The sequence below is a fragment of the Pristis pectinata genome, chromosome 18 (assembly GCF_009764475.1).
Source record: "Pristis pectinata isolate sPriPec2 chromosome 18, sPriPec2.1.pri, whole genome shotgun sequence".
NCBI lineage: Eukaryota > Metazoa > Chordata > Chondrichthyes > Rhinopristiformes > Pristidae > Pristis > Pristis pectinata.
In genome coordinates, this window is record NC_067422.1 from 16,223,787 (window position 1) to 16,295,875 (window position 72,089).

At 40.4% G+C, this 72,089-nt stretch overlaps 2 protein-coding genes and 1 non-coding gene across 3 annotated transcripts; 1 reads left to right on the top strand and 2 right to left on the bottom strand.

The window, feature by feature from the left end:
• Positions 1-6,193: 6,193 nt before the first annotated feature.
• On the bottom strand, positions 6,194-36,042 carry fscn2b (fascin actin-bundling protein 2b, retinal). Its single transcript, XM_052032663.1, has 5 exons — positions 33,889-36,042; positions 12,149-12,305; positions 10,765-10,886; positions 9,062-9,229; positions 6,194-7,531 (listed from the first exon to the last, which is right to left on the bottom strand). Exons 1-5 carry the CDS (start codon positions 34,709-34,711, stop codon positions 7,326-7,328), a joined length of 1,476 nt encoding a protein of 491 aa, XP_051888623.1. The 5' UTR covers positions 34,712-36,042; the 3' UTR covers positions 6,194-7,325.
• On the bottom strand, positions 23,169-23,239 carry trnag-gcc (transfer RNA glycine (anticodon GCC)). The gene has a single exon. It is a non-coding gene; the product is annotated as a tRNA-Gly (tRNA).
• Positions 36,043-59,762: 23,720 nt separating the features above from the next.
• Positions 59,763-63,725, top strand: LOC127579762 (actin, cytoplasmic type 5). Its single transcript, XM_052032664.1, has 6 exons — positions 59,763-59,882; positions 61,109-61,239; positions 61,337-61,576; positions 61,878-62,316; positions 62,584-62,765; positions 63,057-63,725. Exons 2-6 carry the CDS (start codon positions 61,114-61,116, stop codon positions 63,198-63,200), a joined length of 1,131 nt encoding a protein of 376 aa, XP_051888624.1. The 5' UTR covers positions 59,763-59,882; positions 61,109-61,113; the 3' UTR covers positions 63,201-63,725.
• Positions 63,726-72,089: the final 8,364 nt, after the last annotated feature.

A 72,089-nucleotide genomic window follows, 5' to 3' on the forward strand; every position in this document is an offset into this window, starting at 1 on the left:
ACCATTGTGTCTGTACAGGATCTCTGCAGCAGCAGTCCAAATATGTCATCTCTCTCTCTCTGCTTTTAACCCTCCATTATGTTCAACTTTGTGCTCATCTGCTTGTAAAAGGATGCAGTAATCTCAAAGTAATCTTTGCTTTCAATGCTCCTTTCACTTATTCAGTAGCATTTTTTTAATTGATCACCTAGTATAAGTGAAAGAGAAATTTCATACGCAATTCATTCTATCAAGACAGCTTATTGTGCTTAAGTAAAAAGCATTAAAATGTGTAATTCATAATTGCATTCTTCGATTCTGGAAGCACAGGAAATGCAATGTCCACACCCTCCGCACACTCCCAGGAGTGAAGAATTTGACTTCCGCTTGACACTTTTATCAAAGAGCAGGGCAGAAACTGGAAACTGTGGTCTAGGGAATGCTGCTGAAAATCTCTGGGAGCAAACCTATAATTTTACACTGTAAAATTGCAGAGCACAACATCTGGTACGAAAATGCTACAGTTTTTAAAAGATTTACTAATCTTAGTGACCCTTTATCAGACCCTTTGTCTAAACTGATCTATGTATAACACATGAATTGGATTAGTAATTTCCTATGAATGTGCAACCCAATTAACTCACTCTGTGATTGCACAAAATACAGAAGAGGTCTTCCTTATTTGGACTTTGCCTGCAGAATATTTGTTCCTGTTCAATGAATCCAGTCAATCTGACAGAAGAATGCAGACAATGAAGCCAAATACAACAAAAAGGCCACCACAGAGAATTTGTTGCATTGCCATATTCAATTTAAAACAGTCAACAAGTGACAAGAAATGGTGAATAACTAAAAGAAAACTTTTGGATTAACCTTCTGCAAAACATAAAAGAGGAACTGGTTTCTACCAAAGTAATGGTGATTAAAGTGATCCACTCTCTCAATTGAGTGCTGCAGCTTTGTGATGATTAAAATTACAATTAGTGTAGAGGGAGATACACACTACGTTGTCTGTCTGATTGGGAAACATGGGTGGGAGTTGAATATCTAATTCATAGAAACATAGAAAAACTACAGCACAATTCAGGCCCTTTGGCCTACAAAGCTGTGCCGAACATGTCCCTACCCTAGAAATTACTAGGCTTACCCATAGCCCTCTATTTTTCTCAGCTCCATGTACCTATCCAAAAGTCTCTTGAAAGACCCTATCATATCAGCCTCCACCACCGTTGCCGGCAGCCCATTCCACGCACTCACCACTCTGAGTAAAAAAACTTACCCCTGACATCTCTATATCTACTCCCCAGCACCTTAAACCTATGTCCTCTTGTGGCCACCAATTCAGCCCTGGGTAAAAGCCTCTGACTATCTACCCTATCAATACCTCTCATCATCTTATACACCTCTATCAGGTCCCCCCTAATCCTCCGTCTCTCCAATGAGAAAAGGCCGAGTTCCCTCAACCTACTTTCATAAGGCATGCTCGCATTCCAGGCAGCATCCTTGTAAATCTCCTCTGCACCCTCTCTATGGCTTCCACATCTTCCTGTAGTGAGGCGACCAGAACTGAGCACAGTACTCCAAGTGGGGTCTGACCAGGGACCTATATAGCTGCAACAATACCTCTCAGCTCCTAAATTCAATTCCCCAATTGATGAAGGACAACACACCATATGCCTTCTTAATCATAGAGTCCACCTGCACAGCTGCTTTGAGCGTCCTATGGACTCAGACCCCAAGATCCCTCTGATCCTCCACACTGCCAAGAGTCCGACCATTAATACTATATTCCGCCAACATATTTGACCTACCAAAATGAACCACTTCACACTTATCTGGGTTGAACTGCATCTGCCACTTCTCAGCCCAACTCTGCATCCTGTCTATGTCCCTCTGTAACATCTGACAGCCCTCCAAACTATCCACAACACCTCCAACCCTTGTGTCATCCACAAACTTACTAACCCACCCCTCCACTTCCTCATCCAGGTTGTTTATGAAAATCACAAATAGCAAGGGTCCCAGTACAGACCCGAGGTACACTACTGGTCACCGACCGCCACTCAGAATACGACCCTTCAACAACTACTCTTTGCCTTCTGTGGGCCAGTCAGTTCTGGATCCACATCGCAATATCCCCTAGGATCCCATGTCTCCTCACCTTCTCCATAAGCCTCGCATGGGGTACCTTATCAAATGCCTTGCTGAAATTCATATACACTACATCTACTGCTCTCCCTTCATCGATGTGCTTATTCACATCCTCAAAAAAATTCAATCAGGCTCGTAAGGCAGGACCTGCCCTTGACAAAGCCATGCTGACTATTCCTATTCATATTATACCTCTCCAAATGTTCATAAATCTTGCCTGTCGGGATCTTCTCCATCAGCCACTGAGGTAAGACTCACCAGTCTATAATTTCCTGGGCTATCCCTACTCCCCTTCTTGAATAAGGGACCAACATCCGCAACCTTCCAATCTTCCAGAACCTCTCCCATCTCCATGGACGACGCAAAGATCATAGTCAGAGGATCCGCAATCTCCTCCCTCGCCTCCCACAGCAACCTGGGGTACATCTCATCCAGTCCCGGCGACTTATCTAACTTGATGCTTTCCAAAAGTTTCAGCACCATCTCTTTTCTAATATCTATATGCTCAAGCTTTTCAGGCTGCTGTAAGTCCCTACTACAATCCCCCTGATCTTTTTCCGTGGTGAATACTGACATAAAGTATTCATTAAGTCCCTCCGCTATTTCTTCCGGATCCATACACACTTTCCCACTGCTGCACTTGATAGGCCCTATCCTTTCGCATCTCATCCTCTTACTCTTCACATACTTGTAGAACGCCTTGGGGTTTCCCTTAATCCTGCCTGCCAAGGCCTTCTCATGTCTCCTTCTGGCTCTCCTAATCTCTAAGTTCCTTCCTTTTAGCCTTGTACTCCTCCAGATCTCTAACATTACCTAGCTCTCTGTATCTTTTGTATGCTTTTTCTTTTCCTTTTGAACTAGATTTATTACAGCCTTTGTACACCACGGTTCCTGTATCCTCTCGTGACTCTTTGGATATCCATGAAATTGCTTAAGTGGGAACAGGGTTCAAGTGTCATTGCTTTCCACTGTCAGTACCATTTCTTCTCAAATATGGGTGGCTTCATTTAGGAAGACAGTTGTCAATAATATTTCAGTGGAAGGCCATGGAATTCTTAGGTGGAAGTACATACCAAATCCACAGGCTCCATCTAAACAAGTGATTGATCCATTTAATCAGTACAATAAAGACAAAATGACCTCCAGAAGTCACGTGGGCCAGGGAAAAGGCAGAAAAAAGGGTGGGCTGAAGGGCCAAGAGACTTTGGAAAGTCCTTGATAGCAGAACTTGCCAGGAAAGTAAAAGCTCTTAAAAAGCATATGATAACAATAAAAGGTAGAAGGCGGCTAAACACAAAATAGTAAAACAAAATGTGACTGATTAGAAGGGCAAGCCTTTCTCAATACAACAATGGATAAGCAAAGTAAAATCAATGGGAATTAAATGAAAGAGATGGAAGTCTTTTGACTTATGGAGCATGTAATTTAACATTACAGATTGTGAGAGCTTCTACCATCTGGAAGATCCACTGCACCTTAATTGAGAGCCTAGTTTTTAGCCAACATCTGGATACCACCTGATCTTCTGAAGTATGCAGTAGGCCAGCATTCTAATACACGAGAAATAAAAACCATCCCTTGTCCGGTAGAGTCAGAGAGTCACAGAAATATATAGCACGGAAACAGGCCATTCGGACCACCAAGTCCTGTGCTGACTATCAACCACCCATTTGCACTAATCCTTCATTAATCCTTTTTTTTATTCTCCCCACATTCTTATCAACTCCTCCCCAGATTCCACCACTCACCTACACATTAGGGGCAATTTACAATTAATTTACCGACCTATACAACTTTAGGATGTGGGAGGTAACCAGAGCACCTGGACAAAGCTCACACAGTCACAGGAAGAATGTGCAAACTCCACATGGACATCACTCGAGCTCAAGACGGAGCCTGGGTCTCTGGCACTGAGGAAGCAGCTCTGCTAGCGGGGCCACAGTGCTGCTCAGCTATGCCTTTTATTGGGGCTGGAAATAAAGCAGAAGATGTAGGCAAGAGATATCACTTGTATTTCCATGTCAGTCATCTGTGGAAGGAAATTATGCACATAGACCGTTTCGCTCTCTCCCAACCGCAAGGTGCATGTGCCATGATTAACATGTATTGCTACAGTCAAGGCTGCAATAGGGTCACAAGTGTTTCTTGTGAGGCGCTCATTGCTGACAACATGACACGGCAACTAGTGGACCAATATCAGATCGATGACCTATCCCATTTTTGAGACCACATCATGTGCTGGATGGAAAATATGATAGGGTAATGCCTGAAAGAGTTCTAGCAACTTACTGCTAAGAAGTACTAAGATTTCCAAATATATGGTTAGCACACCTTGGAACAGCAGGGTGTTTAAATATTGAGTATTTACAAAGCTTCTAGCCATATCCACATAGTAGCATAGTCCTTAGTAATATGTATGTCAGAAACCACATACCAGCCCCCACTAAGCATTATTCAACATATTACTTATACAACCACCTCAGAGGAAGAGCAATCACCTAGTGTGTGTATGTGTGCACACACACACATATACACACACAGTATATATCTGCAATTTTCACTCAAATGTGCCATTGTGGAGGCATTGGGGTAAACTTTCAGTGTTAGCTGTGGATTGAGATGGGAAGTTGTGGCAAGGGTTTTCACACCAATCAGAGGAGCACTTGGCTATCCTAATCGCCATTGAACCTCACCAGGTCATTAAGAATGAACTGCCATCAGGTTATTCACTTGTAATTACAGTTTGCAGATTTGGGACTAAATTATCCAGCCCTGGAATAGTTATTTAAGGAAAGATCCTTTTCAGGCAAATAAATAATTTTAGAAACTTCTTCCCAACTATGGAGCAACACTGAAGTAGAACATCCAGGCTAACGGCATATCTGCTGTTCCAATTAATAGAGGATAGGTAAGTTGCCCATCTGCCATTTGAGGGCACTCTAATCATCAGTGGAGCAGTCAACATTGTCTAAGATTATGGTGGTAGTTTTCCTCTTCAAGGCATCAGTAACGTGTTCTATTCAAGATGTTATATCTGCATTCCCTGACTGACCATGGGTCTCACCAGGATGATATTAACTGCAGGCAATCTTTACCTCCCAGGAGCCATCTATCATGTTTAGCTTCTTCAAAAGGATTGATGATGTACATGATGATGTGCTGCTAAGCACGGCCCATTTGGCTATTATTGGATCAGAGTGCTGTGATACTACAACACTACTTGTGGGAGGCTAAATGGATATATATGGGATGTTACAACTAGCTTAGCTCTATAACCTCGTCTGGTTCTGCTGCCAACCTGGTGGTGGAACCTTCATCCTTGCCTTTGTTATCTCCTGACTTGACAACTCTAACCCATTCCTGGCTAGCTTCCCTTTTTTTCCTATTATTTGTAACCTTGAAATCATTGCTGCCAGTCTCTTAATTAGCATCAACTCTAGTTCACATATCGCTTCCCTGTTTGCTGATCTGCATGGGCTCTTGGTTAAGCAAGGTCTTGATCTTAAAATTCTCATCCCATCCCAGTTTTCAAATTCCTCCATGCCATAACAATCTCCCTAACTGTGGAATCCCAGCCTTATAGGCCTCTGGGACATCTGCTCCAATGCTGGCCTCTTGAGACAGCCATTGAGTATGATCATTCCACCAGAAGTGGTCACACCTTTATCACCCAAATTGCAGACTCTGGAACTCCTTTACCAAATCTCTACACCTCTCCATCTCTCTTTCCTCCTTACAATATGGCTTTTTGACCATGTTTTTTGATCCCTGCCTTAATATCTCTAAATGTGGCTCAGCATCAACTGCCTGGACTTGAGGGGACACTGCAAGTTAAACATAGAGTGCCCCAAAACTCTGCTGTTACTAATTTCAGAGAGAGAAAAAAAAAATCACAGTGCTTAGTTTGGTGAGCAAAGCATCAGCAGACCTCTTGCTGCTCTTGTGCTCTGTGGACTGATTTTGCCCAGTTACAAGTACAATACCCCAGGAGGGTAGATCTCAACATATCAGCATTTGGGTGTATGTTGCAAACCCATTAAAATGATCCGCAAAATCCCTTGGTCCCTTTGTTAAGGCAGTCACCACATTGTTGCTATTTTATTATAAATATAGTTATAATTGTAAATTTTTGTTCCAAATTACTCCAAAATCTAAAGCCATAATAACCTCAATTTCCACAGGATTACATTGTATTAATTAACTAACAAAAGAGGACAAGGCCTTGATGACAACAATTGTATGTACTAAATAATATTTTTAAAAAATAACTATTACTCAGTCAATACAGTCCCCATTGCCAAGTTATCTGCATCACCAAGTGAATCATACTAGGTTCAGTATGCGAACAATCTACATATCCAATTAAAATACAAATGTACAAAAATTTCTCTGGAAAATTATTCTTGTGTGAGAGAGAAACCTGTTTAGTGTAATCAGTGGTTATGCTTTGAGTCACCAGATCAGTGGCAAGTCTCCTGTAGCATTAGTCATTGCAATCAGAGGACATATTTTGTAACAGTAGATATAACATCAACAAAATGTGCTAGGGCAATGCAGTAGGAAGAGACACAAGGAATTAGAGCCACATGTAAGGATTTTAATGTCTTACTATTTGAAGACCCATAATAAGGTATGGTTCTATGGACATGGGGCATCTTACTGTACCTGACTGATGTGGCTACTTACCATAAGAGATGATTGACTGTGTAAGCATTATAACCGAGCCCAAGAACCACACACACACACACATATAAAAAAAATTGTTTATCGCTTGTTCCCAGGCTCTGTGCTATACTAGCGGAAGTACATACTATCTACTCGAGAGTCAAATAAAACTTCGTCATATATACAAAACAATCAGTTAGCACCCAACTAAAATGAATTTGATAAAATATTTTTCCTGTATTAAATGCCAGAAACTGAAGCCTACAAGACAATACACATCTTATTCCTGTCCTTGAATGAGACTGCAATGTCAGCCAATCAATATCTCCAAAGTTTATACAGTGAATTTTAAAGAGGCTCCATGGTTCAGATTACAAACTAAAATGGTGGATTCTTAACAAAGGGCCTAAATTAAGATTTAATATTAATCTCTGCAGGTAGTCCTCCAAATTTTGCCCTACATATCCATCAGATCATACATAAGGAATACATCTATCATTCACATGGTCTACTGAGACTGTGTCCATCCATTAATATTCCCACAGTGTGGAACTGTCCACTTCATCTGCATCTGCCCTAAGAGTGCCTGCTTGGTTTCCTCGCAGATATTTTTCATTCTTTCCTTTGATAGCCAGTCGACCATGATCTCTGAATTCTAAGTAAAAGTCTTCAGGAATGATACCGTCAGTGCAGATTGTCCCGGTACTGGATACATACCAGAACTTGCCATCAGAGCCTATGGAGAAAGAACACGAGCTTAGATTTGTGATGGGATAGAGCCAACCACACATAGCCATTGCTTCACAATTAACATCATTGTACATTTTTGTTGCTCAATGTGAATTTTTTCTCCAGCAATTTATTGATACATGGATGCGTACCTGTAATCAAAAAAATTGACATTTATTTTCCTTTTTAAACATCTGTCATTCATGTATCTTCAAGGTTCCCTAGTCCTTCAACTAAGCCTCTTCATCTGCCCAGACAACAGAATTCTTGGATTTTATTAGCTGGAATGTAGAAATGGGTGGAAAGCACGGGCAGATTACATGACAAACAATAAAACCTATTAATCTCTAACTCCTCCCACTTCTGACGGAAGATCATCAACCTTACTTATTGGTTCAGTATTTGAAAAGAATCATGCTCTCCCCTGTCTTATGCGCTAAGTCCTTAGTTAACTGGAGTGGATTTCATAAGGGTGCTTGTTGGGTAGAAGCGATTTTGTCCTCAGCAGCAAAGCCCTGCCTGCTGATGGACCTACTGCAGGCAAGCACAGTAACATGGGATGGTCAGAACAAGCTCTGCCCACAAAATTGCTGAAAACAATATTAACAGGCAGCTAAACTTCAAAACCTGCCTTAGCTGCCTATCAAAGCTGTCAAAACTCTGGAATATTTCTGAATTTATATATTTTCATTTAGTTAGGAATCTTCTTCTGGCACAAAATTTCCCATGGATTTAATAGCAATATTATTGTAATTGCTGTAATTAATGATGGCAGAGAGATTTTTATATTTCAAGAACTTCACACTTATATATGAAAATCAAAAATAAACATCAGTAGAAGCTGAAGTCTGAAATAAAAACAGAAGTGGTGGAAACACTCAGTAGGTCAAGCAGGATCTGAGGAAAGATCAGGTCGGAGTCTGAGGAAGGGTTTTTGACCTCAAACATTAACTCCATGCCTCTTTCCACAGATGCAGCTGGAACTACTGACTGTTTCCAGCATTTTGTTTTATTTCATGTTTATATATCATGTCCTCAGGCTGTTTCGAGCACATCATATACATTGTCTTTTTTTTTGCCCATATCCACAAGTGTTCAGCAAGTTCAGGAGGCAGCAGATTGTACAGAGCAAGGTCTGCCACACAGCCATGAAGTGCCTGACTGATTGATCCATTATTGGTTGAGGACTGAATGTTGGCCATTACACATGAAAGCTCTTTGCTAATGTCTTTTATATCTTTGCACCATACAGCTGCCGCAAAACAACAAATGTCACATCATCTAAGTCAGTAATAATAGATCTGATTCTGCTCTACCTGAAACAGTATTTCAGGATCTTTATTGTCAGTCTGAAATGCCAATCAGACAACAGTTTGATTTTGCCTGACAGAAACTTTGTGGGAGGAGGGGAGGGGAGTTAAAAAGCAACAGCATATCCGTCCAGAAAACCCAACACTTTTAATTCATCTCGAATTTTAAGCTGCAGGCAGAACTCGAAATTTATCCAAAAGCATTCTCAGAGAATCCAGGTGCTCACCTTTAATATGATATGCTCCATTTTCAAATTCAAGCTGAAAGACATCATAAGCTGACCGATTGGCATCAAGTGTGCTGGAGCTTTTGTGGTAAGAGACAAATCCATGATCTCCTCGTAGTACCAGGATAGGTCTATTAATCAGTCTCAATGTAAACTCTTCATCTTCACCTAACATCGCAGACAAGACAAAATCATTGGTCCACAGTTTTGCAGTGAAATACTATTAATCATTCTGAGAGAAATGGACTTATCATCTGCATGACTGGTTTGAATTTTTCATCGACCTAATTTAGCATCTAAGCAGAACTTGAGGTTTCCAAACTATACAGTTAACTATCAACAAACAGATAGATTTTCATTTGAAATTCCTCAGTTTGTGTTTTAACAAAGATAGATATGAATTCTTGCAGAAATATATCTGTTACCAATAATTCACTATACAATTTAAAGTTAAAAGTGTTCAAGCATGAAACTTGGAAAGAACCTTTGATAGCCAAAGACACACCTGAATATATTTCCCAAGTTCCTTGCAGTGAAACATCTGATGGATTTTATATTGTACTCATTCAAAATAACTTGCATGTCAGTGCATTGAATTGCTTTTCTTGTTCCCTTCATTTGCTCCTTAATTAACAATTCTCCCAGAGGTAAGTGGGAGGTGGTTTAGCTTAAGTCACTTGCCAGAACATTTAGGTTAATGAGGTTAATGAGGTCTTCATTGCTTTGAAAGACAAAAAATTAAGCTAAAGATTTTGAGGCTTATTTAGGAACATGGCCACTTAGCCATCCATGAAACCATATATTGATTGTGACAATTAAAAAAAAGATAAAATATACGTAGGTTGGATGTGGTCAATGCATGTTGTTGCCACCAAGATATAATTTCTCCCAGATTCTTACACTGTGGACAACATACAGTTTGCTGTTCTCTGTGTGGAATGTGAGAAAGTATGAGGTTTATTTTCACTGAAATATGTGTTCTCCAGTGTCTCCATTAGAAATATATTATCAAGCTGTATTTTAAAGAAAAGTGTATATTTATGTAGTGTCTTTCATATGCCCTTGAGAACATCCCAAAGCAATTTTTAGCCAATGGACCTTTTGAAATGTTGTCATTGTTGTAACTTAGAAGGGCAACCTGCTAAGTTACAAGTGGCAAGCTCCAACAAGCAGCAATAACGGATGAACAGTTGTTGTGACGTTGGTTGAGAGATACCAGGGACTAGTCCCCTGCTTTTCTTAAAAATAGTGTCATGGAATCTTTTACATCTATTTCAGAGAAGACATGGAGCTATAGAGCTTTAGCTTAATGACTCATCCAAAAGTTAACACCTCTGACATTATGACACACTCTTACTATCGCACTAGAAAATGATCCTAGATTTTTCTTTTGTGCTTGTCGTGCTCCTAAGGCTTGGACACATTTTCAATTTGGAATTCTAAATAAGCTTTTCTAAAAATTTAGTGCTATACTTAGCATTTTTCTGTCAAGTTGCACTGTATAATATTACCAAATGTTTGCATATTCATAAATTCTAACCTATGATTTGACTGAGGCAATTAATTGAGCTACAACCATTGTTAGAATTGATTGATTTTGGAATTGATGTTTATAATTAGTGAAAATGACATAATTAAACCCATTCCTACATTTCTTCCATCTTTTTATGTCTCAAGAAGTTTCTCCTTTTTGTTTAACTCACCAGCTGAATCACTCACTGATGCAAGCTGTCCATTTTTCTTTGTACAGATGTATTTGCCATTGTTGGCCTTGAGTGCAATTCTTCTCCCACGCCACGCTATTTCAAACATACAGTTGGCATCTCTGGAATTGAAAACATAAAAATCTGTTAAAAAGCTGTACGCATTCCTGACATCCACCTCTCACCAGATCCCTGTGTTCGGGCAATTGATTTTATACCTGGAAGCTGAAGCTGAAATATACAACATTTCTCTGCCTGTTTTTGGAGCAAGTACCCAGCTGCTCAGATTGTTTTTCCACTTTGTTACAAGCACAAATGACAGTCAGAAACGGCATTACTCCTCTCATCAAAATCAAAGTAGAATAACATAATCCAGGTAAGAGAAGGGAATAAAACGCACTGAAGGAGTGGAAATGTTTTGATCCCAGTGGGCAAATAGCAATAATGAGAAGGTGAGAATGGTATAGTCTCACCAAAGCAGTGGGAATGGTTTTGCTTTGAGTGAGGGAGTGGAAATAATGAATGTGGACTAGCTCAGCTCACAACTTGCTGACATGAAATGAAAAAAAAATTTTAAAATGGTCCTTGCCATAACATAAGTGCACCATTTCAGTTAGTACAGGAACACTACAATAACTCAGGGGTGACATTTTTGGGTGATGGAACAAGTAATGATGTCAGTTTGCCACGGAGCCTTTACAATCTTTTTTTCTGTTGCCTTGTTGTTTACATTTCCATGGATGGCCTGACGTTGCAAAAGTCACTATGTAAAGCTAAGCATTTCTTTTATTCTTTGATCCACTTTCGCTATAGGCCTGTACCTTTCCTTTTGCACCACATCCCCCTACCACCACTGCTCCCTCCTGGCCTTGCCGCTGAAACTTAAGGTCTTCATCATACCTCCATTTCTCTTCACCAGTTTTCCTGCTTCCTTCCTTCAAACTACAAGTCATACCAGAAGCAGAAGGCTCACACCCTGCAAGTTGTCAGCCCATTCCAATGCCAAGATGGAATGGCTGCCAGTGGTCCAGCAAGCTCACTTCTTAACCCACTAGTTAAGGTTTTCCAGCCATAAACCATGCTTGGACTCTGCTCTTCATACGTCCATTTTTATCCAGTCCAACTTCAGAGGGCTGTCATTTAATCACAATATTTATCATTTCTTGAATTGTCACCTTCAATTACTTTGACTCTTTCTTTGTTGTCAAACGCATCCTAAAAATCAATCGCTTGTCACAAATGGCAGATTAACATAAGCTATTGTTTCAATATTTCTGTGCAGACAGCTATTACAAAGTGGCCTCGTTGTTAGCTAATGGTATTAAAGGGGTGCCCAATTTAGTTTCATAATAATTTCTAAATTTCTGTGAGTATGATAGCTCACACTTCAGTAGCTGTGGATTGGATCCCTCCATGAGCCACCAATGTCCAGAAGTTTCCTGTGTGTGTACGTAAGATGCACTTCTTAGTCTCTTTATCAATTTCCATCTGATACGTTTCCTGATGTGTTTCTTCATCCTGGTTGGCTGAAATATTCATACCTGGCAATAAAACAATTAAAATAATATAACTTTGGTACCTCCTGGGCATCCGCTGGATGTCAATTAATCACAGTATCTTGTGATCATAATTAACAAAGGACAATTAGCTTGGATGAATTAAAGCTGAATAAATACATGAGGATAAAGGAATAGGCAAGATTTTAATTGGGTGGGTTGAAAGGAGGCCAGAGAATACTCACATAGAGTACAAACACAGACCTGTTAGAATGAATATTCTATTTCTGTACAATAAAATTCTTTGTAAAAAATTCAGTAGTTAGTCCTTAAAACATTTTGCTGGCACCTCTTTAAAGTGACTACAAACTAAAACACACTTTGGTTTGAAAATACAAACTCCAACACATGAACTCCAAATACAGACCATCACTGTTTTGTTTTACCCTCCTTTTATAAGCAACACCCTTCTTGGTCATCCACACAAGCCTTTGTGAAGCTTACCATGTGACAAAAGAACACTAATGCATGATTTTATGCAATCTTTTAATATTATTTATTATATAGACCATCTAATAGAAAATATAAGAGTTTGGTAGGTTCTTAGTAATATTTATGGTTTAAATATTTTTAGCATCTATCTTTCAGCTTTTTGTTCCTACAGAAGTAATCTTTGGTATAGACTTTTCTTCGCTGACTCTGTAATGAGTATACACAGAGGATTCTTCACGGGCTCACAGATGGCTGCACTGGTTAAGTCAGTGGGTAGTCATGGCAGCAGATTAGGGACTAAATTCTGGCATTATAAACAAGGTATTATAAAACAACGTCACTAAGCAAGAGAAACACTTGGAATTTTTCACCTAAGGTGTTGGGGTGACCTTTAAAGTTAATTATCCCTCCCTGTCCAACTTACTAGAGCCAGCACACCTTCAGCAAGGGCATTTTCCCCACCCTGCATGGTTCTGATCTACCCTTAGGCCTATGCATAAAATCATGGGTAAACTAAAAGTTACTTTAATTGGGATGACTGACTTCTCAGGCCTCACCAGGAACTCCAAACTCTTATCAATTCCTACCACCAGCTCAGCTGGTCAACCAAGCTGCAGCAGAGATTGTATAACCTCACCTCAGTATCTTACTGGACCAGTGCTTTGCACCAAACATGTAACCTAGTCCTCACCAAAAAGCCTCCATAATATTTCTGCAAAATTTCCCAAAATTCACTCCTATGGTGAAGCTTCAGACCTAGAAAGGCACTGTTATTTCTCTTTATTTTGATGTTGAAATATCAAAACACACCTCAAAGCTTAAATAATGAAATGGTTTTGTTCTACCCTTTGGCAATAACACACTGAGCCATCTCTCCATGAGGGTTTATGTTACAGAGTCAAGAGCAGAGCAGTTTGTTCCAACAATAGTCAAGTAGAATACACATTTGATTATCTCATGCCCTTTACAACTGATGGTATGAACATCAAATTCTCCAACCTTCGGTTAGCTGCTCCCCTTCTGTTATTTGTCTCTCTCCTGATCTACCTAGTTCCTACACCCACCCCAGCCCCCCATCACCCCGTTTCTTCCCCCTCCTCCACACATTCCATCAGTCACCCACTCCCCCCACAGTTCCCATCTACCCACCTCGCCTCCCGTATTTGGTTCCGTGCTCCACCTTCCCTTTCCAATCAGATTCCATCATCTGCAGCCCTTTGCTGCCTCCACCGATCTCCTCCCAGCCTCTGTCGCTGTTTGCCCCCTTCCCTCCTCCACCGTCTATCACCCCTCCTCACCTGTTTATACGTGCAGCTTGCCAGCTTTTGCCCCACCCCTTCATACTGGTTATCTCCCTTCTTTCAGTCCAGATGAAGGGTCTCGACCCAAAAAGTCAACTGTCCATTTCCCTCCACCAGTGCTGCCTGACCCGCTGACTTCCTCCAGCATTTTGTTTGCTGCTTTGATTATTTTCTTTCACACTTATGGTACAAAAGGAGGCCATTCAGCCCATCCAGTCCATGCCCACTCCCATTCCGTCTATATTTTCCTGTACCCCTGCAACGTACTCTCTTTCACACATGCCCATCCACTCCTTTCTGATTCTTTTTGCCTTTAACCTACACTAAGGGGCAATTTGCTGTAGTCAATTAACCTACCAGCACATCTCTAAAGGTGTGGGAGGAAACCAGATCACCCAGAGGAAACCCACATGGTTTTAATCACTGATTAACCGTGACTCAACTTGATCAATGTAAATTTATACTATATTAAATCACACCTCATCTGCTGTTAAAAAATACATTCACAGTTTTCTAAGAAATTATTCTGAGCATTGTGTTGGCGATGATATGTGGGGGTAAAAAAAGCATCAAATCTAATGATTTTGGACAAAGTGAGTGAGATTAAATGAATATTTAAAACAAACAAAAGAATGAAAATTTGTCTTGGGGAAGCACAAATGTCCTGTGTTCTAACATAGGACAGTACAGTACAGGAACAGGCCCTTTGGCCCATGATGTCTGTGCTGAACACAATGCCAAATTAAACTATTTCAATGGGTAGTGTAGCAGGTGGGAAATGTGGTAACATTGTTTTATTGCCACTGTTCAAGTTCAATTTGTACCCCACTATTATCCCCATGGTTCCTGATTATTCAACAAATGTCATTAAATGAGTAGAAGAATCAGACAGACAACACTTTCCTGGGTTCAGTCTTCACCTGTGCTTAGGTAGCTGGGCCTAGGGTTTGTACAATTGGCCTCACTGCTACACTTCTGTTTTGTCTCAATGATAGCACCTTCACCCAAGTTCGGCACAAATCTATTCGGCAGACTTCAGAACATCATCAGAATGTTGGAGAGGTGATGCACTATTGTTAGTGCTGTCCTTTCAGATAAAATGTTAAACTCAAGTCCTGCCATGTGGATATAACATTTCCGTGGAACTATTTGGGAAGAAAAGTGAAAGGAGAGAGTGTGGAATGTGAAAAGGAGCTCACTGACCCTTCCCTCACCACACACCCTACAGCTGATTGTCAGCAGGCATGGATTATGGCCACTCTTGTCACGTGTTGGAAGACAAGCTGTGCCTGCGGAATTGTAGCCCAGGAATGGTCAATTCCTCAAAGAAAGAAGGGGAGCAAAGAAAGAAGGGGAACCCAAGCTATGAAATGCCAACTCCCACCCATGCATTGCCTTACCTTATACTTACAATGACACAGAACGAGGCTTTGTGATCTATTAGTTCCATGTTGGCTCCAAAGGGAGCAATCCCATCAGACCCATTCCCCCTCCACTTATTTCCCTCTATCCCTACAATTGATTTTCTCTCAAACTTGCTCATCAATTCCCCATTGATCCTTTCTACCACTCACATATGCTTATGTAAGCCAATTAACCTACCAGCATGTCTACAGGTTGCAGGAGGAAACCAGAGCACCCAGAGGAAACCAATGTGGCCACAGAGCGAATGTGCAAACTCTGCAGATAGCTTCTGATGTCAGAATTGAACCCAGTCCCCAGAGCTGTAAGGCAGCAGCGCTAACTGCTGTATCACCTTGCTGGCTTATGTCTAATTCAATTGGAGAAATTATTATATATATTTTGTTTTGATTAAGAGGCTCTCTGAAGACAATGGGCTTACAAACATTCCCACGGATATAGAAAATAGACCACTTCCTATCAACAGCACTAATGCATTGCACATCAGATTCTGTCAGCAAGTTACAAGTCTTTTGCATTCTGTTCTGAAGTGCACTTCTTCCTGACCATTCCCACAGCAAAGCCAGTGTAGGTTTACATTCTTTGCTGCGTTTCAGCTCAGTAAAGCCTGCAAGGAAGAAAACACGAGATTTGTTGTGGGAACATGCAGGGAGCAGGTGCAACAAGTGACAATTGAAAGGAATGCTGCATTCTGATTTTGTTTCTAATCTAACCTGGTGTAGATTAAACTCAGACATAGTTCCATAATTTGCAATTCAAAAATTATCGTTGTAATTTTAGAAAAGTGATAGTTAACAACATGATGACGGATTGTTGAAATGGCAGCCAGTGGCAAAAATAATTTCCAGTGTATTTCTGTCTTTCCTTGCATGCAGTTCTGCAGAAATGAAAGCACAGAAACAATAAAAGGAACCATGAGATAAACAGTGGTCCTTAGGTTGGATTGGATTAGGTTGGGGGTGAGGGGGGGAGGCTGCTATTTGTTGTTGTCCAATCATTTCATCACATTAAATTATAAAATGTCTGAGATATAGAACCACCTGTTGAAGAAAGCTGGGCCGTGGCTAATTTTGAAAATGTTATTCAGCTTTCAGCTGTGTGAGGTTATGCTGATACATTTGGTCTAGTTTGACTAGTTTGCATTGTCGCCAGCTGACTTTGCTCACTAACACTGTGATTCTGAAATTGGAACAGGATTATTCTGTTGATTGTTAACAATAAATGCTTGTTTTTCCATCCTATGCCTCCTGTTGTGCTAACTTGTAAAATCGTTGTCCATATGAATAGTGATGCAGGTGAGAAATCTGAATGAACCTTGTTCATCTAAACCATTTGCCTGAGAATTAATGTCAGTGTAGGACTTGTCCCCACTTTTAACCCCTCCCCCACTTCACTTGTATTCTGTTATTGTTTTTATCCTCTACTACCTCAATACACTGTGTAATGAATTGATCTGTACAGACGGTAGGCAAGACAAGTTTTTCACTGTACCTCGGTACAAGTGACAATAATAAACCAATACCCAACCACTGCCACACCACCACCTGGATATGCAGTGACTGTGTTGCTATAGTAACTGTACATTTCCCTTCTGTTCAGTGATGATCTCCCTCACCTGAGCCTGGATAGTACTGGGACCCTTCATCTTTAGCGATGCTTGCCCCAGGGGCTGCCAAAATCCCAATCTGACTCTCCTCTAACAATGAGACCAAACAGGAGGAAAATCTACTAACTCTCATTTTGGTTCCTGGTAAAGTTGTGTTTAATTAGTAAATGCAAAGTTTTTTTATTCTGTTAATTTTCTTGGAGAGTAGTTCCAAGCTTTTTTCACAGTTGGAGAGTTGTTCCAAGACCTTTAATATCTGTTTTAGATTTACTTTCAAAATCTCTGGTATATATTTCTGGTTATTTTAAAAATAATAACCCTAACTTACTTTGCCCACACAGGTCTTCAAATGACTAACAATTGGCTGTATACAGTGACAATCCTACAGCCAGAGAGAGTGGTAATTTCCTGGTCAATTAAACCTGATGACTACATTGCTGAAAGCGACTGAGATTGATGCCAATAATTTATACAGAACTATCCTCTACTTACTGCATTTCAATGGAGAAATTAGCCTGGTGTAATCAGGAGAAGCTGCAGTAGTTTCTGTGTCATCTGTTCCTTACATAGTTTCTTTTCTCAGCAGATTCACTTTGTTTGGTGTACAACAGACTACGCCCAGCCCACTTCCAGCTCGTAGGTTGAAGTGTTTTTATCCAATAACCACTTTGATTAGAATAATAAAGATTAATAGATTTAGTGGCATCTTTTCTTTCAACTGAGTCGTCTAAAGGTTAAGTAGAGGTAGCGTGAGTGGTTGATGAGGTAAGAATTGTTAATCCGTGCACTAATACTATTAGTTGGAAGAGGTCTCATTCTTCCCCATATGCGTGCGAATGTTTGTAAACCCATTACCTTCAGACAGAATCTGATGTGCAATGCAAAATTATAATCATCTGTGTCATGGGACTAGATTAGCTGCTTTCTTATATTAGACATAATGGCGGTAGTTGACCGGTAAATCCACATGCTATTGGAGAAAGCTTTTTACGTTGGAAATCTCTTTAATAGTTACAGGCTGGTAAATCTGAGAGTTCATTCCCCCTTATGCCACTTAGCAGGAAAACCCACTGCACACTTGTAATGAAAACTAGGACAAAGACACAACATAGTCAAAGCTGCAGAGACATTATCAGAAAATAAACAAAGACATGGCTGGAGGAAAATACTGAGACAGTGACAGGTGGACAGATAACCATAGGTGGTTACACATCAAGAGGTTATCAGTTTTGGGTGGAGTGGGGGTAAAAGAGATAGCATGTGCTCATTATGCAGAGATTGAGAACAGTGGGATGTAAAAGATATTTTATGGATAAGGAAGACAATATCATTCATGAGTAACAAGTGGCTTACTGTAAAACCTGCAGCAAAAGAAGCTTGTTGCTTTGAAACAACATGGAAGCTATAACCCGTTATCCAAGATACTATGCTTCAGGGTTGGACAAAAGTTATTATGGTGATTAGTGTAATCTGCTCCCCATCCCTAAATGTGTGCATCTCTTCCTCCTATCCTTAACTAAATCCCAGCTTTATACCTGCAGGGAGCCCAGCTGAGTGTTAACTGAACTCATTATCTACTGGCTGGCAGATTTGCCTGTACTTAAACTCACAAATTCAGCAATTTGCAACCAGATCTCTAAGTCTCTTAGATAACAGAAGTGAACGACCTTGACCATGAAACAATAATTCTGTATGCATCTTTCAGGAATCTCAACAGTTACTTTTGTTACTATTGAAATTAAGGATAAGAGCTGAGCTAAATGAAAAGAAAATAATGCACATTTGGTTTGGAGACAAGCACCATCATAGGCGATTCAAGAGCTACCATGAGCTTCTACTCTCCTTGGTTCCATGGGAAGCTGTTTTTTTTAAAATAATTATTTTAATAAATTTATTCTGTTTTGAGGACTTTGGGAAATCCACAGCTGTCAGGGATGAATTCTGAGCAGGGTTGGCCCAGTTCTTGATCCACTTGTTACAATTCAATTCTGGGAGGAGACAAACCAACAGTAGGCTCTTCATTTACATACTTAATGAATTTAACACCATGTTTAAGTGGCTACCAGGGTTATCCAAAAGTTGGTCCAATTCATTTCCTGGCCAAATGTTCTTCAGCTGCACCAAAATGGGTCTCATTGCATTGGTTTTATGGCCTGAAAACAGATGAAATGAAGTCTCATTTCCACCATTAGATGTTTGCTGTTCATTTCTAAGAGGCATTTACTGAGGCCTTGCATTATAAATTATTTTTAAAAATGAAAACTCATGCAATTGGAGATATACTTGTGATATGGATGGTAATTGTTTTGATTTAGGAAACAGAGAAGGATAAAGGGAATATTGGCAGAAAATGACAAGCAGCATTCTACACTGGATTTGAGGGGTTGCCTCAGGTTACATATTAATGACTTGAATGAAGAACGAGAAAGCTGCTTCTGCATGTTTGGAGAAAATACTAAATAAGGAGCTATTGCAAGTTAAAAGGAAGATACAAGGAGACATAGGCAGACTAATTAAATGGAACAGCAGTGGCAGACAGAGCTTGTGATGAAGTCACTTTGGGATCTGAGAAAGACATTACAATTCATGAATAACAAGTGGCTTCTTGCTAAACCCACAACAATCTTCAGCTGTGCAACACAGTATATAAGCACCACTTTAGGAGAACTTCATACGGTTTTGGGTACACAACCACTGGAAATGTATTTTAATCTTAAAGAGATTGCATAAATGAAGTTTGTACTTTGAGTTCAGCACCTATGAAATTATAAAAGAGATTCAACAGGGAAATTACTTGCTTTGCTTAGTGAATTCAGGACAAGAAAGTATAATCTGATAACTGGAATTAGTCCATTTTAGGCCTGAAGTCAGACAGGACAGAGAGAGAGACTATAAAATACTGCCGTATTCAGCTATCTGTTTGGGCATATATTCATCAGAGTTTCAAAGGATATGAGATAATCTTATTGAAACATTGATGATCCTGAGGAGAATTAACAGGGTAGATGCTGAGATGCTGGTTTCCCTTGAGGAGTCTAGAACTATATCAGATTGGCCATAATTTTATTAAAAAGCAGAACAGGCTCAAGGGTCCTCCTGGCCAGTTCCTGCTTCTATTCCGTATGTTCAGATTGTCAAAGAATAGTATTCAGATAGTACAGAATTCTCTCACCCAAATGGGGGTATACACGTTGTGTTTAAGATTGACACATTTGTGAGGAATAGACTGAAGGGTCCTGGCAGATAAATAGAGTCGAGATACATATCAGCCATGGTCTAGTTGCTGACTCCCTCTTTGGGAATGTGAATAGTTGTCATCAAGTAGTTAAACTGATAAATTATTCAGTGTAAGGTGACCCAGGAGGATGTTGGTGTGTGACTATTTCACCCAAGTTTTATAATATTTTCTTAGAGTAACTGTTTCAGGATTATAGGGAAGAATTCTGCTATATCAGCAGAAAAACTGATTTGTTTTTATTGTGCTTCACTGTCTTACTAAAATAATCGCAGTGTTTGAAAGAAAATTTAGCCCTGCATTTTTAGCACAATAGACTAATGGGGCAGGCACGGTAGTGTAGCGGTTAGCGTAATGCTTTACAGCGCCAGCGACCCGGGTTCAATTTCGGCCACTGTCTGTAAGGAGTTTGTACGTTCTCCCCGTGTCTGCGTGGGTTTCCTCCGGGTGCTCTAGTTTCCTCCCACATTCCAAAAGACATACAGGTTAGGAAGTTGTGTGCATGCTATGTTGGCATCGGAAGCGTGGCGACACTTGCGGGCTGCCCCCAGAACACAATGCAAAAAGATGCATTTCACTGTGTGTTTTGATGTACATGTGACTAATAAAGATATCTTAATCTTAGACATTAGTGTGAGGAATGTTACTGTCCAGACATCTAATGGACTCAAAAATAATTTTTGTCTTTCTATTTTATCAAGAGCATAAATAAGTTAAAAAACTGCAGGGATGAAGCTCATATGAGCACTAAGATTTTGCAAGTTGAACATTGCTGACGGTAGAATCATAGAAATGTACAAAAAAGAAACAGGCCCTTTTGGCCCACCTCATCTGTACTGACTGTGATGTCTACCTATGCTAATTCCATTTGCCTGGGTTAGGCCCATATCCCTCTATCAATTTCCTATCCAAATACCTGTCTAAATGCCTTTTAAATATTATAATTGTATCTGCCTCCACTACTGCTCTGGCAGTTTGTTCGAAATATTCACCCCCCTCTGTGTGAAAAACTTACCCCTTAGCTCTCATTTAAATTTGTTCCCTCTCACCTTAAACCTGTTCCCTCTGATTCAACAAAAAGGACTATTTATCCTATGTACATCATAACTTTATAAAGCTCTACAAGGCCACTCCTCAGCCTTTCTATTCCAGTGAGAGTAAACCCAGCCTATCCAATCTCTGCTTATAACTACAGCCCTCCATTCTAGGCAACATCTTGGTAAATCTCTTCTGCACTCTTTCTCTATTACTACCACATCCTTCCTGTAATGTGGCAACCAGAACTGTACACAATACTCCAAGTATGGCCTAACCAACATGTTGTACAGCTGCAACATGTATCCCAGCTCTTATACTCAATGCCTTGGCCTATGAAGGCACATACCACATGCCCTTTTCACTACCTGATCCACCAGTGTTGCTACTTTCAGGCAGCTATGGATTTGTACTTCAAGGTCTCTCTGTACATCCATGTTTCTCAGGTCCCTACCATTTGCTCTATTTGCCCTACCAGAATTTGACCTCCCAAAGTACATTACCTCACAGTTGTGTGGATTAATTTCCACCTGTCACCACTCCCCCCCCACCCCCAGCTTTCCAGCTGACCTAGGCCCCTCTTTATCCTGAGACAACTTTCATCCCTACATACGATTCCAATTTCCGTATCATCTGCAAACTTACTAGTCAGACGTCTTACATTCTCATCCAATTTATGCTTTATGATCTTCTTTCCTTTAAAAATGAAGGTGATAGAATTTTCAACTTATTGTTTATTATCCGTGGAGAACAGAGTTTTTCCTGACCTGCGGCAGAGATTGGTTGCTGAAGCTCTCCAGCCATTACATGGTAGTGCGAGAGTGTATTACTGTCTACTTAAACACTGAGCACTTCTCTGCACCTCAGTCTAAGGATCAGCCATTAGCCAAGAACAACATGATGAATTATAGAGTGTTTCATGAGTGGGAGGGCTCTTCAAAACCTCGTGGCAATTTTGAAAGAAGTGAAAAGGCACCACTTTTACATGTACCTACAAAGGCAATTCTTTTTTAATTGGCAGTTTTTGAAATTTAATCAAAAGACCCCTAAAAATCATCAGTCAAGAGCAGCAATAAATTATCAGTGCAGAGCAGCAATAAAGAATTGCATTTACATTTTTAAAAACCTTTTTATTCATACGGTACCTAAACATTGTAAGGTGGTCCAAGGAACATCACTGGAGCAGTACCAAGCAAAATCTGACCCTAAGCCTTCAGATGATGTTGGGGCAGCTGAACAAAAGGTTGGTCAGAGAACTCTAAGGACTATCTTGAAGAAGGAAAGAGAGGCAGAAAAATGTAGGCAAGGAATTCCAGAGCTTAAGGCTTTGGCCACTGAACACATGGTCCTAAGTGGTGAAGAGTTAACTGTGGGGATAATCAAGAGGCAAGAATTGGAGGAGCATGCAGATTTCAGAGGACTGGAAGAAGTTACAGAGACAGGAAGTGTGATGACATCAGAGATTTGAAAACAACAGTGAGAATATTAGATCCAAAGCATTACTTAAGATAAGATATCTTTATTAGTCACATGTACATCAAAACACACAGTGAAATGCATCTTTTGCATAGAGTGCTCTGGGGGCAGCCCACAAGTGTCGCCACGCTTCCAGCGCCAACATAGTATGCCCACAACTTCCTAACCCGTACGTCTTTGGAATGTGGGAGGAAACCGGAGCACCCGGAAGAAACCCACACAGACACGGGGAGAACGTACAAACTCCTTACAGACGGTGGCTGGAATTGAACCCGGGTCGCTAGCACTGTAATAGCATTATGCTAACCGCTACACTACCGTGCCTGCCCTAAAAATGCGGTTGCATTGGCCGGGGATCGAACCCGGGCCTCCCACGTGGCAGGCAAGAATTCTACCACTGAACCACCAACGCAAGTGATAGTTCATTGAGCTAGCCTAGGCCAATAGCACAGAAACTCTGGGTGAATCTGATTGATGTGAGTTAGGAAATTTATAGCAGGCTTTTGGATGAAAGCAGAATAAGGGTGGCAGAAGAAGTCAGGAGTGTGTTGCAGTAGTCACAGCTAGAGACAGCAACGGCAGCAACAAAGGTTTCAGCAGCATGTGAGCTGCATGAGGCAGGAACAGAGTCAGACCATGTTATGGAGGTGGAAATATGCAGTCATAGTGATAGCACGAAATGTGAATCATCTATTTACATTTTTTTAATATTTTGTAAAGTTTAAAAGTGCTGCATTTGCAGGACAATTGAAATCGATGCTGTGGTAATCTTTCTGAATGTGAGGTTCCTGGATGTTCTGTTTCTGCTGGACTTTCTCAAGCTGTACTCCAGGGACAAGGGGAAAAGGAAAATCACTCAGTTAAGGAAAGCAAATAGTTTGTCATGAGGCGGTCTTCACACATTACCCATCTCCTACCATTTAACTCAGTGGGGACAGGAAATGTCAGTACATATTGGTGTACAGCATCACAGTCACATTTGAAAAAGGTGCTTTGCCATATGCAATCTTTTGCACGAGGCAAAAGAAATTAAAACAGAAATATGACATTATGCAATGTGGTGCAAGGTACTCTCCATCTGCAAGGGCAAATAGTGTTCTGTCTTTTCCTTCTCTTAAAAACGCAGTCACAAGCTCAGATGGACTGGTGTTCACCTACACAGCATGAGAGTACAAGAATCTAAATAGAAAAGTAATCCAAACAGAATCCTATTAGAGAGACCTGAAGAACTGCAGAGGATTGAGTACATTAGTGGAAGGACGTCATAGATCATTAAAGGTAGGAAAGGAAGCCAAGGATGAAATTTGCAGAGGAGTGCATACATCATTACGGGAAATATAGATGCACTTGATTGACACAAAGTGTTGTTGATGAATTGGAGGAGCTTTGTTACTGTGTTTAGAACTGCTTTGTCAATTAGAAGGCTTTTATCTCACTGTCACTTCATTTACATCTGTGTGAGAGACAAAAATCAGGGGAAAATGGTGACTAGAAGGCTGCCCACTGCTATTTGCAGATGACCCTGGTTTTGCAACCTGTACTTCAATCAGAGCATGTGGGAGCCTAATTAGATTATTCAAATCATGATCAACTAATATTTTCAGGAACCAAAGAGAAACATTGTGTTAAACATTGCTGCTACAGCTCCATCCTTAAACTCATCTTCTCCCACCTGCTCGCCAGACCACGGGTGGTGGGGGTTGTGATGCTGACATTTATGGCTCTATTTAGAGAGATTATTAGTGGCAGAGAATGGCAGAAGGTCAGGCTCAGGTTTTCTTCACCCTTTTGTCTTGTTCACACTACCGTCCGGTTCATTGTAAATGGTAGAAAGGCTTTGAACTGTTGGAAATGAGTCACCGACCACAGGACACGCAGCTTCCAACCTACTCTTATAGCCACAGTATTTATGTAGTTTCTGGTCAGTGGTGACCCCATTTGGGAGACTCAGTGATGGTAATTCCATTTAATGTTAAATGGGGATGGTTATTACCTGGCACACATGCTATTTGCTAATTTACATCCTAAGATTGAACTTTGTCCAGATCTTGCTGTCGGCAGGAACTGCTTCATTATCAGAGGACCTTACTCAGTCTGCCAGACCCAAAGTAAAGTTTCTGAGTCTTAACTGCCCACTGAAATGGCCTGGCAAGCCATTCATTTCAAGGACATTTAGGCCTGGGTAATAAATCCCTACTTTGTCATGAATGAACCCCATGCAACTATATACAAGGAAAAAGCTTCTAACTTAATGTCAATAATGTAGTATCATAGAAATGTCACAGCGTGGAGGGGGTCATGTAGTCATCTGAGTCCATGTTGGTTCTATGCAAGAGCAATACAGCTAATCCAAAATTCCATTGCCCTGCCATTTTTTTTCCCTCTTAAGTACTTATTCAGCTCTGTTTTGAAGGCCATGATTGATACTGCTTCCATGACCCCTACCCAGCAGTACATTACAGATACTAACGACTGTGTGTGAAAAATTTCCCTAATGTCACTTTTGGTTCTTTGGCCCATCATCTTCATTCTACAGTTCTTGACCCTTCTGTCAATGGGAATAGCTTATCTCTATCTATTCTGTTTAGACCCTTCATGATTTTATCGATCAGATCCCTTCTCAGCCTTCCTCTGTTTCAAGGAGAACAACCCCGTCTTTCCCGGTGTATCCTTGTAACTTGCAAGACCCAAACTCAACGATTCAGGAAAAGCTTCTTCCCTTCTGCATCAGATTTCTGAACAATCCATGAACACTACCTCATTATTCCTTTGTTTTTGCACTATTTATTTATTTTTGTAATTTATAGATTTTTATGTCTTTGTACTGCTGCCACAAAACAACAAATTTCACGTCATATGTCAGTGATAATAAAACTGATTCTGATACATCTTTCCTAATGTGAGGCGCCCAGGTATGGACACTGGTATGTTTGAACCATGACTTCTTAGCTTTTGTACTCTATGCTTCCACTTATGAAGCTAAGAATCCCATATACTTTTTTTTTTGGAAAAACTGCTTTCTCAAAATACCCTGGCACTTTCAATCATTTATGCACATATGCCCTCAGATCTCTCATGAATCACTTTTATAATTCTGCCCTCTCATTATTACTGCCTCTTCTTTTTCCTACCAAAATGTAGCACTTTGCATTTTTCTACTTCGAATTTCATGAGCCACCCATTCCACCTGCCTGTCCATTTCCCCTTGGTCTATCACCATCCTTCTCACAGTTTAATGCGTGTCCAAGTTTTGTCTCATTTGTAAATTTAGAAATTGTGCTTCTGCAAATAATAAACTTCTGGTACATTTGTCAGGGCTTATTGGCTGTGGTATAGTTTACAAAATTGTTGTTACTGGTTAAACCTCAAGGACACTGGAGGCTTTTTAAATGGGCAAAGAGTTTGCTGACTTAAGTAATGAAGCAAATCAGATGGTTGAGCTACAGGTGGGTGAACTCCTTAAGAGTGGTGATGGCAGTTTGAAGAGGATTAAGATCCAAATAGAAAGGAAACATTCTATTCAAAAACTGTAGGACCAGATTGAATTAGGACAAATATAGCAAGGGATGAGTTGGGTACAGTAAATTTAAAGAACCATCAAATAAAAATTGGATTTTTTAATGAACAGATTGCGGCTGTACACGGAAGTATATTTAATGAAACATTAAGGAAAGAATAAATTGTTTTAGAATGCCCTGGCTGAATAAAGTCAGAAATCAATTAAAGTTTAAAGAGAGCCTATAATCACTGTATCAAAAAGTACTAAATGAAAAACTGAGTAACTTTAAGACTGGAATGAGGAAAGTTCAATGAGTATAAGAATCTCTCTTAAAAAACAGAGGTTTGTTTTTACAACTATATCTGTAAAAGGTAACAGTGAAGTGGAGCCAATGAGAGTTCAGGATTGCCAATTTGTTTTTAAACACATACTTCTGGATAGAAAGCAAAAGCTGAAGTGTTTGAGAATGAGATTGTGACTCCAGTTATGGAAATAAGGAAAATATAGTTAGTTTAAGCTAGTTAGATTTGGGCCGTATAATTCTGAAGGAAATGGTGGAAGAACTTGTTGGGAACTATCTATTACAAGACATAGAATCAGAAGGATACAGGAAGGAAATAGGCCTTCTAGCCCCCTGAGTTTGCACTGATCATCAAACCACCCATTCTATTTGGTTGTTTATGAGAGAGATACAGATGGACAAATCATGTACTCTTTATCAGAATAACTCAGGAAAGATACAAGGCTAATTATAGACCTGTTACCTTAATGCCTGTGGTAGGGAAAATTTCAGAGTGTTAAATTAAAGGATGAGATTTGCAGTTGCCATGATAAAGAGGCAACAGCTAGATATAGCCAGATGGATTTCAAAGGGAAAATCAAGCTTGAAAAACCTCAGCATTCTTAGAGGAGGCAATAGATCTGATAGATGGATTGTACTAGTCTATTGTGACCTTCAAGGCTTGTTTGTGTAAAGAATATATGAACGTAATAAGGAGGAACAAAAGTACACCAGTTCTGCCACTCAATAAGATCATGGCTAATTTGAGCTTGACCTATGTTATACTTCCCTGCCTTTCTGAATAATCTTCAACTCCTCTATAGTTCAAAAATCTGTCAGCTTTAAATACATTAAAGAATCAGCCTCCATAGTTCTTTGGGGTGGAGAATTCCAAAAATTCATGAGAGGAATAAAATTCCTCCTCATCTCGGTCTTAAATAGTAATCTCTTTATCCTGTGTATGTCTCCTAGTTTTTGACCCTTTTGTCAAGCCTCCTCAGAAACATATATTTCAATAAACCTGCCTATCATTCTTCTAAACTCCAATGAGTATAGGTCCTTTCTTTGTTTAAATGCATTTGGCCAATTTCCCACATGTGGACGATGACAAGTTCAAGAACCCACCCACAAAGAGAAAAAGGCGGCAGTGGGATTGGCTGCTGGAGCTGTCCTGCATGGGTCTCTTGCTCCTGGGAATACAAGCCTACGGTAGGCATATCCAGTGCTTTCCTTCTTGTTGCCAGAAGAGCAATTGTGAAGAACCAGCCTAATCCCATTATTAGCTTATTCCCCTCTAAGAACAGTTAGCCATTTGTGATTGTTCATTATATTTTTTGATCACTGTTGCGGAATGTTTGACTGAAATTGAATGAAAACTGTAAATCTGTGGAGTTTGTCACAATTGCCTTCTTGGTCAGAAGGTTGTGTACTTAAATTCCACTCACAGATTGATACAACATGGGAAATAGGTAATTTGGCCAATTTAGCATCACTGAAGGAGTGCTGTACTGCTGGAGCTCCATCTTTCTGGTGAGGTATCAAACCATGAGACCCAATGGTACCATCAGAAGGAAAAAGCAAGTGGTTTCTGTGATCTAAAGACCATTCCTTCCTTAAGTAATCCTATCAAAAGCCAATTCATTGTATTTCTGTTCGTGGTATCTTTTAGCCTGCAAAATGGATTCTGTGTGTACTTACATAGGACTGCCTGTACTGCAAAATAAACAATAGTTTGGTGAACACTTTGAAATCTTTATGGAAGATATACACAAGATTCGTTGTCAATATAATTTCTGAATTATGTCAACTATAAAATTGCATACAGTAAGGTTAGATGTGATAAAGAAGATGCAGACTAGATGAAAAAGGGTAAAGATGATAACGAAAGAGTAGATTTTTCTTGCAAGTGTGTTTTAAGCTTTTCTAAATGTTGTTTGACACTTCTAACCACCACAACAGATGGCTCTCCTGATAGTCAGAAATATGAAAAACTAATTTCAGATTCTTGAAGTTGTTGGTGCAACAGGGGCAAAGTAGTTTGAAGGGAGCCCAGACATACTCGTTGCTTGTCCCCAAATTTATTTGTTAATTATGAAAAGTCATGGAACATCTGAAGTGATGACATCTCCATATGCAGCACTGGGGCAAATGGACTTCACGTCAAAAGTACATTCTCTTTTAAAAACTCCAGTTTCTTTTCAGGAATTTGCAACCGCCATCTCCAGTCAAAAATTGCCAACACTACTTCTCTATATTATTATAAAGGCTAAAATAAAACAGAAAATGTTAGAAATACTCAACAGTTTAAGCTGCATCTGTGGGAAGAGAAGGAAGTCTAATGTTTCTCTACGCAAGTTCTTATTCTATACCTACAGATGCACCTGACCTGCTGAGTATTTCTAACATTTTCTGTTGTTATTTTAGATTTCCAACATCTGCATTTTTTAAAATTTTCACTTAAAATAGGCTTGTTGAATGGTAGTTGAAACATCACAGAAGCAACAAATATCTTAAGTTCAATAGAAAGCCCCACACCACTTTATGTCTAGCTTAAATTTCCATATTTATGCAGGATTATTCTGCTGTTCATTTTTTTGCTGAGAGTCATGCTCAATAAAGCTGTCTTGCAGGACCAGAGAATAAACCAGTTAGTCAGCTATGAACCCGTTATCAACAAATTATTAACTGGAGAGTTTGTCATTAATATTATAATATATTTGTAAGCACCAAACATGATTTTCTTAGGTATCTATTTATATTGTTATCCCAATGGATGATGGGTGTGCCTGCTTCTCAAATAATGCAATGGTTTCTCAGTCCAGTTTGCCCCAGGAGCTTACAAGACTCAACTTGGATATAGTTAATGCACAGTACTGAAAATAAATCCCTACTTCTTTGAATATATTTTTGTTTCTCAATGCAGTATTTGAAACATCTTCATAAATATTTTTTTTTTGAATCGGAGAACTCTACAAATCCATTCTCTGGATCAGTCGGCTATTGTTCATTATTGATCACAAGAGACTGGGAAGCAACACTTACTTCTATCATTAGTACTTTGTTTAAAATAATTACCTTTTTCCTGGCTCACCCTTAACTTAATAGTAATTCACTGTGCAGAATGACAGAAAGACATAAGGGATGCTACATTTGCCCTCTCACTGTGATAATTCCTATTGGACACAGAAGGATGTTAAAATAAGGGCAGCATTGGGCTTTACTGTAATTAAGCCATTAGGAAAGCCAATACCTTGAGAGTGATTGGTAGGATGAGTCCACCAACTCCCCACTATGTTTGATTCAATTCTCAGGTTTAAACTGATGTAAAAAGTATGCAGGAAGGGAAAGGATTTCACTGCTTGGACTAATCATCCATTTCTACTTTGCCCAGGTTAAGTACAAAACAGCGAGGAATATGGTGAATGTCATCCTATATTGAGTCCCAATGTAGCACTTCTTCTCAAGATTTCTGGACACCAAAGAAATCAGAAGATTTGGTGAATGAGGGTTAGAGGCATAGGATTAGCCGTGATCTCACCAAACAGCACAGCAAACTCACGGGCCACGTGGACTACTCTTGTGTTCTTAAAGCTCCCCTTCTTCCCTCCAAATGTCTGCATCAATTCCAAACTCAGTCCAGAACTTTCTTGTGCAAAGGTGTACACTAGAACACTAACTCTTCAATCCTCAGCACCAACTGCCCTGAATGGGTGGTTATATTTATGTGTTACTCTGACATTAAATGTATCCCAAGGCACCAAAGAATAATCAAAAAACTGGTGCCAAGCTAATTACAGGGGCCAAAGCAGGTAATGTGGCTAAAGGTTTGGTCGAGTAGAGAGATTAGCACACTGTCCTGAATGCGGACATGGCAGATAACTTTCCATCACTCATCGCTTGTGAGCAATAGTCATCTCCTTTCAATGTGAAGACTTCTCCAATGTTTCAGGTGATCAAGGCTAATCCCAATCTTATAGACACTTGGAAACTACCTCATTGTGGTACTATCCTAAAGTTGGGACTGAGGCACACCAATAGGTCAAAATCTATGTGATAGTGTTAGCTTCTTGGCTTGTGCCTGTGCTGTTGGACATGGCTGGCAATCAAAATTGGGAAATGAGCAGAGCTTCCCTTTTACCACAGTTAGACAGGAGCCAATGGTAGCAGCACACACAATTTTGGTGGAGATCAGCATGCACCAATTAGGGTGCCAGAGCAAAACTAGCACAATCAAAATGGCTGTTGGATGATCAACTAGCAGGTTTGAATTATTTCCTTATTAATCAGACATAGAGGTTTAAACCATCAAGGTACTACAACAAAGAACAATTTGTAATTATATGTTTTTTTTTTAAACATTAAATGTGTCCAGAGGCATTTCAAAAAGTAATCAGACAAAAACTGATGCCAAATTAATAAAGCAAATACAGGGGCCATGACTGGTAATGTGGCCAAAGGTATGGTCAAAGAGATAGGTTGGTACACTGTTTTGATGATTATTTTGAAGAAACTAGGGTTAACTGAGGTAGACTTCAGTTGGGTAGTGCTAAACACTATAGTCACTTCTGTTAGAATAAGTGGTTCCTCTTCACTAAATATCTTATGTTCCAGGTGGGCTGTAAATGGCATGTCATAACAAAATGACCTCAAAGATCAAATGGAATTAATTTTGGAGGCAGTACAGAACATACTACTCTGTAGGGTGCTCAGTGCTATCAGCCAGGGATGAATTCTAGACAATAAACTCCTCATTAGAAAGAGTTTTATTAATGCTATAATAGAAAATTTCTGTGATTTGGCAGCTTTATTACTAAAAAGCTCAAAATTGCACCCTGGATTATTCTTGTAACTTCTGTCATTTACAGGAGTAATCTGAAATCTGCTCTTCTTTTCATGAAGTAACCTTCGAAATGTCCAAAACTGATAGTGAAAAGCAACAAGACAATCTAGAGATCCTTTTACAACTTTTGTCATTAAGAATATTATAAATAATGATTGAAGTATATCTGGACAAAATATCTCTAGTCATTTCTAGGAATTGTTTTCAGATTATAAATTGAATTTAATATTTAATTGTGTGTGTGCCTTAGAAAGCCTCAGTTCATTGGATAGAGACCCTGAGTTGATAGCACATCATTGTACTTAATTTGGCACAGACCGACAATGCCACTTGGAAACTATTTCATACTGGAACTGGTGGGATCTCTTTCTAAAGTTAGGGTTGACCCAGATTTGATCTGTTGGGTCAAACTCTGCTTGTGATAGTGTTAACTCCTTGGTTTGTACCAATTGTTTGAAAAAAAAAGCTACTTACCTCAGAGGTAAAGTGGAGCTCAAGTTTTTAGTGTGCAGTTACTCACAACCATCTGATTGTAAAGCATGAACAACTGGGGGGGGGGGGGGGGGGGGGGGGGAGAAGAGAAGAGACACACTTTCCACCAATGTGACAACAATATTAAGACGAAAACTACATTTCTGAGTTGAACCCTTGCTTGAAAGAATGGGTGATGGGAATCAGTGGAAGATGGGGCAGGCAGAGAGGTGTGGTGGGAATGCAATGCCAAGAATGTGCTCAGGGAACTGGACATGAGGCTGACACCCAGCTATGGCAAGTTCTAAGGGTTTCCAGTCTACTTTGTTGGATGTGGAGCTTCCATTAGTCCCGAACAAGGCCATCAACTTATCGATCTTACTGACTGCTTATGTCAGTCCACATAAGGCCCCAAAGTATAGTCAGTGGAGGTACATTTGATACAGTGAAGTGTTCTCACCATTTGAATAACAACTAGTAATATCAGTGGGACTATGGTCTAGACACTGAAGAAACTATTGTGATTTTTTTCCTCTCCAAAATGGTTAGTAGGCTGATTGTTCCTAAAGGTCACCCACAAGCCTCATTCAACCTTTATTCTGCTAGATTGTCTGGTCTTCAAAGGCAAATATTCAAGTAGGCTGTTGATGGTAGGAGTACTTATTGCGGGAATAATAATAATCTGATCTTCCCATGAATCCAAGAACTTGGTGGCTTCAAGGGCAGAGATCCCAAATGGTCAGGTTTCTGTACATGTTTGTTAAAGTCGATTGAGAAAAGTAAACCACAGTTCAGAAAAAGATATTCATTCTACTGAGATTTGCCTTTCTGTTAACTACGTAGCACTTTTTTTAAAATAGTGGGCTATGTTAATTTCATTTAATTAAATGGTGCCATTATATTTCTGTTCTTTTCTAAGGATTTTTCCCAATTTTCTCCCTAAAGAATCAGCTTTGTCCGGGATCATTCCACATGGATTAAGCTTCTCTGGAAGCTCAACCTGAATGCAATCCTTTGAATTTAAGTATTTAAAAAAAACTGTAAATCACGCTGGCAGAAACTGTCATTCACTCTATTGGAGAACCATCTATTCACCAACCATTAGCAAAGCTTTCCTGCAAAATTTTCCCAAGCTCCAACTTTGAGTGACTTTAATGTGCAAACAATGCGAGAAGTTTAAGGTCAAAATGAACCCACAATAATTTGTAAAATAATTCCACCCAAGAAATAATTTTACTTGGTTATCATTCTCCTAACTTTGCTGGATCATCCTATCATTCACTCATTGAAATACCATAGTGAATAATATACATTTTAATGTATCAGATTTTACTAAACTATAAGAAAAAGAGTGACTATTCACAAAATAAGCATTCCAATGGTTTCTGTTGTTGAAAGCCCAGGTCAAGGCAGGGTGACAACATACACAATTCTTAACTTTTTTTAAACTGTCAGTGTAATATTCTATTCAAAATTCCTTCCAATATATAAACTCTCTTCAGGGTGTTACAGAGAAAATAAAATCACAGCGTATCTCAGGCAGAATATGCAAGGGGGCTTTAATAAACTAAGAAATATAAGATCAGGTTTTAATAGGCCTGCTGCTTCATTTTAAATTGCAGTTTTTGAGCAAAATTGTATCATTTCTCTATAAATTAACATTCGCTCCAAAATCCCGGCACTGTTTTCCACTTGCGAAATAACACTCAATACAGCAAAGAATATTTCAAATAAAATAATAAAGAGATGACTCCAACTACTTGAGGTGCAATTAGAAATGTTCTTCTTACCTCAGAAACCGGAACTTGTTGTTCTCCTCCCTACACACTACCGTAGTTGTTCAGTAAGTACTACCTTTGCAGTAAAGGTCTTATTGAATTCATAACAAGAGTAATATGCTCTTCATAACGTGGAATTATATTTCAAATGATTCGGTTCTAACTGTCTAAATAAACCAGCGAAAGACCTCACCTTGTCTGATTGATACCAGCCGGTCATTAGAGGCTCGTAAAACCACTTGCGGATGACTCTGCTCCAAATCGAAGAGGTCGTCCTTGCCCGGCTTGGAGTTTCTTCCAGATCTCAGAGTACCGCTTGGCCCCATTGCACTCAGATATTTCCCCTCATGATCCTTGAAGGCGATTTTCCCAGCTTTAAATTCCAAAGTGTAGCTAGTGCCCAGATCACGCGTCTTAATCAACTTTCCATCATTCCGGAGAAACCTATTGTCGCAGGTCTGGATACTATACTTCTTCTCTTGATAGATCAAGGTGATGAGAGCATCCACTCCCCAAGGAATGTTGCTGTCAGCGGATAGCTCGTCCTCCTGCACCGAGAGATGGGCGTATCTTTTCCGACTGACACTTAAGAGGTTGGCTTGGGGGTGGCTGGCCAGGTGAATGGACCAAAGTTCAGACTCGGTGATGGTCTGGGCAAAACACGAGAGACGGTCTTCGGTTCCACCAAAGTACCGCTTGTGGGGTTCAGACTGCAGAGTCCATCTGCCATCGGCATGTGCAATCACCGTGAACCTGCAATCAACGTCGGGCTGCTCGGCCTCACATGACACATCGCCATCCTTATTAGCCAACAGGTAGCGACCAAGGTGGCTCTTGAAAAAGACCACAGAGTTGTTGCCATCGTCCTGTTCCAACATCCAGATTTGCTTCTTCTTTAGGCTGACACCAGACGCATTGACTTTGAAACCAAACGCTTCTGCTGTCAAGTACTTATTGTTGCAATTGATTAATCCAAATTGGATCTTCAAAGCTTGGTGGGTTCCGTTCGTGGGCATTTCTTTTCCTTCAGGTTATTTGCCTTCTGGTGGGGAATTTTAAAACGCTCTTCCAGTGGGAGCTCAGAAACGCAAACAATACAGGCACTTTTTAGTTGATCTGCTCCTTAAAGACCAAATAGCCAAAACATCCAAATCCTATAGAGGCATCCAGTGACGTCAGCTTAAATGCACGGTCATCTAACCTCTTAGCTCCTCCACTTCCCTCTTTAAAGTCTTTAATAGCAATTAACCAAAAAGTACCTCAGCAAATAATTTAAATATTATCAAGGCTTCGTACTTCAAGGTTTGCTTTTGTACAAGTCGAAGTTTTTGTATGGAAAGTAGATGCTTGTATCGGCTGCTGGAGTCTGTTCTAATTGTTCACGTTGAGGATTGTAAACTCGTGGATTTTAATAAATGTCTAATGCTCTGTAATTAATAGCAGTGCCGGATGGAGTAACGGGGAGTTTTATGTCTAACACCGGTCCTTTGTGTTTCCTTCCCTTGAGTCCCAGTGGATATATTTCTTCAGATTTAGTGCTGTTGATTGTAGAGACTTTCCTTCTTTTTCAGATCACCTTTGGATACCACCGGCTTCAGTCTCCTAAGAGTACATCTCTCAAACCCTGGTCACCAGCTACCTGTCCCTCTGAATTATTGCGCAGTCGTTCAGGTGTAAACCCGGATGAAATGCGATAGCGTTCCCTGCAGTAGAGTTGTCTCGGTATCCTCTTTCTCTTTGGTTGGAGTGTAGAGTTACTCAGTTCTCTGATTCCTTCTCTTCGGGTCACCTACAGCCGTCTCCAGTTATACGGTGTAATCTTCTTTGCAATTATCCCAGAGCCTCGATTTCTCGATTTTAATCCGTTTATCCTGCAGTCTTCCAAAACACCTTCCGTTATCTCCTTTCCTGGTAAAGGACTCGTTATTTGAACAAAAGGAAGGTATTCAACTGAAGAGTTGGGCAGGTGAAGGGGTGCCCGGTGCATTCAGGTAATGCTGGCATCCATCACACGCTGAATATCCCTGCTCCACATCGATCTGCACATTTTTAATTCACTTGTCCCCAAATTCTGACACCTGCACAGTTATCTGACAATGACAGTAAAATCGTTCACGGTGCATTTATTTAATTGCAGCTTCCCGCCACGCACATAACTAAAACTGTAGTCTGCCAGTTTTGATAATGCTGATATTAATCTTCGGCCTGCATTGTGGTAGGATTTCTACTTGCTGGTGGAGCGTTCAATCCAATGTGTGGGTGACCGTGCAAACTGAGATTCCCAGTTCACGACGAGGATTGAAGTGTGGCTGCCCATCACCTGCTCTCTACAGCTGCTGCTTATTTCGTTTTGATTTGGTGGTTCCATTTTATTTGTGTGTGCTGTCCTAAAGTTTATAAACATCCCACTTTAAAAACTTTAACCTCGTTTTTTTCATATAAGTATTCTGTGTCTTATGAGTTAGAAACCATTAGTATGTTCTCCAAATCTCTCCTGAAACCATTGAGTCGACTGTGATACAGTGGCCATCCTTCATCTATGAGCCTAGACAAGCTATTCAACCTTAGAAGGCATCAGAGTCATGCCTCCACCAGTTCTTGCCCATCTCCACCCGCAGGAAGGAACAGTGGAGAGCTTTCAGTAATATAACTCCATCTGATATTAACTTTCTCATGGTCCAGGAATTAAATTGGGCTGCTTCTGGTCTGCATGGTTTAAATTTACACCAGGCAGTATATTTACCAATCAGGCTGTGGGACAATTCAAGTTATCAGTCCAGGATTTAACATCACTAGTCACCAGTGACTCCAAAAAAGAAATGTGCATTCATTTTTAATGACCCTTCCAGAGGGGAGACATGAAAATCACTGGGAGTTTTCCTTGCAGACCAGGCCTTGCCTGGTAATCAGCCTCCTGTGCAGTAATAAGGAGCACAGGTGGCAAAATAATCCCTGCTCCCAAAAAGGATGAGAAAAGGATAGCCAGCTAAGTCACATCCTATGACTTAGCCAGAAATGTAAAACAACTAAAATATTAAAATTATTTCAGAAATATTGAGGAACATTCAGAAACGCTAAAAAAAATTTTAAACTTTAAAATAAAAAAACTTAAAAGCACAAAATACTTCAAAGTCTAAACTAAAATAATTCCAGACATGTTTGCTTGTAATTTCAGAAACATATGGGCCCAGAAATTTGTCTGCACAATGCCAGAAAAGGTGTGGAGTAGATGAAAATTGATTAAGGCAGTGTTAATCAATTTTGAACACATTTCTGGGATAGTTATCACAGTCTTTGATAAAGGATGGATATTTTGGTGCAAATTTTTCATGTACCCTAAAGTTGCCAGCTAGCCAAAATGACCAACAGACAAAAATTTGTTTTTGGTGAGATTTTGCACCAACTTAATTTTAAACATGAGTGGTCACAATCAGAAACAGTTTTCAGTGACAGTGAAGGCTCAGACTAAATGTTACATAAAGGGTCGTTCACATCTCTCCTGCAGTCACAGACAGAATGAAGCACAATTCTGCAGAAACAAAGTTCAAGTAGACTGACTCTGTCACCACATGCCCAGGAGGTTTCAGCTGGTCCCTCTCAAACCTTAGTGACCAGAAATGCCAGAAGAAATCCAACAAAAAGAAAAGTGGCTCCACATTTATCAGATGTTTGACAAACAAGTTGCTACCAAAAGTCTTCTCCACCGAGGCTTCACCAAGCACTTTAATGAACATTTCCTACAGAATCAATGTCTATGCCTTGCCCAATAAAGGTTCTACCTGTGATGGAAGAAATGCTGTGAAGATGATACACACTGTAGCCTTGACACACTACTGATGGCTGGGGTGAATGTTTAATCTGGTGGATGGGGTGACATTGTAGGTCACAAGCACGGAGTGATGAGTGAACATGACTTGGTGTGAGTTAGGACACAGGCAACAGAGTTTTGAAAGACTCAAGTTTTCAGAGTGTAGAAGAGCCTTGGAATGATGAATTCTAGAGATAACAAGTTCATGAATGAGCTGAAGCAGGTGTAAAGTTTGATAATATTACATAGGTGAGTAAAGGCAGCCTTAGTGATGGCACGGATTTGAGGTCAGGGTTAACACATTGATTGGGAACAGCCTACTTCATTTTCAGGGAGTGGGCTGAAGTCTTTGGCCAGAGTATGTAATTTGTTGCAGGGTCCAAAGGCAATGGCTTTGGTCTTCCTAATAAGTAATAGGAGGAAATTTCTGCTCCATCTGTTGCCAGCCATCCTTCACTCTTCCTTAGTCCACCTATCACCTCCTGGCCCCTGTTTTAACCCTCCCCCTCTCCTCTTTATACTGGCCAAATTGGTAAATTGGTTTATTATTGTCACATACACCGAGAAACAGTGAAAAATCTTTGTTATGCATGCCATCCATACAGAGCATTTCATTACAACAGTGCATTGAGGTAGCACAAGGGAAAGCAATATTGAGAATGCAGAATATCGTGTTACAGTTACAGACAGTGCAGTACAGGCAGACAATAAGGTGCAAGGCCATCTTAGTGTCATAGAATATAGATTAAAAGAGTAGAATGATTATAATAGAAGTAGTGAGTAGATCTGCAGAGAGCAGCTTGCAATGGGTCGCCATGCTCCAACACCACTAATCTCCTACTAATGTTAATTAAAGTTATAGAAAACCAACCTCTTGCCACTATTTAGAATGAGCGTTGCTGCTTTAGGTGCAGGAGCCGTGGTTGACATAAAGCTGAGGTGTCAGATGAGAAGTGTATCCATCTCTCAGCTCAGATCATTACTATAGACCTCTTGACTCAAGACACCACTAGCTAGCCATCAGCACAATCTGTCCATTATCTGTAGCATCCAACAATCATGGACCGAAGTGTATTGTTCCTTCCAATTCCCGCAGCTAGATTAACACACGCTCTCTGTGTCTTCTGCATTCACGTTCCTGTTCCGTTTCATTTGTAGATCTGCTTCCATCAGGAGCGATCAGATGTGAAGCAGTAAGCTCGTGTTCATCACTTAAATTCTCTGTAACGTCATTGTTATTGGGTGGACTTGATCTCTTGGTCTTCCTCTTTTATTACAGTGTTGAAGGATGGCTTCCTCAGTATACAACTAGCCAGAATATTAAGTGACTATCTTCCCTCTTCAATCTCAGTCTTGATGCAGGGTCTTGACCCAAAATGTCAACAATTCCTTTCCTCCCACAGATGTTGCCTGATCTGCTGAGTTTCTCCAGCAGTTGGTTTTTAGCTCCAGATTCCAGCATCTCCTGTTTCTTGTGACTGTCATTTGTTAAAACCTGTCAACCTGAGAATGGTCCATTTATTCCCACTCTTTGCTTTCTGTCTGATAGCCAAATCTCAATCCATGTCAATATATTACCCCCAATTTCACATGTTCTCACCTGCTGACCATGTTTCACCCAGTTCCATCTCCCACCTTCTCTACTGCCTGGACTATCTTGTTTCTCTCTCAGTTCTGATGAAGGGTCTCAGGACTGAAACATTAACTCTTCCTCTTTCTGCCCTACTTGCTGAGATTTTCCAGCATTTTCTGTTTCTATTTCAGATTTCCAGCATCTGCATTTTTTAATTTTCATGTACCAATATATCTTGTTTTTACCTAGACTTTGCTGCATAACTAACCTATACAGAACCTGCTCTAGGATGTTTGATTGGACAGTGTGGAGGGATCTTTACTCTGTATCTAAACTGTGGCATTCCTGTTATGGGAGTGTTGCAGGGTAACCCCTGCTGTACTTGGTCAAAGAGCATTTGGTGGTTGAGTGTTAGGAACTTTACTCTGTATTTAAAATGTTTTATTTTCCTTTTTTCCTAACATGTGGTGTCCCTGGATATCACAGGCCTGGAAAAAGCCAAGGCAGTAAAATGGGGCAGAAGAAAAAGAGCAAATGACAGATGCCAGGTTTTTAACACAAGCTGAATGCATGAAGCACCTTACATTAGGCTTTACCAAGGAAGGTATAATTAAATTCTGTATGGGCTAAAAATTGATAAAGGGGAGGTACTGGAAAAGCCAACTGCACTTAAAGTTGGTATGTCACCCCTGGTCTAGATGGGGTGCATCTTAGGGTTGCCATGGGGAGGAAATTGCAAAGACCCTGGCATTAGTCTTCAAAACATCTGTAGATTCAGGAGTGGTTCTTGTGGACTGGAAAACTACAAATATTATACCTTTGTTCAAAAAATGGTTCAGGTTTAAACCCAGGAATTACAGACCAATCAGATTAATCCTGGTCATGGGGAAGGTTTTAGAAACAATAATCAAGGACAGAATTAGCAGTCACTTGGACACTGTCAATTGATTAGAGAAAGCAAATAATTTCTAACTAACTTCGATAGAATTTCTTGATGAAGGAGCAGTGGGTTGATCTGGTATTTATGGATTTCTAAAAGGCATTTGATAAAGTTTCACATAGTGGGTTTATCAGCAAGAATGAAATTCATGTCATCAAGACTGTAGCAGTGTGGTAGAAAACTGGCCAGGTAACAGAGGCCAGTGATTGGTAGTGAAAGCTTGTTTTTAGAATTGGTGGCAAGTCCAGAGTGGAGTTCCCCAGAGGCCTGTACTAGGATCAATGTTTTTTTCAATATATGTATTCACAATTTGGACTTGAGTGTACATGACACAATTTCCAAAGCTGCACATGACACAAAGTTTGCAGATTTAGTGAAATGTGAGGAGGATAGAAGGTAGACGTCAAGGAGATATAGACTGATTGGTAGAATGGATGTGAAATTTAATGGTGAAGAATGGGAAGGTTTACATTTTGGTAGGAAAATTGAGAAGAGGCAATAAAAACTAAAGGACACAGAGAAATTTGGAGGTATATGTGTATAGTCCTTTGAAAGTGGCAGGTAAGGTTGAGAAAGTGATTAAAGAATCATGTGGGATCCAGAACCTTATAAATAAAGGCACAAACTACAAGAGCAAATAAGCCATGAGGAACCTTTATAAAACACTGGTATAAGTATTGTGTCCCCTTCTGGGTGCCACACTTTAGGAAAGATGTGAAAGTTTTGAAGAAGGTGCAGAAGAGATTTACCAAAATTATTCTAGGAATGGAGATCTGGACAAGCTAGCATTGTTTTGCTTAGAAAAGAGGAGGTTGTGAGGAGCCTTGGTAGAGGTATTTAAGGATCTGGAATGCACTACCAGGTATGGTAGTGGCGGCAGATTCGATAGTAGCATTCAAGAGGAAAGGATTTTCAGGAACATGGTTGAGAGAGTAGAATTGGCTGGGCTGGTCTGGTCAAATGGCCTCCTTCAGTGTTGCAGCCATTTTGTGACCAGTCACCATAAACAGGGGTTAATCCCATTTGTTATGCTCCCGAGGATATCTGAGCAGTATCGGTTAGCATTAAGCAGCAGGCCTAGGTACTATTCAGTTCAGATGTGCATTGGATCATTCTGACCAGGTAATATCTGTCTCCAAGCAGTGAGGATTTTTTGATCCACCTTACTACAGAGCCGGGAACCTCTGGCTGAACTGAGGATTTCATTAAAGCTAATGAAAGCTCGTCGCCCTGGAATATTAACTCTGTCTCTCCTCAAATGCTGCATCACCTGTTAATTCCAAAATTTTCTCTTTTTATTTCAGATTTCCAGCAATTACATTTTTTTGTTTTTTTGATTGACCAACTCGCTCATTTTAATAAAACGGGGTTGAAAGGTCCAATTTTTTTTTGTTGCTTCAGCCCACAGACTTCTTGCACACACATCATCTATTTTGGTCCTGGAAATGGGCCAGATCCAATTTGTACCTGCCGTTCTTCTGCAGTTCACACAACCTACCCGGAGGAATACTTCTACGGCAGTAACATTTTGCAAGTAAAAGTTGTGTTAATTGTGGTGACTTGAGTGTATTCAGCACTTCAAGGTTTTATATTCTCTTTATTGAACAAATGAGGAGAAAATTATATTGAAAAGGAAGTTTTTTTTTCTTTTTTATTGCAAACAGCAAAGGGGAGTTAAAGAAATTATAATACAATTAATTGTTCAGTCTAAAGTTAGGTAATACTTATCCAATTCAAGTGATTAACAACACCTCGACTTATTGCTAGTTTAGGAGAGGACAGTGATTACAAATGTAAGATAGAGAGGATATTGACTAACTGAGAAAGGGCAGAGAAATAAATCAGAAAATCTAGAAAACTCAGCAGGCCAGACAGCATCCAGGAAGGAGAAACAAACAATATTTCGGATCTGAAACCATTCATCAGAAGTGAGCTAGGGCACAGTATTTGTCATTAAAAATTCTGCTTTCTCAATAACACCTTAGCTTTGATCTATTTGCTTCCTCCCCCAGATGTACACACTAACTGCCTGAGCTTGATCAGCTTAATGGGCTGGAAAGCACTGATGGTGAGCTGGTGGGTCCACGGACCCACCAGCGGTCAGCTGCATTACACAAGGCAGTGCATTCCAGACTTTCATGCTCTGGAGGTTGCTGAGCTAAGGGGGCTGGATAAACTTCATATAGCAGGCCCATCTGTTACCACCACACTCATTTGAAGAGGACCATAGACCTTAACTTAAGACATAAGTTTTTTCTCATTTTCATCTAAATGCACGCTTTTACTTACCATTGTTAATGCAGTATCTTTAATGACTTTTACTTTTTGAGTGATTTATCTTCTTCAATTGTTTCCATCATCAGAGACATTTGGAACACAGTGTAAAGCCTGTGACAGTACAAGCTGTCCGAAGGCCATCAGTGCTGTTCATGGGCAGGGCCTAAGCTCCCACCTCCTGCGGTCTTGTTGCCACTGCGCTTCATGGAAAGGTGGTGGTGCTGGCAAGGCTGGCAAAGAGTTGGGAGCTGGGCAGCTACAAAAAATTAGCAGTGTCCAGATGTATTCAAACATCTGGTAACCAATAAATAGAAAATCTCTGAAGGACTGATTTGCAACCCAGTACAGAAGGAAAGAATTCCAATGGACTCGAGTTGACTTCTTGGCCTAACCTACTGTTATGAGACAAGAGTTTGAACCAGGTTTCCCAAGTGTTTCAGAAATACTACTAGACCTGCGTTACATAGCAGCATCATATATCTTACAAAGATGAAGGTTTAAGAAGCTGGTAAACAAATAGAGAGTTGCCTGTACAATGGCACAGCAGCTAATGTTGCTGCTGTACAGTTCCAGCAACCTGGTTTGGTTCTAACTCCCATTCATGTGGAGTTTCCTTGTTCTCTCTGCAATCACTTGATTATCCTCTGGTTGCTTCAATTTTGTACCACATCCCAAAGACATGTTAGTTGGGAGGTTAATTTGTCGTTGTAAATTATTCCTAGTGTGGTTTTGTGGCAGGAGAATCTGGGGGAGTTGATGGAAATAAGTGGGGGAATAGGGCTGATAAGATTGCTGTGAGAGCTGGCATAGACTCAGTGGTCTGCATGGCCTTCCATGTCATAAGTAAGCATGAGAAATATGAGTGCATCACTTCATCTTCTAAAGTTGGGTGCTGTGCAGAGAACAGCAAATTTTACCCTTTAATTCATCATTCATGGTCTTGGTTGTATCAGTATGTGGGTGAAGTTATTTCTATGAATAATCTAATTGGAAGTAATACAAAAATAATTCTATTTGCTAAAATTATTCAAATGGTGGAACTTCACTTCCTGTTTTGCCAAGAAGAGATATCACATTTTCTCACCTGGAAAGCAACAAAGAGAGTTGCGAATAAGTCACCATAGTTCACACTATCACACCTCCAATTAGCCAGTAGAATGTTGAAGTCTTTGAGTAGAATGTTGCCCTGCCATCTCAGTCAGAGAGATCCAGAAAAATAACTACCCAAAACATGAAGATATCAGAATTCATTATTTTTTAAATAAAATGTCTGTTTTTAATGATATCATGGCACTGATTTAAGCAGTTATTGTCAACACATAATATAATTTTATAGGTACTCCTGTGAGCATTATATCTACTTAAAAATCCATGAATTTTATTATGTGTTTAATCTTTTTAAATAAGTAGTGGTCAGGCTCTGATTTCCAAGTCACATTCTTATTTTCCTGACAGCATAGATTAAGTTTCAGCTGTGTTGGAATGAATGCCATACTGCCAGCCTTGGTGGATTGGTTTCTAATAATTATTTCATACTGAGTCTCATGTCATTAGTTTTGCTTTCACACTGCACTCTTCTTTACTTGGTTTCCTTACTACAGCCAGGCATCTATTACCTAATCAATTCAGGAGATAGTACAATCGAAAAGCTACAGGACATGAAAACAAATCTTACCAACATAAACGATCTTGTCTCTTGATACCTTGGTAATTAGAAACCCTTATCAAAAGAAATTAAAGGTTGTATCTGTCTTCTGACAGAACTCTGATGAAAATTGTTTTCTCCTGATGACATTGGCTCATCTTGGGGAATGGATACCAATCAACCTTCCTGATGAATAAGAAGAATTGAGAAAGATAATTTGGTGGTTCTGTTTAGATTATAGGAAGAGAATTAGAATTCTACAAGAGAGTTTCACCTTTTCCTTCCGTTGACTGCAATACATTTACTGTATGTTGTGTGGCACCTCTGTTACTCCCAGGTGACAGAAAGTTTTCTTTTTCTTTTCACCTTTACACACAAAAGGAAAATATACTCATTAATTAGGGCTTCTTGATTTACATTTACTTTTTCTTGACTTTCTGAGCTTTGATAGTGCCCTGCACTAAGGACTTTAAACCTTCCCATAGGTTTCTCAGCAAAAGTATATCCTGGCCAAGCTCCTAAGAAAAGATCTATCATGCTTCATTAGTTACAACTTGATCTCTGGGGAAATTGCAGAAAAGTTAATCACTTGAAAGTGTGCAGCAATAGGAATTTAAAGCAAAAGTGCTCAACTCATAGTCATCTATTCCAATCATTTTACATAAGTCAGCCGTTTAACATTAATAGAACTGGATAATTTTTCATATTTACAATATTAATATTTTATGAATCAGTAATATACCACATTTGTAATCTATAATAGCCATTACTTTTATTTTAAATTAAAATTACATTTCCTTGAAAACTTTTGAAAATTGCGGCCCTTAGTTTATAATCCATTCTTTTTTTTCTGGTTTTTTACTTTGATCAGTTTTATAACATCATTTAGCTTATGCAAATGACCGCAAAGTGAATTGCCCTCAGATACCTAATTATTTATGATCTGAACAGAGTGAAAGTGGAAAATCATTTTCTGTCTTTACCTGCTGCATTTATTCGTCTAAACTGAATACTGTAATTGAAGCTGTAACATACTGTTTTGTCCCTACACAAAACTGAAGTCCTGCACCAGCTCCCTCTACCCATGCACAAACATACTGTTTCCTGTGCCTGAAAGCAATTCATTGAGATCAATCAATGCTACCATTGATAAGATAAGATATCTTTATTAGTCACATGTACATCGAAACACACAGTGAAATTAATCTTTTGCATAGTGCTCTGGGGTCAGCCCACAAGTGTCACCACGCTTCCGGCGCCAACATAGAATGCCCACAACTTCCTAACCCATACGTCTTTGGAATGTGGGAGGAAACCAGAGCACCTGGAGGAAACCCACACAGACACGGGGAGAACGTACAAACTCCTTACAGACAGTGGATGGAATTGAGCCCGGGTCACTGGCACTGTAAAGCGTTACGCTAACCGCTACACTACCATGCCTGCCCATTGGGAAATATGACAACAGTCCTCCAGAAACTATGGTGTTGAACCACTGCCATTCTCCTGTTCCCAATATACCAACTGTCATTTCCAGCTGGTCTTGGAAATAGAGACACAAAGGACTGCAGATATTGGAATCTGGAGCAACAAATAAACCGTTGGAGAAACTCAGTGGGTCAGGCAGCATCTGTAGAGGGAAATGGACAGTCGACTTTTCTGGTCTAGACCCTTCATCTGGGATGATGACCAGTCCAGTTGAAGGGTCTCGACCTGAAACGTCGACCGTCCATTTCCCTCTACAGATGCTGCCTGACCCACTGAGTTCCTCCAGCAGTTTGTTAGTTTGTGTTGGAAATAAGTAGTCTGACCACCCATTAGTTTCAGACAGGAGGTTTCAATAAGGCATGCATTGTGGGATCCTGTGGCATATGTCACACAGTGGAATTTTCAGTTACTAAGGGGTGAAATGTGCAATGGGTATGCTCATAGTGCAGTATTAAACACAGTGTGAACCAACTGTTTTTGAGGAGACTGCTTCAAGATGCTCATAAAACTAGGATTCCTTTTAATTAGTTTCTACGCTGATGCTGCTTGACCTACTGAACATTTCAAGCAATTTCTGTTTCTATTTCAGGTTCCCAGAACTTTTAGCACTTTACCTTTGTATGAATAATGTCTGTACTTGTTCTGCTCTAAGGACTTGCACTTATGATGTTAAGCATGCCAAAGTGCTTCATGGGAATCTTATTAAATAAGATTTGTCATAGGGCCACATATTGGAGCTGGTGGCCTAAAGTTTAGCCAAAGTTGTTGGTCTTGGAAATCTAAAAGTTTGTACGTTCTCCCGTGTCTGCGTGGGTTTCCTCCGGGTGCTCCGGTTTCCTCCCACATTCGAAAGACGTACGCGTAGGTTAATTTGGGGGTTTAAAATGGGCGGCGCAGACTCATTGGGCCAAAAAGGCCTGTTACCACACTGTAAGTAAAATTTTAAAAAAAATTAAAATAGGTGAGATACACAGATGTCTGAAGAGAATCCTAGAGCTAAAGGCTAGAGTGGAGAGATTAAAATTGGAATAGGTCAGAACATGAGGAGCACAGAGATCTTGGGCTAGTTGTAGAGCTTGAGGAGGGAAGGAGGAACAAGGTCATAGAGGGACCTGAAAAAAAAAGAAGACAACTTTACACTGAGACAATCCTGGACTAGCACAAATGTAGGTCAGTTGACACAGAGATATTGGTTGCACTGGACTTGTTCTGTGTTAGGACGGAGAGTAGAGTTTTGGATGAGATATTTGTGCAGGTTGGAAGATGGAAGGCTGGACTGGAGAGTATTGGAATAGTCAAACCTAGAGGTAACAAAGGTTTTACTTGATAAATTAATTTACGAAATAGATTGTTGTGAAAATGTGTACTGCAAAGACATAAATATTGCCAGATTATTGCCAAGAGTAAGGTATGCTGGTAATCCCAAAAAATCTAATACCATGTATAATTTCATTTCAGACCTGTGTAGTGTTTACATTCACTAGTTGAACAGAATGACTGCTGATTCCATTGTTTGCACAGACTTCATTCCTAAAGAACCTGGTGGAAACTATGAAACTACTATATACAACTGATCTTTAAAATGTTTTAATAAATGCTATATCATCAGTTGTTTTAACTTACGTAAGTATTTCACTCTGCCAAGACTGAATTATTTTTTTCATTCTGTTAATGCCATACTTATTAGTCAAATTCATTCAACTGTGTGAAAATATTTGTTTATTGGAGACATTTGAATTAATGTGAATGTCCAATGCAAATAATTCTCATTAATCGTTAGGTAAAATAAAGTACTTGCTTATCCTAAACATATGTGATATACAATGATATACAATGAATTATTCTGAAGTGTCCTTAATGCTGAAATAATGTGAAGCTATTTTGGCCCTGGCGGAGTCATAAGAACACAAAAAAAATAGAAGCAGGAGAAGGCCATGGCTGATCTTCAACCTCAGCACCATTTTCCAGCACTATCCCCATTTACCTTGATTCCCTTAATGTCCAGCAATCAGTCTTTCTCTGTTTTGAATAAACTTAGTCACTGCGCCTCCACAGCTATTTGAGGCAGAGAATTCCAAAGGAGTGAAGAATTTACCCCTCATCTCATTTTCACTGGGCTCCCCCTTCTCAAACTGTGTCCCCTTGTTCTAGAGTTATGGTTAAGGGAAATATCCTTCCTACATCTAACCTGTCAAGGCCTTTAAGACTTTTGTAAGTTTTGATGAGATCTCTTCTCATTCTTCCAAACTCTAAAGAACATGGTCTCAATCTACTCAAACTTTCCTTGCATGGCAAACCCGCCACCTCTGGAACCAGTACTGTGAATCTTTGCTGTACTCGCTATGTGGCAAGTGCATTCTTTCTTAGGTAAGTAGAACAAAAGCGTACACAATACTCTAGGTGCGGTCTCACCAAGGCTCTGTACAATTGCAATGAGTCTTCCTTACTTTTGTAGTCAAACCCTCTCATATTAAAGGCTAACGTGCTATTTGCCGTTCTAATGATTTGCTGCACCTGTGTGTTGGCCTTCATTCACTTGTGTAGAAGCACACCTAGGTCCCTTTAAACATTTAACATTACCCATTCTCTCACCATTTAATAAATACGCTGCCTTTCTATTATCTGATCAAAGTAGATGATCTCACAGTTTTCCAACATATATTCCATCTGCCGTGTTCCCACCCAGTATCTTAGACTGTCCCATATCCCTTAAAGCCTCTTTACATCCTCATCTGTATTCACAATCCCACCAATGTTAGTATCATCAGCAAATTATGCCATTTCATCCCCTCACCCAAATCATTGTTATTGGTTGGAATAGCTGGGGCCCAAGCACTGATCCTGTGGCACCTCGGTAGTGACAGCTTGCCAACCCGAAAAGGATCTGTTTATTCCTACTATTTGCTTTCTGTCCAATAACCAATTCTCAATCCATGTTAGTATATTACCCCTAGAATCCAATTGACAGCACTGAGGTGAACAACCAGACAGTGTGCAGCTGGTCAAACTCAGTATCATAAGAGGTCTTTCACATCCATTTCAGAAGGCGGATGAGATTTTAGTTTTTTCAAAGTCAACCATTAATTGTGATTGTGTTATTGATATTGTCAATGACATTGTGATTGCACAAAGTTAAATTTTTAAATAATTATTATAAATTTAGAAAACTCCATGCAAACATGATAAAGTATGACTCAATGTATGTGAAAAACTGCGTACGAATAGAAAATTACACAAGTCAATCACTATTTTTAAAGATCTGTTAAGGCTTTCATGTTTCTGAGAAACAGATTCAGTATTTCAAACTATTTTGTCAGAACTGGTATAATAGTTATAATAGCTATAAATAACTGCAGAGGCATGGAGGTTGGTGGGTGGGACATAGGAAGACTGAACAAATGGGAGGCTTTCTGATAAGTTGGTGGACAGGAGTGATAGGGCATTTTTCTTTTTCCACGCATGTATCCTGACCTGCTGAAATATTTCTGTTTGATTTTCAACTTCACTACTCTTTATTTCACTGATTCAACTAAAATCAGTCTTCCCATGTGCCACCCACCAACCTCCTAGCTTCACTAAGAAAGTATTTTGTTGCCTCCAAAAAGAGTTGCACCTCCACATAGATTGTCTTTAATAGACTGTCCTAGTGGGGAGGTGATTTCCCAGTGCTGTCTGGTGGTAGCTTATTGAAACTACAGTACTTTGTCTTCAAACTCATTTGTTTAACCTGAAGAAAAGCTCCAACCTGTCCAAATAGCTTTGCATCACCAGATCAGTTCAGTGAAATCATCCAACATGTAATTATCAAATTCAAGTTAAAAATTTAATATTAAACGCAGTTTGGGAATTGTGACTCTGAATTCTTCTCCAATGTTGTCCAAATTTCATGCCACCCTGATTTAAATACTCAGAATTTTCCCCTGCAACTGTTTATCTTATTGGACAAAAGACAAAACTCCAATATGTAAATGAAAGGCTAAAAGCTATTGTTGACTATATTAGCATCTAATTTATAGATCATTGTTCTTTGAAAAAAAACACCTTTGAAACAATTTTAAATGACATTGAATAAAATTATATGAAAATATAATTCATTTTTTATTAGGATTTAACCTAATTACAATTATTTGCCAAAGGGGCAGGTGTTCGGACACTAATTCCTTTGATCATCCCTGGTTATGCTATACCCACAACACCAATGTTAATCCAACATTAATGTGTGTGCACAATGTCTGTCCAAAGAAAATTCTAGGCCAGCAAGCTTCATCCTAAATTGGTACCTTTGTATGGCAGTCACAAAAGTAATTTCAATCTAAAAGGAGCAGAAGTGACCATCCATTGGTTACTTCCATTGGTACCAAGCAGCATAGTGACCTATTACCTTAAATGCTCCTGGACTTGAGACGAAGGACAATCAGTCAATGTTCCAATTGGTGATTATGGAGCAGTGACCCAGCCTGGAAAGTTCTTCTGGGTTGGGTGAGTTCATTACACTTTTCCTCTGCTCACCATGATTCTGCAGCTTTCTGACACAATGGTTGGTCACTTCTCTGACTGCACCTCACAACCTGTCAATTCCCCAGGAGATACAAAGTGTCCTCAGCTTACGGGCTGCCCTAAAGTCTGCCATAATTGGCACCTACCAAAAGACTCTTGGTTTCCCCACCAAGAAGAATAGGGACTGCTTTGTGAGAATGAACAGGAGATCGGGAAGCTGGTTAGCTGCAGATGTAAGCAGTTCCTGGACTGAAGCTCCACCATTTCTGAAGGGGAAATAAATAGCTCTGCAGACATCTGAAGGCAGAAATCCAGCAGAAACTTGTGACCTAAGTAACAGATATCAGATGACGAGAGCACTGGAGGCAGCCAGGACATGCGTAGGTTCTTCAGCGCTGTAAAAGCTGTCATTGGTTTAAACATCCAAAGCCCCACCACACTGGGAGTCAGGAAAGGGGGTGAACTCAGGGAGGCAGTCAACAGCCACTGGAAGAAACACTTCAAAGACATCCTGATCTACAACTCAGTCCTTGATATAAGTGCCCTTGACTCCATCACACGGCAACCTACCCAGGCCAACCATGCTCCTGACTGACAAAAACTTGTAAAGTCCAGATCCCAACTAAAAAATAACAAGCCCAAGAGAGAAGATGGTGTCCCTGCTGAAATCCTAAAACTCAGGATTGAAGAGCTTCAGTTACAAATCCATAATCCTATTGTCCACATCTGGGAAAAGGAGGATATCCAATATAAATGCTGGGAGCAGCTCTAACCACTATTTGTGGCTGAGGAACTGTGGAACATCCTCCTCAATCTCAGCTGTCCACATATGTATGTCTTCATCTTATATTTGTTCCATCACAACATGCAAGCCATGATATTCACTAATGGGTCTACAGCACAGCCAAACTTAGCGAAGACCAGTGCCAAACAAGAATATGTCTTTGTCCCAACATTTTTCTTGATCATTCTTGCCACAGTGTTGCATCTCACCTCCAGGAGAGGACGTAATCTTCAGAGTTTATGGGAAATTATTCAACTTGTCGCAATTATACCCCAGAGGCAAAGTTACCCAATCGTCAGTAGTTAAACTGGGGTACACAAAAGCCACTTGCACTGTGCATGCTCAGAGGCCATGATCCAAGTCATTGACACATTCACTGAAGCATATAAGAGGATGGGCCTCACACTCAGCATCATTAGTGCTTGATGGCTGGCACACACTCGGTGGGCCGAAAGGCCTGTTTCTGTGCTGTGTGACTCTATGGCTCTATGACTCTATCTACTCCCTGACAGTAAAGATTCATGGAAGAGCCCTGGACCACTTCTCATATCTTGGGAGCACCTCTTAGTGAAGGCAGATATCAATGATGAAATTTCACGAATGCACCAGCATAGCCTTCTGTCCATTGAAGAAAAAGATACTTTAAAATCAGTACCTCAGAGACTGGTCTATGGGGGCAGCAGTGATCCCTGTCCTCCTTTATGCTCTGAGACTTGGAGCACCTCAAGGTGCTAGAAAGTTACTGTTATCTCTACAAAATCCTCCAAATCCACTGCAAGGATAAATGAACCAATGTTAGTATCTGTTCCCAGAGCAACATCCAAAGCACTGAGGCCACCGTTACAATAAGGTAGCTACATTAGACAGGCCATGTCTTTCAAATGGAGACACTAGAGACTGCAGATGCTGGAATCTGGAGCATAAAACAAGCTGTTGGGGAAACTCAGCAGGTCAAGCTGCATCTGTGGATGCAAAGGGATGGTTGATGTTTCAGGCTGAGATGCATCAGTCCTGATGCAGGGTCTTGATCCCAAACGTCGACTATTATTCTACATCCACAGATGCTGCTTGACCCACTGAGTTCCCCCAGCACTTTGTTTTTGTGCTCATGTCTTTCAAATGCTGGTCACTAGATTCCTGAACCAGGCATTTTCTACCAAGCTCTGTCAAGGGAGGAGATTACCAGGTAGACAGGAAATGATTCAAGAATGTGCTCAAGGTCTCCTTGAGAAAGTGAAACATCCTCACTGACTCCCAGGAATCTCTGGCCCATGACCGCTCAAGGTGGAGAAGGGACTTCAGAATGGTATTGAGAACCAAGTTTGTGCATCAGATGCACACAGAAACCCTGTTAAGTTGCAGAAGGGTCGGTTCATTTCATAAGTCACCCACCTTTCCATGCCCCACCCCATCAGGCACCTCCTGCCCCTCCTGTGGAAGCTTCCCACATTGGCTTATCGGTTTTCTCAGAACCAACAAAACCAGAATGGAAGCAAGTCCTCCTTGATACCGAGAGAGTGCGCAACAAGAAGAAGAAGAATATTTAGGCAAGGTACTTTAGGAGTGCGTTGTCCACTTAGCCAGATGCCAGCAATAATTCAGGAGAAAATAAAAAGTCAATACATTTAATAGAACACACTTTTAGATAACATTTGTTCTCTAAGTCAGAGATATGTAACTGTGTAGCAAATGTATAAAATGCTGTTAATACTCAGCAGGTCAGTTCTAATGGTAGCTCGTTGATCTGAATCATTAACCCTATTGCTCACTCCACAGATGCTGCCTGACCTGCTGAGCATTTCCACTATTTTCTTTTATTTCACATTTAAAGCATCCACATTAAGTGTGAGATTTATAACTCTGATAGTACTTCACAGCTGATAGTTTTTCAATATGGCTTAAATGTGAAGTCCAACCGTTCCTTCTGCCAAGATTCTTACTTTATTAGCAGGTTCTGCTTTTCAAGCTAGTTTTATAATCATGAAGCCTGAGGCATATGGAAAAGATTTATTTCTATTTCCCTTTCTGTACTGGACTTGACCCAGTCTGCTGCCTGAATCATTGCCGGTATCCCTTGCACCTGCACTCACCCAGACTGGATGCACAGCATTGATCTTGTTTTCTCACCACACTTGTGAGTCAGGCAGTGAAGTCATTGAGTCATAGAGAGGTACAGCACGGAAACAGGTTATTCAGCCTACTGAGTCTGTGATGACCATCAACCATCCATTTACACCAATTCTACATTAATCCCACTTTTCTTTATCCTCCCCATATTCTCATTAACTACTCCCCAGATTCTACCACTCACCTACACACTGGTGACAATTTATGGAGGCCAATCAACCTAACAACCCACACCTTTGGGAGAAAACCAGACACCATCATCCCTCCCCCAGAGGAAACTCCGTAGTCACAGAGAGAACATGGAAACTCTACATAGACAGAACCCTAGGTCAGAATTGAACTTGGGTCTCTGGTGCTGTGAGGCTGCGGCTCTACGAGCCGTATCACTGCACTGTCCGCTGTGTCTAGATGGTGACTGGGTCTCAACAGTGCAGTGCTCACCACAGGTGTGCCTAAGTAAAGGATTTATTTGTTGAAATGGTTGTTCCCTACAGCAAGATTCATCCCAGTGTCTTTACATCCAGCAGCATATTTCTCTCTCAACTGAATATTTTATACAATTGAATTCAGATGATGTATTTTGAAGAGCCCAGGTTCAAAGTGGAACACAAGTTAAATGCTGTCAGCGGTTAAGTTTGGTCAGGCCAGGTTTATACCCATTCGACAGGGACGGGGTGGGAAATGGGAGAGCAAGCTGACATTGTGCTCTGGGCACCCCAAATATTTCTAATAAATATTTCCCTGTTGTAATGTGGTGATCACTTCGGATGCATCCTCAGATAGAGGAAACTGCTATGGGCCATAGAAAAATGCACCCCTTTAACCCAGAAGGGTTCATCCATGATCAGCACTGGTGCTCTGAGTGTGTCCTTGTACTAGGTTTGTTCCCACGTGGATTTCCAGGGCTATTGTATTTAACTGAATGCTGTCGGAGGTGCAATATTAAGTGGTGTTTGTTACATTCAAATGTAATTCCATATTGTAAATGAGCTGTTATTTACACTCAGGGGAGATTTTCTGATACCTGTTTAAATCTGCAGAGTTTACGTTCAGTTATTAATTTCTGAATTCAGATAGGTGCACTCTGAAATATGAGTTTGCATTATTTACATTAAAAATCTGCTCTGATTAAGATAAATTTATGGAAGCAATGAAGCAGAGAGCTCCCAAGTGAGGTGAGAACTCAGAAGCAGAATCAGATTTATTATCACTGGCTTATATGAAGTGAAATTTGTTGTTTTGTGGCAGCAGTCCAAAGACAAAAAAAATTACTATAAATTACAAAAATAAATAAATAGTGCAAAAAAAAGAATAATGAGGTAGTGTTCATGGGTTCATGGACCATTCAGAAATCTGATGGCAGAGGAGAATTGTTGAGTGTGGGTGTTCAGGGTCCTGTACCTCCCCCCCGATGGTGGTAATGAGAAGAGGGCATGTCCTGGATTAATGATGGATGCCGCCTTCTTGAGGCACCACCTCTTCAAGATATCCTCGATGGTGGGGAGGTGTGGATTAAGTGTTGATTGCAATGTGGGAAGAGAGAGAAAGTTCTGGGGATAAATTGGAGTTACTGAAGGAAGTGTGGAGTTCAAGATCACCAAGAGTCCCTCACCCACCTTTGAGTAATGTGGTAGATGGTGATGGTAAGTTGTCCTGCAGTCATGTTAATGTTAACATGAGGTGATGATGATGTCTTTGGTATTGCCTTTACCTAGCAGAAGGAAGTTTTGGTTCAACCAGATCTTAATGACTCAAAGATTGCAGAGGCACCTTGTAGAATGAAGGCAGTGGGCTGCGATTCCTGATACACAGGATTCCATTGATAGACTTAACCATCTGTTGTAGAGGCAGAGAGCTGATTAGGCACTTTGAACAGGGTGCAAGAATGTACATGTAAGATAATTACTTGACCTGGAATCTCAGGGAAAAAAGAAAAGTTGGATTTGAATTAGAATTTGGAGAGAATGAGGTAGTTGAGAGCAAGCCTAACACCAGAGGATGGAGGCAGGCTGATGAATTTGAAAAGTCTGGATTGAGAGGGAAAACTGGTTAATTGGGGTACGGTATAGGATTAGGTTGAATACCTCATGAGATTTGTGCTGAGATGGGTGCAAATGGAAAATAAATTATGGAATTAAACAATGGGATCTTTGATCTGAAGATTGGAGAAAGTAGTGGGAATCAGTGAAGATGGAAGTAACAGATAAGACACAAAGGGTTTTGTACATCTGTGTATCTGACAGGGCATGTTTGAGGCAGTTATTACTTCTGTGGCAGAAAGTGACAATGTATAGACCTGAAGTATGCAGGGCAGTATAGCAGAAAGATGTAACTAGAGAGGTTTATTGTAATATCAAAGCCATGTGACAACAATGCTGAAAGCCAATATGTTGCAGGAAGTGAGGGAGGCAAGTATGTTTTTTGTTGTGGAAGAAATTGAGTTTACTGATTGAAATTAAGAAAGAAAATGAATCTTTTAGAAGTTGAGGGCTGACATTGGGATGATGAATTCAGATGTAGTGCAGTGGATGAGGAAGGTAAATGAAGTGGACTAGAAGAGTGGATTGTGAAGGATCAGAGAAATCAAGATGTTCTGTGATCTGATTTCATATAGCTACAAAAGAACAGAAAATAGAAACATAGGAACATATAAAACCTACAGCACAATTGAGGCCCTTCGGCCCACAAAGCTATGCTGAACATGTCCCTACCTTAGAAATTACTAGGCTTACCCATAGCCCTCTATTTTTCTCAGCTCCATGTACCTATCCAACAGTCTCTTAAAAGACCCTATCATATCCGCCTCCACCACCGTTGCCGGCAGCCCATTCCACGCACTCACCACTCTCTGAGTAAAAAACTTACCCCTGACATCTCCCCTATACCTACTCCCCAGCACCTTAAACCTATGTCCTCTTGTGGCAACCATTTCAGCCCTGGGGAAAAGCCTCTGACTATTCACATGATCAATGCCTCTCATCATCTTATACACCTCAATCAAGTCCCCCCTCATCCTCCATCGCTCCAAGGAGAAAAGGCCGAGTTCCCTCAACCTGTTTTCATAAGGCATGCTCCCCAATCCAGGCAGCATCCTTGTAAATCTCCTCTGCACCCTTCCTAAGGCTTCCACATCCTTCCTGTAGTGAGGCGACCAGAACTGAGCACCGTACTCCAAGTGGAGTCTGACCAGGGTCCTATATAGCTGCAACATTACCTCTCGGCTCCTAAATTCAATTCCACGATTGATGAAGGACAATACACCACATGCCTTCTTAACCACAGAGTCAACCTATGCAGCTGCTTTGAGCATCCTATGGACTCGGACCCCAAGATCCTTCTGATCCTCCACACTGCCAAGAGTCCTACCATTAATACTATACTCTTCCATCATATTTGACCTACCAAAATGAACCACTTCACACTTATCTGGGTTGAACTGCATCTGCCACTTCTCAGCCCAGTTTTGCATCCTATCTATGTCCCGCTGTAACCTTTGACAGCCCTCCATACTATCCACAACACCTCCAACCTTTGTGTCATTCGCAAACTTACTAACCCATCCCTCCACTTCCTCATCCAGGTCGTTTATAAAAATCACAAAGAGTAAGGGTCCCAGGACAGATCCCTGAGGTACACCACTGATCACCGACCTCCATGCAGAATATGACCCATCTATTGTTAAAATAAAATCCCACACAATGGAACAAAGCATGTGATCTTGTTTATCAGTGTGGGTTACATTATTGATTCTTGGATTTTTCTGGCCATGCTGAATCCTGTAATAAACTGAGTTAAATTTGTATCAGGAAGCAATGTGTATTAACAAACAATAGAATGACATCAGGATGTGCTTTTGATCATTCATCTCTAAAACAACGGGGACACCTTCATGGTGATGTTCGTCTCAGTATCGACAAATGCCACGCCATTTAATTACTCAGGTTGATGTGTGAACATTACAGACAAGGATTTTGGATCTCATCCCAACACCATTGGAAAAAGATTAAAGAATGTAAATATAAAGCACGTTCTTCCATAGAATAAGCATCTTTTTATAATTTGCTTTTCATTTTCTCTGCTTGTTTGCCCTCCTGAAGGCAATCTTGGATTTATCATGCCACAGATTCTGGTTTTCCTCAGGTAGCACAGTAATGCTATAGTGACCTCAAATCATTAGCAGGCTACTTGAGTGAAGCTTGCTCCTTTACCCACTGGGCATTCACACAAATTCTCAGTTCAACAGAGGCGGCTTCATGGTAATCATTAATCCACACAATATTAATCAATTCAGCACAAACATGGAATTGAACCCATGGCTTTGGTATGTACCAATCACAAAATGCAATGTGGTTACTTGTCATGACTATCTGAAAGCACATCTGAAACCTCTGCCACTAGAAAGCACAAGAGCAGCAGACAAAAGTAAATACCATCACCAGCAAATTCCCCTCCAAGTCCTGCCTTGGAAATTTGTTGCCATTCCTTTATTACCACCGGACTTAAGACCTGTACTCCCTACCCAACAAAACTAAGAGAGTCCCTTCACCAGAATGATTGCAGCAGTTTAAAAAGGCAGATCGCCTTAACTTTCTAAAGGGCAATTAGTGACACACACATCCTGTAAATGAATAAAAAATGCATGGGTTTTCCAGCATGAGAGGATTAACACTACAATTGCCATATAATTACCCATTTGGCTATGGGGAAAGTTAATATTTTAGAATATAACAACGTTGTTGTTGACACATGACCAAGCCTGATCTTTTTAATTTAAAATGAAAGAGTTGCCTGTATACAGTGCATTTCCCACTCCTTCCAAGGCTTCCCAAAACATTTTGCATCCTGACATGTAGCCACTGTTATAATGTACGAAATGCAAAAGCAACTTGTGTGGCAATTATACTAATCAGTTATTAGTGATATTATGCAACTGTGTAACATATTAATGATAAAACGGGAAGAAAGTGTAGAATGTAATGACTGATTAACAACAAGAAGGGAAGAGAATAGCAAAAACAGAACAATTTAAAGGGTTCAGAGTGAAAAGTAAAGGATAACAGAAAAATGCAGATGCATTAAAAATTGACATGCACAGGAGGATTTGCAGAAGACAGAAAACAGTGTATGAAGGACTTGGGAGAAAAAGTAAACTCTAAAATGGGAAAAAGTGTGAAAAACAAATCTTCTGGCATGTCGCAATGATTTCTGTCTGTACATAAAATTCTTGTGAATCCTCATTCATTGTCAGACTTTGCTCAACTTTCATTTTGAGTTCACATTTAATCCCATGCAAAGCCACATTAAATCAGTGACCAAATTTGGATAAAAGCAGTAAATAAATTTAGGAATGTATGATTCCTACAAGACAAAGCACTATCACAGAGTTGAGACTGGAATCCAGGTAGTATAAAAGTGCTATTGTACCAATGGATTTGATATAATATCAGGAGACTGACTTTATTTTGGGAGTTTAGGGAGTTTGAAGGGATCCAGAGGGACTGATGTTACTTTTACATATCAGTTTAGCCCTGGGTTCAGAGTACCTTTTTTTATTAGAATCCAACTGTGCCTGAACGGATGATTTGATCCATAGGGCTGCAAGAGTTCACTGCAAAACACTATACAGAATTTCCCATATTTTTACTTTATAATATCTCCCACCATCCTCTATTTATGAAGGCAACCAAGTAATCTGTCCATATTTTTTTTCCAAAGGCTACTGGTATATTTCATTGGCTACTGTGCTCCATCTTCAAACTTCGCATCATCTCTTGAGCTCTGGGGAATCGGTGACACAAGTAACCCACATCCTGCTATGCAGCGGCCAAGGAGCACATCTGAACAGGAACACATTATTGCCAGAATGGTGCTTTGTCCCAGTTTTTTTCTTGCATTCAAATCTGATGTGCTTTTCAGACGCTGAACTTTAGTCATATAGATTTGCAATTTAGTAAAATGATCCTGTATGTACACACAAAAGACAGGGTTTACGTTTCAGTTTGGTTGTAATTACTGCTTGTTTGGCAAAACGTTTTGTCTTCTGCACTTTTACTATGTGCTTCCAATATCAAAGTTAATCAAGGCTCCTAAAATTATGTAATTCCTAGATTAGCATGGTTTAGAGGTTAGGTGTGCATTGGGTTGAAAGTCAATTTAGTTGACACTCCCATCTTGGAACACTGAAAAAAGTCCAAATATGGTTACAAGAGCTGCTGCTCAGCCTCTCACGATACATCCCAGTTTGTGCATTTTCAGTCATTTTCCGGGCAGGTAGGAACGGGAATATACTGTCGCCGAGATAGGAAACTGGAGCCCCAAGTTCGCCATAGTGTCCTACAGGGATGAGCAGATTGTGCCTTTTGTCACTGCAGAAACCAGCCGCACGTTTGCATTTGGAATAAAGACTCAATCATCAATGACGATTGAGCAGTAAACATTTAAAACACAATTTCTGAAACATTCTCATCATTGCACCTCAAAAAAAAGCCCGGATTCTCGGGATAACGCATATCACATAACAGAACCGTAGCTCAGATACGAAAGCTATTTAATAACCAGCTAACCGGGCCGATTTTAAGAACCGAGCCCTGAACCGCGTTTTTAATAGCGTTCCTAACGTTTCTGGCAGGAGCCGTATTGGGTATTCAGATGCCGGGCCCCCCCCCAGGCCAGCTGCTGAAGACAGCCCATTGTACATTCCCGCGCCCGTTATGTGCGATGTGCACTGCAGGGCCTTGACGTCGTGTGACGCGCGCGGGCGCGAGCGACTGACCAATCACAGGCGGCGAAGTGGTGAGCGATTCCACCGGCGGGGCGCGACGCCGCCCTCCTTGCCGGGCGCGTGCGGCGGCGTCTCGGCCAATGGCAGCGCGAGCTGGTCAAAGATACCCAAATATGGGCATGTCTGTGCAGTGTGCGCGCGGCCTGAGGGGGGGTGGAGCTTTGGTCCATTAGAGAGCGGGGCGAGGGTGAGAGCGGTCACAGTCACTCCGGCAGCTCCAGGGAGAGGACGCATTTAGTGGTGGTCGACCTGAGAACAACTGAAAAGGTAAAAAAATCATTCTAGGGTCTTGTCGAATGCAAAATTTAGCACGTCGTCTGAATACCGTTAAATCTCTACAGTTAAATATCTGATGCTTCATAATTTGGCATTTTTCTTAACGGTTTTTGACTCACACATCTGTCCAGATTGTAACGGTATCTTGCACAAGGCATGCTGGTGTATAATGGATAAAATAAAATTGTTGCACTTGGCTGCTGCGGTTCTTTATAGGAATAGTTGGAAATAATGGTCCATTAATTTGCTCCTTCTCAACCTTGCATGCTGCGGATGTCCTTGAGTTTATAACTTCCAAAATATTGTGAAAAGAGCTTAAAATGGGGCATTTGCGGGGGGGGAGGGTGAATTTAAAATGGTGGCTGGCTGGAAATGTAGGCTAAAATGGTAAGCATTGGTGATAAAGGATTGCCGGGGAGAAATGTGGTTAACATTGTCACCGAACTGATTTTTCTTTTTGCTGCTGCCACCCCCTCGCACATTGATCTGTGGTTCGCCCAGTCTAGCTCATTTTATATGATTCATTTCTGAGCGTCTTATTAGCGCTGTATGATTTACTCCCACACTAGGACTAGATTTTATTCCCATATCCATACGAGCTGTATGGACAGCAGGAGTCCATAAGATGTAGAAAAGATGGGCGTTTTGATAGACCGTTGATAAAATGCTTGAAACTTGTTCAATTTGTGCAAGGCGCTTGGGTGGGGCAGGTTCTTCGGCTTTCATTGGAAACTACATGTGGTAAGAGTGAAAAGGTGTGACTTGAGCTGTGAGGAGAGGGAGTTAAAGTGCAACTTGTTTTATTTGGATTGACTCTGAAACTGCTGCATATAACAAAAGACAGGTGCTGTGATTTCAGGGAATGGGAGGGGTTTTAGAAATTTTAAAGAATGACAATTCCTAAAGTTAGGGCTGCATTGGGGGTGGGGTCTATCCATGCTAGACTGGAGCCATATCCTTTTATGGAAATCTTCAATCTGATTAGCTGAGCCATGTACAACATTGTTTTCTACCCTGCAGACCAATACATGGGATTGGTTAAGGCAAATGATCAACTAATGAGTTTAATCAAAAATCTGTACTTCTGTACCTCCTAAAGGAAATTCATTCCAGTTTAGTCTTTGACATTTGGCTGCAATTATTACTGAGAACCTTGCAGTTGACAAGGTCTGTCTATAGTCTTTTTGAATATTAAGCATTTTTAATTTTCATTTCAGTTAAAATGGCAGATGATGAGATTGCTGCACTTGTCATAGACAATGGTTCTGGTATGTGCAAGGCTGGTTTTGCTGGAGATGATGCTCCCCGTGCTGTTTTCCCCTCCATTGTTGGACGCCCAAGACATCAGGTAGGCTTTATGAATACAAATTCTGTAATTTGAACTAACAGAAACAAAACCAAAATTAATTTGTTATATCTAAAATAACACTGGTTTCTGCTTCCAGGGTGTTATGGTTGGTATGGGCCAGAAGGACAGCTATGTAGGTGATGAGGCTCAGAGCAAAAGGGGTATTCTTACCTTGAAATACCCTATTGAGCATGGCATTGTCACCAACTGGGATGACATGGAGAAGATTTGGCATCACACATTCTACAATGAGCTTCGTGTTGCTCCAGAAGAACACCCTGTCCTGCTTACAGAAGCTCCACTGAACCCTAAAGCCAACAGAGAAAAGATGACACAGGTAACTACTGTTTTAATAATGAATTTCTAGTGCATATTCCATAAACTTTGTTTACTTCTCAATTCTCCTGAACCTAATGATTTATTTTCAATGTTTCCAGGATGCTCTTCTGCTTCTGGAATTTCTCCCTGAAGTCTCCAGGTTTCTTTCTGCTTCATCTTTATTTGGTTTCTGTCTGCCACCTTTTGAGTTGCACTTTTTTTTACCATTCTATTTTTTTGCATGTTGGCATGCTAACAAATTCCACAAGAGCAGGCCAAACAGCATTACACCACTAACACTTGCTTTTTCTTCCCTCCAGATCATGTTTGAGACTTTCAACACCCCAGCCATGTATGTGGCCATCCAGGCTGTGCTGTCCCTATATGCCTCTGGGCGTACCACTGGTATTGTTATGGACTCTGGTGATGGTGTCACCCATACAGTGCCCATTTATGAGGGTTATGCACTTCCCCATGCTATACTGCGTCTGGATCTGGCTGGTCGTGACCTGACAGACTACCTCATGAAGATTCTAACAGAGCGAGGGTACTCTTTCACCACCACAGCAGAAAGGGAAATTGTCCGTGACATCAAAGAAAAACTGTGCTATGTAGCCCTGGACTTCGAACAAGAAATGGCCACTGCTGCTTCCTCCTCTTCTCTGGAGAAGAGCTACGAGTTGCCTGATGGTCAGGTCATCACCATTGGCAATGAGAGATTCAGATGTCCTGAGGCTCTGTTCCAGCCATCTTTCTTGGGTAGGTATTAAGAGTTAAATTAGTTGGTTGATTTTAACTGAGAAGCAAGACATAACTGTAAATATGGCTGTTTGGCTCCATGCCTCACTGGAGCTTTTGTTTTAAATAGCCTAGCATTTTTGGCAATGCTCCACAAAACTGATATTGTACATAACATTGGCATATTACACCTGTAGTTAAATACCAGTGTACTAGAAAAACCAATATGAGTATAAATGAAATGGTCCAATTGTTGCATGGTTTCATTTGTTTTTTTCTGCCTTCCAGGTATGGAATCTTGTGGCATCCATGAAACTACTTTCAACTCTATCATGAAATGTGATGTTGACATCCGTAAAGATCTTTATGCTAACACAGTATTGTCTGGTGGTACCACCATGTACCCTGGCATTGCTGACAGAATGCAGAAGGAAATCACAGCCCTTGCTCCCAGTACCATGAAAATCAAGGTAAGCTCTCAAGTTGCATTGCTATATTTGTTGGCTGTTCACAGTTAAGTATGCTACCCTATGGAGTGAATTTAGGTTGCGTTCCCCTGTGCTGACTGACCTCAATGTTTTGCTTGCCAATTGTTCTTAATGGGAGAGTAAAGCAGGTCAGTTTTATGCAAAAGGGTAAGCAAGAAAAGAGTTGGTGGTGAGGAAATGCTTCACATCCCAAATGGCACTAATTACATTTGATGTTCTTAGGGTATGCAAGTTTTCTTCAGTGTTCACTTATTTGCTATGTTTTCTTAATAGATCATTGCCCCACCTGAACGCAAGTACTCCGTCTGGATTGGAGGTTCCATCCTGGCTTCCCTGTCCACCTTCCAGCAGATGTGGATCAGCAAGCAGGAATATGATGAGTCTGGCCCATCCATCGTGCACCGCAAATGCTTCTAAATGAACTGCAGGCAAATGTGTAGCATTTGCTGCATAACTTTGAAGAGGAAAGTTTTTTTTTGTTTTTGCCCAGGCAAATTACACCTCATGCTAGCCTCATGAAACTGGAAGTAAGAGCCTACTTGTAAAGAAATTTACCACCCCTTCAGAAAGCTAGTATGAAGTGTTTTATAAGGAGCACTGTTGGATTGTCAAATAGTCACTTTCTGTCTTGCTGCCATTCTTGCAGGGTTTGAAACATTGCATTTCAGGCCTTACAACCCTGCTGTTCCTGTCACTTCTCAGCAGTTCATGGGGCTGAAACTTTTTTGAGTTGCAAAAAAAAAGTTGCATTTACACCTGTAAATTTATGCATCTGTGAGTTAATTTATGTAAAATTTCTTTTTGTATGTTGCCTTAATGTTCATTGTCACATAGAAAACCCAAATTTGTAAGTCATCTGGATGTTGACAATTGTATTGCCCAACTGACACTTCATTTTTGAGGGGGAAAAACAAGTAAAAAAAAATTATAGAAACATAACAATGACTGAGTGTTCATTTACATAATTGTGCATGGGTAACAAGAAAAAGTTACTTGGAATACAGGTTTTAACTTTGAATAAGAATTGAAAAAATCTATCTTGTTCACATTTGGGTACTGTGGTTGGAGTGTGGGTTTCTTCAAAGATGTGGTTAGATAAAGCAGAGATAGGAAGTAATAGCTTAGTTTTAAGGGAACCTTTTGGGGCAATAAAAACAAAGATACTAGGATCTACATAACTAAAGGCATTGCTGTTAATAGTGATTTTTTTGAAGGAACTGGCTGAAGTTGGGAGAGTGCCTTGGGATAGCCTCTGTCTACAGTTGTGGAGGGGAAGTAGAGTGGTACTAGAGTCAAAGCAGTGGATTTTGCACAATTAAAGAGCATAGCAAATAGCAGTACTTACCCACTGCTGCTAACTTTGTTTTGTGCAAAAGGAGGCAAAAAGTCATTTTCAGACTTGTAGGGCCATTCTATAATATGTAACTGTCTCACTTGCTTAAATCTGAGGCTGCAAAGAAACCAGGTGTGTGGAAGGATAGTACTGTGTGGAAGGTGGAGCAATTAATGACTGCAGGCTTAAAGGCCATCAATCTTGAGTGGGTTGTGCCTGTATGGGGCCAATAGCCCCTATCCTGGGCTACTGGAATGAGAATGGTGCGTAAATGAGAGGCTGGTGACCCAAACTAAATTGGAAATTTCAGTCTGTATGGAGTAGGGCAGTGGAAGAATGGTGCTTAATGGGGTAAGTGCATGAGCTTAGTAAGGGCAGAGAGGTTTTGGTGGAGAAAAAAGGTTAATTCTTTCCAGGGAAATTTCTGGTGGGAGGAAAACTGATTTGTGGTTTATGCCTGTAATTTTAAAAACTGCCCCAAATGGAGTTGCCCTTCTCGAAGGGTATACTAGAATGAAAGTGTTTGCACCTTTCAAGTAGGCAGAGGTTAAAGGGCAGTGATTGGTCTTGATATTATTTCAATGTAACAATACCCAACTGATTGGCCTGAAATGTCAAAGTCTCATCCTTACTGGGTTTTGACTTGTTCAGTTAATCACTAAATGTGTATATCCACAAGCTCCAATACCTTGTTTTAGTGGTTTTTATTTTGCAAATGATTCAGCCTCAAGTGGGTTCTGGTGACCAAAGGGCAATCAATGCTTTGATTGTTACCACTATTGCACTCTATCTAATGTATGCTTATCAATATATAAGCCTCTTCTCTGCATCAATGGCACTACACAACCAGGGGTAAGGGTAACTGCCATGCACTTGTCAAAAATTATGGCATGGATTTTTATTAATAGGCCTTAAATATGATGGGCATTCTTTTGTTTAATCCAGTTTATGGCTGAACCACAATTTTCAGCAGGCCTTCCCAGCTGCTGCTTGAAAACATGAATCCACCTCTTACAAGGAGGCTGCCTTTCTATTAGATGTGTTTTGTCTCCAATGTGGAAAATCAGAGGAAATGAAATAGGTGTATGCCCTCTGAAGCCTTCCTGGCAATTTTGACTGAGAAAGGGAGTCCTATAGGTGAACAGTTTACAAAGCGTTCCCCACTAAGATGTGTGTCAGATGTAAAAGTGGCAGAGACTGTTGGATCCCCTAGGGGTCAGGGTCATTGGAGGAAGCACTTCAGTGAATTCAAAGTAACAGCATTTCTTTCCTTCAATTTCCAATATCATTGCCGGATTTCAGGGAGGTGGGGGAGAGGCAGTCTCAGTAGTATACAACCTTCTGGGAAACCCACATATAAGTTTCACGTGGTCTGATTTGTATCCTCTCTGGTTCAGAACTCCAAACCCTGCCTTGTTTCCCCTTATTGGACTGGTCAGCAACCTTACATCACCATCACAACTGATCAGCGCTTCCTATTGGTCTGGATCTTACGTTGCTCACAGAAGTGCCAACATGCTGCTCTGTAACTACTTCCCACAGATAAATCCCCATTTACTGCTCTCGTGCTGTCTGAGAGTGTTTTGTCTTCATGCTCAGTCAAATCTCAGCTGCATCTTGAAACATTCACTTCCTGCCACAAATTAGCAAAGGGTGCAAAGAATCCAGTGCAGGTACATTTATGTTTGTGTATGTATGTACACCAAGTGCTTGTGGTATTGACCAAAAGCATAGGCACAAATGTGGCATTTGGTTGACCTGACAGAAAAGACAAGTGGACTGGAAGCTGATAGGGTTGGAAGTATGGCTGACTCACAGCAAATAGTCCATTGTACAGCAAGTACAACAGATTTACTTAGAATATCACATTTATCTGACAAGCTATAACAATTTTTCCCAATATGGGTAATTTCTCCGATGTATAAAATCAATCTCAGCCAGTTACTACAGAGCAGTCACAAGAGTTACCCAATTGTTTGCACTCTGCTGTGGAAAGCTTCACTATATGCACCCTCCCAGCAAAGTTCTCACTAACCTGCCCCTTTTATTATAGGGGCACAAGCAGCATTTTTTATTCACATGGTGACATTTGTACAGTTAGCACCCCAGTACATTTCCCATACTTCACATCCTTGCTATTTGCATTCCATTCAGCAGCTCCACGTGGACACAAGAAATCTGAAATTGCACTCTGGGAAATATTCAGTGAACTGGGTTGTAATGCTTTGTAGGAGAAAACAGCAACATGAAGAACAAGGAAGAGCCAATCTTCTGGTGCAACATGTTCTTCAAAATTCCCCTACAAAAGCTGTCCTCATCAATCAGAGGCTGGGGCTTATCTGCACAAGATAGCTGAGAAGCCCATCCTGAAGAATAGCACAAAGACAGCTTAACCAAACTATCCGCAAACCTGACTTAGAGCTGAGCTTTCGACCACAAACCCTCCCAGTCGTTGAGTCTGCCTGTAATATTACCCAGCTTCACCCTTGCCAGAGCCCATTCGTAGCTGAACCTCTCACCTGCATATTTCTTACCTCAAGACTATTTTACACAACTGTGCTGGTTGGCTTCCTGTCTTCCATTATCCGTAAACTGGTGCACATCCAAAACACTCCTGCCTGCACCCTACTGTGCACTGTCCCATTCACCCCATGCTTGCTGCTCCACATTGACTTCAGCTTCAGCAACAGCTCATTTATAAAATTATCATCCCAGTATCCAGATCACTCCCTAGCCCAATTCAGTCACTCTATTTTTGAAATATTCTTCAGCTGTACAAACCTCGTTCTTCTTTACTTCTATCCTCTTGTTTATCCTGTGTCCTTTGGTCCATCGAGTTATGCCTTCAGTTGTGCAGACTCTGGAATTACCAACAAAATCTTCTCCCTCTCTCCTCTGAGATGCCTTAAATCCTATCTTTTTCCTATAACTTTTAGTTGCCTTTTCTAATGATTCCTAAATTTAATAAAAATCAAGTTCTGTCTGATAATTCTGTGAATCAGTTTAGTAGAATAGTTTTAATTTGTTAAAGGTGCACTAATAAGGCTTATTCTTGTTGACAACTGTGGTAGTCAGAGGGTTAAAACAAAGAATGGACAGGCAAGAATCTGAAAATGGCCATATAAGGAAATGATCTGTAAGCTCTATGAGAATGATAAGGGAGTACGTGACAGGGAGTTGGGATTGCTGACTGAGTGGATTCATCTAGAACAGGAATTGTTTGAGACCAACTGATAACAGGATTCTGAAACAGTAATCCTTTGGCCTGTCACGAGGACAATGTGGCCGTCAAGGCAGTGGAAAGGACATCACGTCATTGGAGTAACACAAATTAAAAAGACAAATGCTAGGTGAACTGCCGGTGGATCACAAGGTGTTTAGAAAGGATGATATAAACCCTGACTCCGTTGTGGAAAAGCACAAGGGCCTGGGGCCACCAACTGCAAGGAGGGACTCTGAGACTTAAGAGAACAACGGGTACCACAAGTCTGACTGAGATTGATCATTTTGTGCCTTGATGGGTAGTGACTGTGCAAGCTGTGAGTGCTTAGGCTTTGCTTTTACAATTAAATGTCTGAATAGAGCTAAAAGGTATCCCTTCATCAGTTGTCTATCAGTAGTGTGTGTCTTATGTGTGACTTCAGCAGAACACAACTACATCAAATTACAATGTGGTGCATATCATCTGGAGCTGCACAGGCTCTTAGAGCCATCTTCACAATTGTCCCTTTTCTCTTTCATCTGGATCCTTCTCAACAATATTAGCTCCCCTAAGAATAATCCTGAGGGAAGGACATGTATTCAGATGAGACACTGTCACATGGCTCCATCATGGAACAGCACAGAGACTGAAATTCCTGATGGGTGAGAGATTGTTAGACGGGTGTCAACGTGATGATGTGTTCAGCATTACTGGTCAGGAGCAGGCAGCGTTGTCAGGAACAGTACAGGAGACAGCTCAGTGGACAGCAAGATGCTGATAAATGTGAAGTTGTCCATCTCAGTAGGAGAAGCTGGAAGGCAGAGTGTTGTTTAAGTAGTGATTTAAATGCTGATGTACAAAAGAGACCTGGGTGTTCTTGTACCCCAGTTGCTGAGCACAAACATGCAGGCACAGCAAGCAGTTAGGAAAATAAGTGGTACAGTACATTGGCTTCATTGCAGTACAGAAGCAGGGATGCCTTGATAAAATTATACAGGGCCTTGGTGAGACTACCTAAGAAAGGATATACTTGCCATTGTTGGGAGTGCAGCAAAGGTTCATCAGACTGATTCCTTCGATGCCAAGACCATTGTATGAGGAGAAATTGGGTCAAGGGATAAGCCAATATTCACTGGAGTTTAGAAAAATGAGGGATATCATTGAGACATAAAAATTTCTGACAGGACTGCGTCCAAGGAGTGTATTTTTCCTGCGTGTCTAGACAATGGTTCTTAGTCTCAGAATATGTGGTAAACATTTAGAACTGAGATGATGAAAAATGTCTTCACTCAGAACTGGTGAACCTATGGAATTCTTTACCAAGTCATTGAACATATTTAAGTAGGAGATAGATTCCTAGACACAAAAGGCATCAGGGGATATGGGGAGATTGGGAATATGGTATTCAGATAGGTGATCAGCCATGATTGCATTGAATGGCAGAGCAGGCTCTGAAGGCAAAATGGCCTACTCTTGCTCCTATTTTCTATCTTTCTAAGATCTAATGCAGGGATGAGGACATCTTGCTTCATACAGACAGTTATACAAGCTTTAGGAAGGCTTGCCAAATAGGAGGGAAAATAGACTGCTGCTGGGTACTAAGCCTTTACGTGTCACAAATGCATGGGAGGTGGGTTGTGAAAATTAGCTGAGTATAGGTGGAGCTTTACAGCAGCAGGAGTCTGTCTCTATCTTAAGGTCAGGCAGAAAGACGACAGACTGATAAACTTCCATTATTATAATAGGTTTACACTATCTTCCCTGCTTCTACATTGTGGAAAATGTATAGCTTGTTCATTAGCTTAGCATCAAATTCCTCAATATGTTTTAAGTTATTAATCAATCAAACTACAAATGCTTTGTGTGCTTTGTGGTTGCAGAATACCACATAACTAATAAAAGGAATGGGTGTGTGCTGGCTCATTGCTGAAATGAAAGTTTGTGTTCCTTTTGAGTCAGATTTTAGACTTTGTTAAATACCAGTGATGACTACACACATCTGAAAATGAGCTGGCAGCAAAACCACTTCCCAATGCCATCCCCAGCTGCCAGCTATTAGTCAGAGTATAAACCCAATGACTATATCAGTCCAAAGATGAAATTGGTTGGATATTGGTTGCAACACTGACATTACAAGTGTATGAAGTGTTGAGCTGTTGTTCCCGGAAACATCACACCACCCCACTACATCCCACCAACACCACCTTCAAAATTCATCTGCATGTAAGCTCAGGGAAACAGTGCCAGGAAATAATTCTTCCCTGCATTTAGCATTTCCAAGTCAAAGCAATGTTTATTTCTTGTTTGACAATAGCTAGAATAAGCTCATTGGACCTCCAGATGCCTGTGATTTGTTTCCAATCTTTGATTGAAGGAGGATTATGTTGAAACTGCTACCCTCTCTAAACTGATTTGCAATTTCAGTTAAATAAAGATCAGCAAGATTGGTTTCTTTAGAATGATTTACCATAATTAAGAAATCAAATCTAAATGTATAGGAAAGAATGCTTCAGATAAGCAAAAGATTTTATTCATGCACAATACAGATAATTGAAGTAGTTGAATAAATGAATAATTGAATAAATGAAATAGTTACCCACCTCTAACTTCATGAAAGGACTATTGAAACAGATTCTTGGGTGACTATTTCATTGAGACAGAACTCAACCAATTTTACCTTAGATCACTCATACCTGAAACCAATGTAAGCTCAGCCTCAGAGCAGGAACAACATTAGGCCACCAAGCCCTCAAGCCTGTTGTGCAAAGCAGCCAGAATAATGTCCCTTTAAACATGGATCTGACAAAATCCATCAATGTTGGTCTTTAAAACATTTTTGGGAGAATGGATCCCAGATTCTTGGCCTTTTTTGTGTGAAAGGAGCTTTCTTATTTCTTTCTGATGCTCTATTTTGTATTCTCCTGTCCTGGATTCCCCATCCAGAGAGACTTGTTTCTCTGAATCTACTCTTTCAAATCTCTTTATTGTTCCAACAAGTCTCAATTAGGTCATTTATTTAACCTTTCAAATTCAAAGTAATAGAAGCAAAGTTTATGAAACCTGTTCTCCTAATTAGCCTGCTAACATGGATGGAGGATCGGTTAAATAGCAGAAAGCAGATGGACTGCCTGGCAGGTTGGTTGAAGCATAGAAAGTAGAACAGTACAACACAGAAACTGGCTCTTCAGCCCACAATGCCTGTGCCGACCATGATGCTAATTTAAATGAATCCCATCTGCCTGTACATGGTGTATATGCCTCTACTTCCTGTCTAAATGTCTTAAGTATTTAGACAAATACTTGAAGGAAAGAAATTTGTAGCACTGTGGGCAAAGAGATGGGGAATGAGACCAGGTGGAGTGCTAACCAAAAGTCAACACGAGCCCAGTAAGCTGAATTCTGTATTGGTATTGGTTTATTATTGTCACTTGTACCGAGGTACAGTGAAAAGCTTGTCTTACAAACCAATTGTACAGGTCAATTCATTACACAATGCAGTTACATTGAGTTAGTACAGAGTGCATTGATGTAGTACAGGTAAAAAACAATAACTGTACAAAGTGTCACAGCTACAGAGAAAGTGCAGTGCAATAAGGTGCAAGGTCACAACAAGGTAGATCTTGTAATGATATTAAATTGTTGAGTACAGGTGACCCCTGTGCAAGGGGTGATGGGGTGCATACCCAGAAAACAGTCCATATCACAATTTTCTGTTGAAGAAAGTAAATTTTGTGTTTATTTATTTACTTTTATCACATAAATTCTGCGAGAATGAATTTTTTTCCATAGCTCAAATTTTTGGGCAGTGATTTGTGAATTCTATAAGGGTGAATTTCCATTGCCCGAATTTCCATTACCCTATTCATTCCTAAGTTGGCCGTCTGCTGTTAATAGGGTGCCACAGGAATCTGTACCAACAATCAGCTATTTATAATCTATGTTAATGATAGAATTTACTGAGGAGTTTGAAGTGCAGAGGGAGAGAAATCTTGTTGCATTGAGCAGGTTTTTGATGAGAGTACACCAAGGAATGCTTGGAGTTAGTACAACAAAAGTTCACTAGATTGATTGGCCTAAACTCACTGGAATTAAACAGAATGAGAGGTGATCTAAACAAAAACCATCAGATTCTGAGGGGATTGACAGGGTAGCTGCTGGGATTTGCTTCTTCTTGCTGGAGAGTCTAAATTAAGTGGCCTGGCCTCAGGATAGGGAGTAAGTTGTATTGGACAGAGCTGAGGAGACATTTCTTGACCTTCAGCTGAGCTTGCTGTGGCCAACTTATTTCTTATCCTTTGAAGAGTGCCTTATGCCATCAACTGAGCCTTCCGTTCTTATGTGGAAGGTTCAGCATAGCTCCCTGTCCATCTTTTCTTCTCATCCCCTTTCTGCTTGCAGTCTCTATTTAGAGCATTGTATTAGCTGATAAATTGAAGGTATAGTTCAACTTTGTTCGAAGCAAACAATTGACTGCAGAACAAACAACAGTCAATTCACTCAAAAAACAATCTAGTAAACAGTGGAGGAAACAAAACTTGATAGAACTACAGCAACTTATCTAAATAAAAGCAGGGTTATTTCACCAGGAAAATACAATAAGTGAAGAATAGCTCCATACAAATTATGCTTTTCAATTCAATCTCAGTCACTTATAGTAAGGTTGTTCCCAAGACAGCAGAATTGTTCAGTCCCGCTCTGTGTCCTTGTATATTGTTGTCACAATATGCAGTCACCATATTACTGTGGGAGGATTCTTTCCTTTACTTATTTT

Coding starts and splice junctions, on each gene's coding strand:
- fscn2b (XM_052032663.1), bottom strand. CDS start 34,711: ATGCCCACGAACGGAACCCACCAAGCTTTGAAGATCCAATTTGGATTA. Junction 10,887..12,148: donor CAATCCACAGCTACTGAAGT/GTGAGCTATCAT, acceptor TTTCAATTCCAG/AGATGCCAACTGTATGTTTG. Junction 7,532..9,061: donor TGGAGCATATCATATTAAAG/GTGAGCACCTGG, acceptor CTTTCTCCATAG/GCTCTGATGGCAAGTTCTGG.
- LOC127579762 (XM_052032664.1), top strand. CDS start 61,114: ATGGCAGATGATGAGATTGCTGCACTTGTCATAGACAATGGTTCTGGT. Junction 61,240..61,336: donor TTGGACGCCCAAGACATCAG/GTAGGCTTTATG, acceptor TTCTGCTTCCAG/GGTGTTATGGTTGGTATGGG. Junction 62,766..63,056: donor CCAGTACCATGAAAATCAAG/GTAAGCTCTCAA, acceptor TTTTCTTAATAG/ATCATTGCCCCACCTGAACG.